General features: G+C 32.1%; 5 protein-coding genes across 5 annotated transcripts; 4 read left to right on the plus strand and 1 right to left on the minus strand.

Moving 5' to 3' along the window:
• The first annotated feature begins 4,889 nt into the window (after nt 1-4,889).
• LOC134693443 (transmembrane protein 180-like) lies at nt 4,890-17,650 on the plus strand. Its single transcript, XM_063554269.1, has 7 exons — nt 4,890-4,947; nt 9,001-9,945; nt 10,349-10,454; nt 10,744-10,837; nt 11,726-11,897; nt 13,326-13,519; nt 14,117-17,650. Exons 2-7 carry the CDS (start codon nt 9,266-9,268, stop codon nt 14,338-14,340), a joined length of 1,470 nt encoding a protein of 489 aa, XP_063410339.1. The 5' UTR covers nt 4,890-4,947; nt 9,001-9,265; the 3' UTR covers nt 14,341-17,650.
• Nucleotides 17,651-21,073: 3,423 nt separating this feature from the next.
• Nucleotides 21,074-26,412, minus strand: LOC134693444 (peptidyl-prolyl cis-trans isomerase H-like). The gene is made up of 7 exons (XM_063554271.1): nt 26,297-26,412; nt 25,024-25,088; nt 24,707-24,775; nt 24,297-24,339; nt 22,659-22,754; nt 22,308-22,395; nt 21,074-21,445 (listed from the first exon to the last, which is right to left on the minus strand). Exons 1-7 carry the CDS (start codon nt 26,366-26,368, stop codon nt 21,336-21,338), a joined length of 543 nt encoding a protein of 180 aa, XP_063410341.1. The 5' UTR covers nt 26,369-26,412; the 3' UTR covers nt 21,074-21,335.
• Nucleotides 26,413-27,410: 998 nt separating this feature from the next.
• On the plus strand, nt 27,411-38,561 carry LOC134693133 (solute carrier family 23 member 1-like). The gene is made up of 11 exons (XM_063553840.1): nt 27,411-27,761; nt 29,334-29,491; nt 30,778-30,893; nt 31,451-31,527; nt 32,449-32,630; nt 33,338-33,458; nt 34,332-34,488; nt 35,640-35,893; nt 36,576-36,849; nt 37,557-37,652; nt 38,269-38,561. Exons 1-11 carry the CDS (start codon nt 27,435-27,437, stop codon nt 38,460-38,462), a joined length of 1,956 nt encoding a protein of 651 aa, XP_063409910.1. The 5' UTR covers nt 27,411-27,434; the 3' UTR covers nt 38,463-38,561.
• Nucleotides 38,562-39,230: 669 nt separating this feature from the next.
• On the plus strand, nt 39,231-43,805 carry LOC134693445 (TLC domain-containing protein 2-like). Its single transcript, XM_063554272.1, has 4 exons — nt 39,231-39,595; nt 40,345-40,439; nt 42,727-42,809; nt 43,224-43,805. The coding sequence occupies exons 1-4, from the start codon at nt 39,369-39,371 to the stop codon at nt 43,599-43,601; spliced, it is 783 nt and encodes a 260-aa protein (XP_063410342.1). The 5' UTR covers nt 39,231-39,368; the 3' UTR covers nt 43,602-43,805.
• Nucleotides 43,806-48,452: 4,647 nt separating this feature from the next.
• On the plus strand, nt 48,453-56,383 carry LOC134692934 (TLC domain-containing protein 2-like). Its single transcript, XM_063553573.1, has 4 exons — nt 48,453-49,170; nt 52,536-52,630; nt 53,373-53,455; nt 55,866-56,383. The coding sequence occupies exons 1-4, from the start codon at nt 48,893-48,895 to the stop codon at nt 56,235-56,237; spliced, it is 828 nt and encodes a 275-aa protein (XP_063409643.1). The 5' UTR covers nt 48,453-48,892; the 3' UTR covers nt 56,238-56,383.
• The last annotated feature ends 15,706 nt before the right edge of the window (nt 56,384-72,089 follow it).

A 72,089-nucleotide genomic window follows, 5' to 3' on the forward strand; every position in this document is an offset into this window, starting at 1 on the left:
TTATAGCTTACTGTAATCACAGGCTCCATGTTGAAGGCCGTACATTGACCTACTATAGTGGTTTACTTTTATAAATTGTTACTTGGATGAAGAGTTGTCTCATTGACACTCATACCACATCTTCTTATATCTATTTGAAATTCATTTGGAATATTGTTTTGAATATAGAATTGACATAAAAGTCTAATAGTCTCGTGTATCCTATAATCACGAATCATGAATAACAAAAAAAACAACTAAAGTATATGTAACCCAGTAAACAAGAAAGAAAAACAAAAAGACAACTACAGCATACGTTATAGGCAAACAATAAAAATAATTTAAAAGACAAACAGAGTACTACATAAGACCTGTAGAAATCTTATTACAAAACGGGATATCACATCAACATTTTTACGGTGATGTTATTTATAGAGCCCGTAAACTTTGGATCTGTGTAAACTTATCGATCCTTAACTTGAATAAATGTTTTTTGAAAGGTTATCAGTAAAACACTGTAATTGTATCGGTCTGATAAGTCCAAACTGACTTTAAAAAATGATTTGTTCTTGTGGTGTGCCGTTATACCACTGTCACGTGTTAGGGGAAATGATTTGCGACTCCAAATATGATTACATTCTCGAATAACGTTTGAAATGTTTCCACCTTTGTAGTTTCTACTATTTAGAATAGCCCTTTCCATACCCATATTTGAGAAACGGTCATTATATATTTAGAGGTACACAATTTTTATGTTTGTGGATATTGCAAAAAAACACTAAAATACATAAGGGTTAATATCTCGAACATTTCTGATTTTAACTTTTCCATATTTCGATAAAGACTTGTAGGTGTTTTGATTTTTCCAAGGAACTAGTTCTTTCAGTAAATATTCAATTTAATTACACAAGGTTTAGTATATATAAGTGTTATGGAATCATTTATGAGTGAAATTGAAAAAAACCTTTACATAATATAAAAGTTATATTTTGAAAACTGAAATTCTGAGACGAAAGCCACACAATTAACACCCTTGTCGGACTCTCGGACCGACTATAGGGTATAACAATTGCCCCGATATTTTGAATACAGAATGTCGGTGTTAGACGGTAAGCTTTTTAGAAAAGTTATAACTTGTACCCGATATGCTCCCAATGGATATCTATAGTCTAAAAAATGTGTAAATTATCTTCGTTACTGTTGTAAAACTATCTTAAGGACGAGTTTAATTCTTGTTTTATCGGTTTATTGTTGTTCTTTTGTTTTCTATTATTCAAGATTTCAGAAACAAGTTAACAAAAGAAGATTCACCTGTATTTGATTCTACAAGTTAATTAAATATACAGGATTGAAGTGTTTATGACATCAGTGACATGTTTATTGCTATAAACAGGCTTCATATTACATTGAAAATATTTGATAAAGAAAATGGAATAAAAGCCGAGTTACAGACACCATACTTAGTGTAGAATATTAAAAAAATATACAATACAAGTTAAACATTTACTGTGATTTATCACGGGTACATGTAGAGCAGGATCTGCTTACCCTTCCGGAGCACCAGAGACCAGATGGATTATTATAATTTAATTACTATAACGTTAAAAGTATAGAATATTTTCTTTCGATTCATTATACTACACCCGTTGCCTATACACCAGTTACCATGAATCACCATTAATACGGGCAACTTTTTAATTCATTCTATTATATACTGATATAAACACATGTGTACTCATATCTTAAATTGGCTAGATCGAGATTCATCTAACCAAGGATTTGTATATATCAACTTCACTTTTTTAAAACATTTATCATGTATTATGTTTCTTGTCACTTGATTATCGATGTACTATGTTTCATTTTAACCCGTCAGGGTTTCATGTTTTTTGCAATAAAGTATTATTTAATGTATATAGTCGTACTATACAAATCCTTGATCAAAACGATTAGCACTATGGAAATAACGGATTGTAAGATTTTGGACATTGTCTATTGCAAGAAACTGTCTGTATTCCTATTCAATTAACTTGATGCATAATCGAGTATAGGAATCATACACGAGTGACATATGTAAACAGTTTTTCATACGCATTAAATCTGAAGTCTTTATATTGTTGTGAATTTTAGAAGTTATCTCCCTTAGCATTCTTCCTTTGCTTTTCGCCAAAGTGTCGGCTTAAGCTGTAAAATTCCCCTTTAAAACTAAATATAAATCCTTGATATTTATTTGCTCAACTTTTCCCATCAATTGACTTCAGTCGTCTGTTGTAGTCGTCTGTTGTAGTCTTCTGTTAAATTTAAAGGTTTGAGGATTTAGTTTGTGTTAGGGGAATTTGTATAATAACATGAATAAGTACATGTCACTTCTGATAAGTGTTTTCTGTTGTTTGCCAAGTTGTCTTTAGAGTTTGTCCAAGGGTCCGAAATACAGAGAGCCACAGCCAATCAATTGGAAGCAGTACTTCAAACTACTAATGGATACTGTTGAAGGTTATGCAAAAGACTGGGCAAAAAGAGAAAAGGTTGAGGTTACCACTCTTTCGGAGTGGGTAAAATCTGTAAGGTCATTGATTCAGATAAGAGTAAGTAAGCTTTAAGGGTCAATGAGCACCAAAGCTACTTCCATCTTTAAAGACCCTCATGTCATAGAGGAGTTGTCTTGCCTCCATGATCAAATATGTTGTCGTTCCAGCTGACAAAGCCTCAAACAATAATGTTTTTGTTTGCAAGAAACACTACATTGACTGCCTGATTAAGGAACTGGGGATAAATAGCACACTGGGAAATCTTACATATACACTAACCACGCGTACGAAGCAGGAGATCCTGGAAAACCACAAAACGGTTCTAATTATACCTTTGGTGTTAATCCAAAGGATGAAGACCAGGATCTTTCATCCTTATATTGGATTCCTGAGCTACATAATAATCCTTATAAGGAAAGGTATATTGCAGGATCTTCCAAGTGTTCCACTAAACCCCTTTCTAAAGTTCTTACTGCAATACTCACTGGATATTGAAAAATTCAAAAGAGTTATTGGTCAACTCACAATCTCAATCATTAAAACTTTGTACCAACATTAAAACCTTTGATTTTTCAACTCTTTATACCACTTTTCCACATACTAAACTTAAAGCTCGCCTGAAAGAACTCGTTAGTTTATGTTTCTTTAACAAAAAGGGCACTAGACGTTTTTAAAAATATCTAGTTTTGGACTGGAATTCAGCTTACTTTGTGAAAAATCATACCGACTAATGACTATGGACTTTTTAATTAATAACATATTTGTTGAATTTGTAGGTTTGGTCTTCCTACAGACTATTGGAATCCCAATGGGTACCAATTGCGCTCCTCTACTTGCAGATTTGTTTTTATATTCCTATGAAGCAGAATTTATCCTATACATGTACAGAAAGGAGAAAGGAAATTACCCCAGTCTTTTAATTTCGTATTTCGGTATATTGATGATGTACTGTCTCTTAATAATAATAGATTCAGTGATCACTTCCATTTAATATATCCAAGTGAACTTGAAATTAAAGATACTACCGACACCGATAAATCTGCTTTATATTTAGACCTTTTTCTCGAAATCAAACTACAGTACTGATGGTACGTTGAATACCAAAATTTATGACAAACGCGATGATTTTAATTTTTCTATAGTCAACTTTCCATTTCTGTGTAGCAACATCCCAGCGGCACCAGCATATGGAGAATATGTGTCTCAATTGATACGCTACTCTAGCATGTCTAGAGCTAGCTCAAAGTACGTTGGTTTTGTTGAACGAGGAATACTGCTTTCTCAAAAGTTGCTAAGACAGCGCTATGAATCAATCAAATTAAGGTCATCACTCAAGAAATTTTACGGTCGCCATCATGTGCTGATTGGCCATTATGACAAAAGTGTGTCAGAAATCATATCTGATATTCTTCCTCAGTCATAATAACCTTCCATCATTAACGTGACAGAACTGAACAAAGAAATAACACGACGGTTTATTGTGAAGGAAATGCCTACCCTTCCGGAGCACCCGGTTTCACTCCCTGTTTTTAGTGGTGTTCATTTTGTGTCTTCATTATTGTCTAATTATATATATAGCTGTTTAATTTAAATGTCCTTTGGTTTTGTGAGTCTTTGTTTACTCCTTGGTTTTGATTGTTAGGCAGCAACCATTTGATTTTTTTTTTTTGGGGGGGGGGGGGGGGGGGCTATGGTTTTTTTTTGGAAAAAAAGTTTGTTTCCAGTTTTTGGAGAAAACTGAAATAATTTGTTTTTGACCCTTAGAATTTTTTTTTATTTGTTTCACCCTTTATAGCTGCCACTATATGTAATGCTAAAATTGAAAGAAAAAAAATTGTTTTCATCTTGTTGCCAAATAAATAGATTGTTTTTCGCCGAAAGTTTGCGTAGAAAAAAACCATAGCCCCCCCTCCCCCCCCACCGAAAATCAAATGGTTGCTGCCTTATAATAGTGTCTTTCTTCTACTGATTCATTTTCACTTGAAAAGTTAACCTAGGACTTGCATAGTAGGTAATTGAGGATGTTAATTGTGGTTTAAATACTATTAAAACCATATATGTCTCTGATTATACTAACTAGTTACTAACACTAGTCAGTAATTTAGGTATAAATGAAGATGACTGAGGACCGGTCATGCACCCCCTTTTACACCTCATTTCCGGACCTTCTTACATAATCTTAGCTTACTAAACAAATCCTTGGATGAAGGGTTGCAACCCTTGAATTTTCTTTGTAATGTATATGGTTTTATTCCTTAAATATCACAACTAGTCAATGAAGAATTAGATACAACTGAGATTTAAAAATTAAAAATTAAAATAAATACGGAACACTCTCTAGTCTGGTCCTAACTGCTATCTTTTAGACACTTTCTTTAGCTTCCGGGAATGACTCGTTTCCTGCTTTGATTTGTTGACATATTTTTCTTTATTCTGCTGGGTAAATTTATTAGCCATCATGTTATGTATTTTGTGGCAATATATCATATCCTCCATCCCAAAAGGGTGTTTCAATGACACCATTATACTCTTCTGGAAATTAAGGAAAATTTTACCGGCAATATTATTGTTGCTGGTAAACAACTGAACAACCGGTGTACACTAAGGAATATAACTAACTACACTAACAGCTGGAAATTATGCTAGTCCTACAGGGGTGGATCCAGTTATTTTAAAGGCTACGAGGGGTAGGGTTCCAATTAAATGCACCCGATTAATTTCACATCTCAGTCATTACAGCTGAACGGACTTGATGGATCAGCTCTCCGTTTATCCACTATCTTCTATGAGGGTTTACTAGCTGATGGATGGAACAACAACCTACTACTTTAGATGACAGAAACCAATCCAACGCTGTACAGAGTCAGAATACATCAGACATTATCCGTGTAACATGTCAGCATAAACTCCAAAGCCCATTATGGATGGGGGACGTAGTTTTATGATGGCTGACGTCTGAGGGTAGTCGGAGATTTCCCTGACGTCCAATGGCTGTTTTACCAGACAAGCAGTTGGTCTGGAAAAACAGACCAGACAAGCTGGGGCAGGCAAAACAGCTGTTGGACGTCAGAGTAATCTTGGACTAGTCTGAGGGCTGTATCTGAGGTATTGAATAATGGACCATCATTTCACTGTCTCACGTCTTTGGTCCTGATAATGCTCTCTGTCATCTTTAATTCTATGTCAGAGATTATCTACCAGTACTCCATCACCATGATCACTGAGGTTAACAGGCTGCCAAGCAGACTAATCTCGCCTTGAAAGCAGCGGTTTTGAAGTAAAGAAACCTTATATATTGTAAAAAAAAACAAAAAAACTTATCAAAACCGAGATGGTGGCCTACTATGGCTTCCTCAGCTATTCTTGACCCATTGCAGAAAATATGTAAAGATCACAAAACACCTTTGGACACTGAGCTGACAGTGCGAGGGCTGAAAAGCCAGTCATGGTCATTAAACATTACCATCTTCATATAAAAAAGAAGATGTGGTATGACATGTATGATTGCCAATGAGACAACTATCCACAAAAGACCAAAATGACACAAACATTTACAACTATAGGTCACCGTACGGCCTTCAACAATGAGCAAAGCCCATACCACATAGTCAGCTATAAAAGGCCCTGATAAGACAATGTCAAACAATTCAAACAAGAAAATAACGGCCTTATTTATGTAAAAAACAAATGAACAAAAAACAAATATGTAACACATAAACAAACAACAACCACTGAATTACAGGCTCCTGACTTGGGACAGGCATATACATAAATAATGTGGCGGGGTTAATGTTCCCATCCAATCATTTTTCCAATTGCATTGATTGTCCAAAATAGGTGTTCAAAACAGACATTTTTAAAAGGGTGTTGCAGGTTCCCAACTCAGGATAAAGGATGCATGGGCAGACTTACCTGACAACTGCACCTTAATGATAAACATAAGTGACCCATGGCCTTGTATCCCATTGAGTTTCAAAATCATTTCAGATATGCTTGCAAAAATAAGATAATACGAGGCAGGCATATCCTGTGAATGGGACAAAGTCTGTATGTATTTTTTTTTTCAATTCAAACATGTTAATAAAAGAAACAGAAACACTGTTACATTGTACATTCCCGATTTTGGTTCTGTTACAGGGGATTTAGCTGTGACATTCTTTAAGTTATGACGTCATATTCAATGTAAACAAAAGAATTGCTTTCAACAGGTTATATTTTTTTCATATCAAACAATTATTAAAAATAAATTTGTATGGAGTTCCAGTGTTCTCCCCAGGCTGTTATAGCGTCGCGGTACCGCGACGCTATATTTTTTCACCGTGATGCTATAATAATTCCCGTGACGCTATAATTATTTTGAAGATGCTATTTTACTTGTCCTCAATTTTGAACTTTCATCTATTATCGATTATGATCATAAAAATTATATCACCTTTAATTGTAATCCCTTTAAGTCGGACACTAAAGGCAATTAAGAGATTAAATAGCTAGGTGTTAATTGCCCTCAGGGTGATAACTGTTTGGATGCGAATATCCCAAGCTGACACTTGTGGCATGACTAAAACCACGTGTCTGCAATCGCCAATTTCGACATGGAAAAATGCAATCACAAAACAATTCGAAATCTACGTTTTGTATTACGAAATTTCAAAGATTGAAACGATTTTTTTTCTTTTAAGAAATTTTTTTATTTGTGCAACTCTCCAAAAATTACTTTCTTTCTCTTCCGGTAATACGAGAGCAAGAATTTTGGTTTAGAGCTAAAATAAGTTTAATACTTCTTTAAAAAGTTATCATAATTGGCTTAATTTTATGTTTAATCCATTTAATGCATTAAAAGCGTCTTATTCATTCACAATCTCTTGTCAAACAATGTTTATTGTCGGACTCATTTTCGTAAATTTTTCTACGGCAGACATTGCACATTTTTGTGTAAACTACGGATCGGAACCGGAACAGATATGACAAAAAAACGCATTTTCACGATAATGACAACAGATGGACAGTAGACAGAAAAAATATACCAAGAGAGAAAACTACGCATTAACAGACTATTTGTTAGATAACTTTGTTCAAAATACATATCATTTTGATGTAAAGATAAGAAACAACTGGGACTAATTCATTGAGTGCCATGAAACAATGAATTTCATAAACATGATAAAAAAAAAATTTAAATTGATTTTTTTTTTTGGTTACTTTATCTTTACTTGATATAATATAAAAAATAGTTAATTTTGTGTACTATATATTTAGTTTTGTATATATACAGGTTGATCTATAATAAACCATTCATTCATTTGACTTATTGTTGGGTAACTGAAACCACATATTTATTTTTATTTGGCACAAGAGGAAAAAAAAATTCTGTAACTATAAATGAATAAAGAAAACATAAACTGAAACAACTGTTTTTGTGGTTATAGTTTAATTGTATTCTCAGTTATGAATTGAACAATATAAACTAAAACATATAAAGGAAATAGAGCATCAACGCGACGCGACAAACGACATTAAAAAAAATACAGTTATTTTTTTTTACGCAAAATGTGATGCTATCCAAAATTTCTGGGGAGAACACTGGAGTTCCAATCTTATATTTTACTAGACTGATAAATATATATTTTATTTAAAGTCTTATGCAAACAAGACTGGATAAGAAAGTAGATTTCTTTGCGAATGAGGGGAAAACTGGAACAGGAAGTAGATATGAAAAAAAGTTTACGATTTTGAATTCATTAGTAGAATGAAAAATTCGTGAAATTTTCCTGTTTTTTTTTTTTTGATTTTTCTACCATAATTGGGGACTTCCTCCCCATAATATGCATAAAATTGAGTATTCAGTGAATACAATGTACATGGTAGATTCATATCAAATTTAATGCAATTTTAATATAATATAGATGAAATTAGAGGTACCCTTGCTTTAAAACAAAGTCTAATATGTGTTGCAAACAACGACATTCTTGAAGTTCATTAACCATAAACCATGATAAATAGACAACTCTTCACAAGAGACCAAACGACACAGAAATAAACAACTATAGGCCACAGTACGGCTTTCAACCCTTAGAAGAACCCATATATTGCAAAATTAGAGTCAGCTGCATGTAAATACATGTAACGACTCGAAATGACAATCGTAAAACAATTCAAACAGGAAAACTAACAGCCTGATTTTTTAACCAAATATAGGAAATGAATAAAAGATGTATGATATAGAGCAAAAAATCACAAACCACTTAAATACAGGCTCTTGACATCTTGACAAGCATATATCAAAGTGATAGGGTTAAGCTAGTTTGAAGGTACCGGTAGTCAAACCATGCCAACCTTTGTACTGATTAATCTGAACACTTAAATGGATTTGTATGTTATGAGTTGCTATAGCTATATTTAGGGAAACTTATCTATGTGTATGTATATGTGCAATGTACATACAGTATATGTACAAAACCATTGTAATATTCAATTTTATCCTTGTCTTTTTCAGCACCTCAGCTTACCATGGTACAAATGAAGAACTGTAGACATGTGACAAACTATACTCAATATTGATTTGACTTGAAACATCTTACATATTTTCCAACTAGAACTATATGCATATGAGTTCAAATGACCTTCCAATAAACTTCTGAGTATCTATGCCAGTAACTAATAAGTCCCAACAAATCTGAAATCCGTACACCAATTCAGATGAACAACATATAATCGAAGTAAAATCAAGAGAAACCAGAAGAAATATACAAAAATTAAACATGGGTATAATAAATCTACGAATTCCAATGGACATTTGTTACGGGTCTATGTCCTTGTTCTTAACAATTTTACATAATGTCTTTCTATTATATCATGTTGATATGTTTGTGACAGTTTACAAAATCGACAAAACCTCATTTTGGATTGGAGAAACAATTTTCCTGATTTGGAATTCCTTTAATGATCCACTTTTTGGTTGGCTCAGTGATAGTAAATATCTCAGCAATTCTGTTTCCACAACTCAAGACATTGTTATGCAACGGCTGAATAATTTATCTATAAACGGTCCCTTGTTTACGTTGACATTTTTAATGTTTTGGTTCCCATGGGGATATCCATGGTTACAGTTTATTGTTTGTTTATGTTTGTATGACACGTTTTTAACCATGATCGACCTCCATCACTCAGCTTTACTTGCCGATCTTGCAATATCGTCAGAAGCAAGGACGAAGTTAAATGCCAAGAGTTCATTATTTAGTGCTCTAGGGTCAGCGTCTGTGTTCTTGTCCTACATTTTATGGGACAAATCTAATTTTACCTCCTTCAGGATATACTGTGTTTGTATATCTGTTGTTTCCTTACTTGGATTTACTGTGATGGCTAGTGCAATGAAACAGTCTTATGCTAAAGAACATCATGTACATAATATAACAACCAGAAAGACAGAGTCTCATGAAAGGTATTTTGTTTATAGATCCAAGCTTTCAAATTGACAAATGCTAAAACTTTTTTTTTTTTATTTAATGATATATATAGACACATAACATGCATAACACACATGATCAAAATAACTTGCAGTTTTTATTTGGATCTCTTATATTTAATTAAGTCATGAATACTTGTATATTGGTTGTTTTTATAAAAAAAAGAATTGATTTCAGTTCACAGGACTTTAACACTAAAAGCCAGTAAATACAGGACCAAATGAAAGCTCATTTAAAAAAAAAAAAATATGCATGAATGACTGACAGACACTAGTGTTTAATTAAATTGTCATTTTATAATTTTTTTGGAAGCGGATATTCATGAAAATAGTTTCACCGAACATGTTTGAGATAATATATTTTTTTTTTTAATTTCAGACCAGAAGAAACAGCATCACCACAAAGCAAGTCTATTTTAGTCTTTGTCAAACAGCTTATGAAACACAAGAATTTTAAATATTTCTCTGTGATGAATCTAATACAGGTATTTAAATGATTTTCAATTAATATGTGATATAATAATATACTAGGCAATTCATGTTTGTAGTTATGAATGAAATATTTGAACAGCTACTTTATCATACATCTATTTTAGACATAGAACAGCTGACCTGTAGTTTCAAAATTATATTGAGTTTAATCGTTTTTCATCTTTAAATAAAATAATAGCTTGTAACAGATAAAAATGCTTAGATCATGAACATTATTTTATATTTTCGTGAATTGTAACATTCAATTATCACATAATATATGTTTGATTTATTGTTTTGCAGGTTTTCCATTGTCATTTCAACAGCAATTTTTTCCCACTCTTCCTAGAGAACCTATTAGGTGGTTATAGTTCTGGTTTAGGAGCTTTTCTTATAGGTATGTTATATTAACAAACAATATAAAGATTATGATATTATTTTTTTAGAATTTTGCTTGCAACACAATCTAAGGTTTCAGTTTTGGAGATGTTTTCATATAACTCATGATTAATTTAGTCCAACAAAATTTCAATTGTTTGAACAATAATTCATACTTATTGGTGAGACAAAGAGTGTTTTGAATTAACTGTGCTTCATAAAATCTAATTGACCTTTGCTGCGTTATTCTTGAAGTTTTTACACCATTTTGCTCTATTCTATATATATATTAGCACTCCACTATTCTCTATTCTTAATATTTTGTCTTTTTTTTTATGCCCCACCTACGATAGTAGAGGGGCATTATGTTTTCTGGTCTGTGCGTTTGTTCGTCCGTCCATCTGTTCGTTCGTCCATCTGTTACACTTAAGGTTAAAGTTTTTGGTCAAGGTAGTTTTTGATGAAGTTGGAAGTCCAATCAACTTCAAACTTAGTACACATGTTCCCTATGATATGATCTTTCTAATTTTAATGCCAAATTAGAGAATTTATTCCAATTTCACGGTCCAGTAAACATAGAAAATGATAGTGTGAGTGGGCATCCGTGTACTGTGGACACATTCTTGTTTCTTTTAATTTTTGTTTCTGATATTCTGCACATTTTTACCATTCTATAAATCGTGTACATCCACATCCTCATGCAACTGCAGTTAACATGTGCTCTAAGTAATTCAGGTTATTGTTTCTATATCTGAAAAGGCTAAATGCTTAAATCTTACATCAATGATCATCCTGATTTTATTTTGGGAATTTTCTTAATTTGTGTAGAATTGTGTGAATTGAGATTTATTTGGAAGATGATTTTTTTAATTTCTGTAATTGCAGTATTTATTTCTTCACATTTCAGGAATATCTTTTCTAGCACCACATATCAACAATTTATATTTCCTGTCCCTGTGTAGAAGGTTTGGAGTCTATAATGTGATAAATCTGCTGTTTTTTGTCAAACTGTTGATCAGTATAACAATGTTTGTTGCAGGACCAAAAAATATATGGTTGCTATGCCTTTTTGTAGCTAGGTTTGTAGAAATTATTTTCACATTATTCAAAATTTACTTTGTAATAACAACATTACATGTATTATTCATTAGAATATGTAATTTTGATATTAAGCTAACAACAATATTTCTTTTGCTTTGGAAACTAAGTTATTTTCTTATACTTATAAAACAGGAGCTGAAAGTGATTGACGTCACAATTGAAACTGCAACGTCAGCTCTGTTTTTAACAACACCTGAAATCAAAATGGACAATTGTTTTGGCCTTGCTTGTACAGAAGTTAATTAAAATCATTCTAAAAGTAACTTTACATATATCTGTTCATTTGTTAATAGTGAAACAGTTGATTTCCTTTTATGTGTTGGTATATATAAAAACGAAGATGTATTATGATTGCCAATGAGACAACCAGAAACAAAATGACACAGAAACTAACAACTATATATAGGTCACTGTATGGCCTTCAACAATGAGTAAAGCCCATACTGCATAGTCAGCTATAAAAGGCCCCGAAATGAAAATATAAAACGATTCAAACGAGAAAACTAACAGCCTTATTTATCAAATCAGTGTGGATGCCTTTTGAACACGTATAAAGGATCAGCTTCTGAGAACAGAAGTAAAACATTTTCCTATTAGAATCAAATTTTTCTTGCATGCCATACAACATATACTAATTATAACATGGATAGGTATTATATTTGTCAACATTTAACACATCGTCTAAGCTTGGTATTGACAATTCTAATATGACGTTCTTCTTTAGCTTTGGGTACAAAGCCATGTTCTAATTCGAATAGAACATGGGCTGCATGTGATTGACGTCACAATTGAAATTGCAACATCAGATGCCTTTTGATCAACACCATAGATCCAAATGGACATTTTTGTTGGTGTTGCTCGCTAGGAAATTAAATAAAAACATTTTAAAAGTAAGTTTAAATGTTTCTGTTCTTTTTTCATTGATAAACTGTTGATTTTTCTATAAGGTTTTTGTTCATAAAATCAAAATGGCGACATTTCAAGCATCTACTATAGACCCGCTTCGAAGTACAAAAGTTCAAAATATTCCTATTAGAATCGAAATAATTCTATCATGCCATGCTCTATGCTCATTTTAACATGGGTAGGCATTATATTTGTAAACATTTAATATCTCGCTAACGCTCGGTATTAAGATATTAACAAATATAATGCCTACCCATGTTAAAATGAGCATATACATGTAGCATGGCATGAAAGAATTATTTCTTAAATATATAATGTCCACCCATGGTAAAATGAGTGTAGAGCATGACATGAAAGAATCATTTCTAAATTTACTTTTACCTTTACCCCACATTAAGTATACTTGGTCTGTTTTCTTTTCTGTCAATTGTTGATCTTTCATTTATTTTTTTAAACTAACAATGTTTGAACAGTTCATACAACCATTTTGTCTATTACAGTAATAGAGTATTCACAGAAGGAACATGTAAATTATTAAATCTAGTCATCAGTGATTTAGTGGATGAAGATTTTGTATTACATAAACGTAAAAAGGCTGTGTCAGCATTAATGTTTGGTACAGCTGCACTCGTCTCTAAACCAGGACAGACATTTGCTCCATTGCTTGGTACATGGCTGTTAGCTTTACAAACAGGTAATATTATCACCATTTAATTTAGAACATACCTACAAACTTTTGAAAATCACATGGAGGTTGTAGTGTGCAACAACATTTATAAGGGTTTCATTTTTTTGCAGAGTTTTCGTCAATTTGTCATATTCTTCTTATGTTGAAAAGAACCTTCTTGTGAATGATAATTTGTCAATCATGACCATCATTTTTAAAATTTCGACTTACAGACAGAGGAATATAACTCATAACCTTACATGTTTTTTTTACCGATTTTGATTGGATATTTATGACTATCGGTAATCATGATTGTCTCCCTAGAGAAAGTTAAAAATCTGGAACCCATAAACTTTCCTTGAATAACCACAAAATTAGTTTTAAGTTTTTTTTTAAAGATCACTATTGACTCAATTCTTTTTTAACTTGGATTGTCAGTTTTCCTAATGAATTTTTATGCTTGTCTCTAGGCTCTTTTGCTTTTCCAAACCAATAAATAGTGTCCGTCACAAAATAGACATTAGTGTGGATGGAAAGTGGCATGAAACACCAAAAATAATCAACCTTTCATTTCCAATGGATAGTTAATGATTTTTATAACAAATCTCCTTATTTCTGTTTTAGGTCATGAAATTTTTCAACAAGGAAGTAGTGTTAGTGGAGACATAACCAGTCCAAACCCATTATTTCTGGATCAGCAAAGACATGGAATCTTTAACATGCTTGTTTATGTACCAATTGTATGTGCCTCATTGCAGCTGTTTATTTGGTCTCGGTTTACACTGAAGAATGATAGACTGAAATGGGTGAAGTCTGCTCGGTCAGGGGCAGAGCATTCTATTGTTTAGATACCTTTTCGAATAATTTTGTCGTTTGGGTATACTCATTATTGGTGTTCATTAATTGAAAGATTTAAAATCATCTTGGTGCTGTAATTGGAGAAATCGTGATATTAATTTAATTTTTTATGATTAATTTGATATCTTATCTTTTGCTTGTTTAAGAAAGAGAAAAAATAGTAAAAGAAAGGATTGACTTGTTAACCTTAGTGGTAATTATTGTCAGTAAAATGCATTGAAAAATATTTTCTTTTTTAATCACAATTATCACTATTATTTGAAATTTATGGGTTGAAAGCTGACCAAAAATAAAAACCTGACCAATTTACATGAAGATTGATTATTCCAAAATTGAAATACATGAAGTATATACTATTTTAACAAGCAATTTTCTCACAAAGCTATTAGAAACAAGTTTTTGTGAAAGTGAAATATATGTATTCATTTATCATGTTTATAGCAATATGTATTTAATATCAAATCAAATAGTGTGATAAGAATACCATTCATTGGTGATAAATGTTGATATAAACTTAAATTTGTAGTGTTAAAAATTTACTATAAATCTTATATCTATTTCTGAAAAAATTGTAAATTACATATACTTTGAAATGTCCCTACAGAAATTAAGGTTCAGAAGGTATTTAAAAAACAGTACCATATATATTTTGTATGCCAATCTTTCAATGTGAAATTATCTCCCTTTATTTCTATAATTTTCTTCAGGGTCTTTTAAACTTTTTAACCTATTATTTATTAATCAAAGCCTCAGCTATTAGTTCTTTTTTATAACATGTTTATTAGATTTCCTATAATCTGGGTAATATACAACAATCAAATGTAAAACACTAAAAAGCATAGATTGATTGTAAGCCTTTGTTTGAAATGTATCTTATTTATGATAATATGGCGTATTGGGGTTTGCATTTTGATTTTAGCATGTTTAATCATATATGCTAACTTGTCTAATAACAGACAATTTTCTTATTTTATTGTTATATACAACTTTGCCATGTAATACTGTGATAAGAGTTTAAAGTATATTTTTTATACTGATGATGATGCCTAATGCTGATGGGGTATAGCAGGGATTTTAATATAAATGAAAGAAATGTTTAATAATTTACCAAAATGTAGTTTGTATCATGCTATTTTATGCCCACTTTATGGACATTGTGTTTTTTGGTGTGCAGTTCAGTTAATTGTCTGTCTGTTTCTATGTTTGTTCCTCCGTCTGTCCTACGTCAGTTTAAAGTTTGTAGTCCAGGTAGTCTTTGATGAAATGTAAATGTTAAGTCCAATCAAAATGAAAACATTTCCCTATGAAATGATCTTCCTAATGTTAATGCCAAAGTAAAATTTTGACCCCAATTTCACAGTCCACTCAACATAGAAGAGAATAGTACATATGGGGTATCAATGTACTATGGCCACATTCTTGTTTTAAATCTACAATAAAAAGTATGGGTAACAGATTTATTTACTAGCTACAGGCTGTATAGATTATACATCATGTACATGAACAAACCTTTTTTGTGTGATAGAAATAAATTAAACAATAGAATTTTAAAATAAAATACGAGAAATATTTTTATAATGTGCTTTCACAAAAAAATAAAAATAGAGATAGGGGTAACATGATTTTTTTTCTTGCTTCAAAACAAGAGGTTAATTCCCTACAGTTTCTTAAGTTATCTCCTCTCAGAATGCAAAGTAACAAAGAATCAAATTGTACAAAAAATGTTGTGTATCTTTCAAAAAGAATTGTATAAATAAGATAAAACTTAAGATTTTTTTTCTGCATTCAGATAAAAAGTTACACAAATGAGTTCCACTCCTGTCTCAAAAGTTGTAGATTTTATCAATATCTAGAAAAATTGTGATTTTAATTTTAAGATGGTGTGTGACACCTGATCTACCTAAGTACAGAAAATGTTTATAAGCATTATTGTTAATTGTTTTACTTGTAAAATTTGGTAGATAATTTATGAAATATACAGGGTTTTAATCTTTTTTATTTATTTATCTTTTGTACTTCTGTGAAGTATTTTAATTTATATCAATATATAATGAATATTATTAAGAAAATGTTCATAATTGGTCAATGATATAATTTTAAATGTACTACAAATGTATTCTGAAAAACATGCTTAACCTAAGCTATGAAAGTGTATTTATGTAACATAGTTAAAGCTTATCAGTTTACATAGAGACGTAACCATTTATACTAGTTAAAAAGTTTTGTGAAATCCCACCAATCTATGATAGTAAAAAATCCATGTAAAATAAAGAAATATAATACTGAACATAAACACTATGAAAAACTTTATATGTATGTACATATTTACATTTGTGGTGTTTGGTTAAACAATTTGCCATTTGAATACTTCTGTAGTTTAGTATCTGTTAGTCCCATTTACATGTGATTAAGATTTGCATCAACCTTTTTTATGAGTTTATCTCACATATTATATTTGATGTAAGATAGAGTGCTTTAATAGTTCTGACTTAAACCTTTATATGCCCTATCTACTAAGTATAACTGTAAATTATACATAGTTTTACCTTTTCTGTACTTTTAATATTGTAAAATATGAGATTCAGGAACTTTTATTGAATGGTGCCTGTTTATTGCATGTAGTTTAAATTTTAATTTTGAGTTAGAAGTATGTTTTTTTTTTCAGGCAAATTAAATGTAAATCTGTAAAATATTTCAGATTTTGATGAAATTTTGTACTTATTGAACTACATCTGAATAGCTAAAAAATATGTTAAAGTAACATTATGTTTCAAAAGATACATTTAAAACAGATTTGTGAAGGCGTTGCATTTCAATGAATAGAATGTTTGTAAAAAGGGGCATAACATATATGCATTAATCCAATTCTTAATGTGATTTATTGAAAAAAATGTTGGAAAAAAGGGGTTGTCAATTGATTTGCTTTTACTGATATCTTGGATATTTTCAATTGTATTTGTTTTATCCTTTTAAAGACAAGGCATGTCATTTAAGGTAACCTTATTTTAAATGGACATAAAAAAAAGTCAATAAATGAATTTATTAATCAAGTAACAGGACTTGTCTGGGAAAAAATACAAAATTTAATTATTAGGTTTGGGCTAAAATAATACATTTAAATTAGCCAACACATTGTAAATATATTGCTATAGGGTCACACAAGATTGGCATGCTCTTATAAAAAATATCTTCCAAGGATTTCTTTATAGTATTTGGGGTAAATTTCTTTTCATTCATTGTCTAACCAGTCCCATTAAATATTGTGCAAAAGGTATATAAAAAAAGGGGGGGGAAAGCTATTGATTTTTGTAACAGAAAAGCATAGAAACACTAGCCATATAAAATTTATCTGGTGAAGGTATGGGAAAAAATCAAATCAATTACATCTAGGTGGTTGGCTTGCATCATGAGGGGGATAGGACCTTTATCGGGACTCCGGGATTGGTGTTTTTAAGCTCAGGATTTCAGGATTGACCCTTTCGGGATTCAGGAAATGTTTTTTTGAATTTCGGGACCTCTGGATTTCATGTTTTTAAGCCCGGGATTTCAGGATCAGGACCCCTCCTATCCCCCCTCCATCATGTGTTTAAAAATTATATGTAAATAATATTTTTATTTACTGGGTGGTTCGCATCTTAAAAAAGTGCTCTCATTTCCTATGCATTTAATTCTAGAACATCACTCATAAAACTACATGCATGATTGTTGGTTAATGATAATATACATGTATGGTTAATACACAGTCAGTCATTATGATGTTCTTTTAATATATATTTTATACATCATTTCTTTATTTTCTGATTTCTTAAAGTTTTTATCATTGTAAGAAAAAAATTGTTGTTTAAAATTAATGATGATGATGAAAACAGTTACATTATTATTAAATTATAATTCATCAGCAATTATGTAGACTTAAACCCTAACCTCGTTGTATTATGTCATTTAACTATTTTTAAAGTGATATAAAATTGAAGAATAAAAGTAATTATTAGTTTAGTGTTTTAACCTAGAAATTTTAATAGGAATACATTGAATATTGTTGGTCTTGGGAAAAAAATATGGTCCTGGTTAATATATGTAATATTTATAGAAATCCCACCTTCTATCTGTTTCTGTAGAACTGATTGGAAAGTATTTATAGACAGTCTTTCATTATTGAATAATGTTAAATTGAAGTTTTAACTAAGACATTGTACATTCCAATTCAAGGTGCTACTGTACATGTACATTTATCAAAATATCAAAATATTTATTTTTTGTTCACTAATTTATTGTTGTACTTTCAATTGTTAAATGAAATAAAAATGTTGTTTTTATACTTTGTTATATATCTTAATGTCTTGGAGATTTCAAGTTTTAAAAAATCAAGGTGTTGCAATACTTTTTTCAATGTGTATATGTCATGGAGTCAAGAATACATAATGAATACTTACACACTAGTGAAATGCCAATCTTTAACGAAAGGCAGTTATGCCCCTTCGTTCGTTACATCAAGTTTTGTCAATGTAGGTCACTTAAGTGTCTGGGAACTCTTATCTAAAACTAGGTAGTGATGCCCCCACAACCCACTCTAAAGTAACTGTGTTATTACAAAGTCAACGTGAGACATTCTTTGAGATATTATTGTGTCTGGGAGACACAAATGATGAGTAAATTGCGGGCGCATTAGAACGACAAGGCTTAGTCCATGGAGTCACTGATAAGGTCTTTGCCTCGGAACTAAAGACATTTATTCTAAAAACAGTTGTTGGCGTAACACGGGTTGTGTTCTTCTCATATATGCTATGATACTAAACCCCTAACGAGAGGGTTGTGCCTGATATTCATATGATGAAATCATAATCTTTCAGTCAGTTTAATTGAAGTCTGGAGCTGGCATGTCAGTTAACTGCTAGTAGTCTGTTGTTATTTATGTATTATTGTCATTTTGTTTATTTTCTTTGGTTACATCTTTTGACATCAGACTTGGACTTCTCTTGAACTGAATTTTAATGTGCGTATTGTTATGCGTTTATTTTTCTACATTGGTTAGAGGTATAGGGGGAGGGTTGAGATCTCACAAACATGTTTAACCCCACCGCATTTTTGCGCCTGTCCCAAGTCAGGAGCCTCTGGCCTTTGTTAGTCTTGTATTATTTTTATATGAGTTTCTTGTGTACAATTTGGAAATTAGTATGGCGTTCATTATCAATGAACTAGTATATATTTGTTTAGGGGCCAGCTGAAGGACGCCTCCGGGTGCGGGAATTTCTCGCTACATTGAAGACCTGTTGGAGACCTTCTGCTGTTATTTTTTATTTGGTCGGGTCGTTGTCTCTTTGACACATTCCCCATTTCCATTCTCAATTTTATTTAGCATTATAAAAATTATTTGAAGATGCAGTTTATCATTGCAAATGAGACAACTTTCCACAAGAAACTAAATTACATTAAAATTTGGAAATTATAGACCATCATACCACCTTCAACAATTAGAAACACCCATGTCTTCTTCTATCAAATAGATTGGGAAACTTCATGCAGTTAAAAATCCCTGAAGTAAGTCATACACTCACTTTTTGTGGAATAGTATTCTCCGTATATTAATTAGTGTAAAAATTTTCAAAGTGGATTGGGAAACAAGTTACTGTAAATTTAGAAATTATTGCAGGCATTTATTTTTGCCATTTTGTCATTTAAGACCAAAATTTTATTTTAATTTTAGAGATATTCAGAAAAAAGACATGGGTCAGCCATATATTGTCCCCTTCTGAAAGACTATCATTGTTTCTCAAGACTACTTGCTAATGGTGTCGAGGGAGAGCAGAAGTATCAGTCCTTGAAATTTTCTCCCCCTCCCCCAAAGAAAGTATCCCTAAAAGCACTTATGAACACTGCAGGGTACAGATTACTTTCATTTAGGAATGTATGAAGGAGTGGAATAATATGGACAATATCTGTGTTATAGTTATTTTTCATTATTTATAATTGTAGGTATTTATAAAATGAAGAGCACAAAGCAGGGTCCATAATTCATATCTTATTCACATGTTCTTGTTCTTCATGTGCATGTAACTTACTATACATCAAACAACCATCCACCAACCACCATTATTTACCCCAAAAAAATGATTGATACTCTCTTTCACCATCTTTAAATTTCCCTTTCTCTTTCTTGTTGTTTTAAAAGTAAAATCACAAACTCATCAACTCCGAAGAAAAATTAAAGCAGAAATTCCCTAATTAAAAGGCAAAATCAAAAGCTCAAACACATCAAACGAATGAATAGCAATTGGCACATTCCTGACTTAGTACAGACATTTTCTATATAGAAAATGGTGGATAAGACCTGGTTTTACAGCTAGCTAAACCTGTCACTTGTTTAAATGTTTTCTTCTCTTTTCATGTTGTTGCATCAACAATATGCCCCTAGTTTGTATAGACTTTGTGTACCCCCATATCCCACATCTGAATAGGGTTCAAATTCAGCTGATACTGACCTAGATGATACTTTGGATTCATTTATTTTTCATTTGTGGGTATCAATTTTAGTGTATTGAGGAAAACTTGCATGTTTGTGGGTATTTATTTACCTATGTTTGCAAATCTCTGCATACTAAGCCTAAAGAAAATGTGAAATTTGTTGAACATCTGAATTTGAGCTCACATGTATCCATGAAAACCACAAAAATTGGTATTCAACTAATAATAATGAATTGACAGAATTGAGTATAAAAATATATGTTCGATCAAGACAGATATTTCTTTTATTTGTATAATACAGATATGCATCAACTAGTAAAACAGTTTTCTTCTCCTACATCTTTCATACTTGATTGCAACACTAACATAAAGCACCAGTACTAGAAATAAGTCTGTTATTCGGTCATTTGGTTGGTCCCTGCGATATCTGACCAACAACATAGAAACAGATCAATGTACTGATTCAAATCAGACAATGTTATCTATAAAACTGATGGTCATGGTCATTTCCTGTTTCCGATCGTCACATTTCTCCACATTGTGTTATTACAACTGCTATTTTAGGTTTATTATTTGGTCCTGTTGGAACATTTTCTATTTTCCTCAGAATTAACAGTCCATCTACCACTTTACCTGAAAAAATAAATAAAGAATAATTACATAAAATATAAAACAAAGTTTTAAAGTCAAGCAATACTGGACATTAATTTTTTTTCTCCAAACTACAGCGGATAAGCATAAACATAAACATAAACAAGTATTTCAATTTTATTTGTCTTTCTTTTAAAAGGGAAATAATGTATAATAATGAAAAGGGTTTATGAATCTAGACTTGCCTTAGTCTAAGTCAACAAATTTGGTTAAAATTTAAAACTCAGATCTGTCATGACTGTATAATAAAATAATTCTTGTATGATTTGCATATTAGGGAATACGTTGATATGATTGGTCAAGAGGACATCCGGTAGTTGATCTTGACCGTGTTTATTTTTCGATAAGACCTTGACCGAAATTCTTTACATAACCAATGTAAACAAGATGGCAGAGATTATAACAAAGACGTTTACAAAATTTATTTCACTGCACGCTAATGGTTAAATAAAAAAACAAAAACAAAAAGACTCGTTTGAATTATAAGAATTTCTGTAGTTTATTTCCAGATCAGATTGCAAATATCAAGGAGTACATATCTTTGTGTAAGCCAACAAATAAATTCATGCACCAGGCCTATTCATTGACACAAATATACAACTTACTTGGGATAGAGGTTACAAGTGTGGAAACATATTTTACCTATTTCCAATTTTAAAGAATTATAAGGAATTAACGCCTTTTTAAAGGAATTTATTGGTGTATAAATTAAACTGGACCAAGTCATTCACAAACATATTTTATTTGTTTGTGAGTGATTGGTCGAGTGTATACACCAATAAATTCCTTTAAAAAAGCATTTAATTCTATAATAGAAATCTACTGAAATATTTAAAATCCTTACCAAAGACAACATGTTTACCATCTAAAAAGTCACATTTTGTTGATGTGATGAAAAACTGACAACCATTACTGTCTTTTCCACTATTGGCCTGAAATAAATGAGTAGAATTGATTATAATTGTAGATATATTAATAATTCATTTATAAAATATCTCTAAATATGTTTAACATTTTTGAAATAATACGGGGCATGCCGGGTAGTTGGATTTACAATACCTTTATTTCAAATATTCCTAAAAGGTGTGCTGATTGGTATTTTAGTCTTTAGCTTTATATCCATAATTAGACCTTTCCTACAGTAATGACTTGCAACCCATAAAGTAAAAAGTGACTGCTCTTGTACCATACTAACCATAGATAAAATACCAGGTCCAACATGCTTCATTTTAAAGTTTTCATCAGAAAAGGCAATTCCACCATATATACTACAAATACCTGTTCCATCACCCTGTAAAAATAATAAGTCTCTGTTAGTCTTGTTTCATGTAGGATAAAAGATACCATTGATTCATGAGTATGGTGCTTTTTCTATCTTTGATATCATTAGATATTATTATACTTCAAGTTAAAATGCCATATTTTGATTGGCTAAGACGAGGGTGTCAATTTACTCTATCACATGATTTTTTTTTAATGTTACCCTCTTGTCTAGACCAATCAGAAATCGATTATTTAAAGAACAATGAATTGAATTTACATCAAGGAATTAAATACAATGCTTAAGTTCTACGTTTTGGCTTAGATTTTATTATTAAATAAAATAAAACATCTTGCTTGACTTTTTTTTTTTTTCTAATGCCCGTAACGTTGTTTTGAACGTGACGTCATAGAAAAGCCAATAATGATAGGACATTCAGTATAATAAATTAAATAACACATAGCTGAGAGGGTGATAGAGCAGATTGGAACCCCTCGGAAAGGCATTGTCAACCTTGGTTTCGCCGCGGTTGACAATGTTTTCTCAGGGTACCAATCTGCTCTATCACCCTCTCAGCTATGTGTTATTTATATAATGTTCTACTTATTTTTTTTCGATTCTTAGGAATTGACAAAAAATGCATGACACGCTGCAATTGTTTGCACCTGTGAGTAGTCCAAATAATTATGACACCTTGAAAGGTTATTACTATTTCTTTGACACCTTACATCTACATTTCAAAGCAAATATTTAAAAAAGCCTTCCAAGACGTCATAATTATTTTGACTAGAACACTGCCTGTCCTAAGTCAGGAAACTGATGTTCAGTAGTTGTCGTTTGTTGATGTGGTTTATAAGTGTTTCTCGTTTCTTGTTTTTAAAAGATTAGACTGTTGGTTTTCCTATTTGAATGGTTCTACACTAGTAATTCTTTGCAACCCTTTATAGATTGCTGTTGGGTGTGAGCAAAAACTTTGTGTTGAAGACCTTACTTTGACCTGTAATGGTTTATTTTTTATAAACTGTGACTTGGATGGAGAGTTGTCTCATTGGCACTCATACCAATTTTTTATTGTGATATCAGGGAAATCAGCATACTGATCATGCTGATTTATGAAATAGATATTGAAATGCAAGTTCTCATTTATTATAGAGATACTAACAGTAACATTATTTGCATTAAACAACAAGAATGTGTCCAAAGTACATTATGCATGGATGCCCCATCCGCACAAACATTTTCTATGTTCAATGGACCGTAAAAATGTGGAAAAATATCTAATTTTGACATTAAAATTAGAAAGATCATATCAGAGGGAACACATGTGTACTAAGTTTCAAGAAGATTGGACTTCAATTTCATCAAAAACTACCTTGGCCAAAAACTTTAACCTGAAGAGGGACAGACAGACGGAATAAGAAATGGGCGAACGAACGGACTGACAAACAGAGGGGGCACAGACCAGAAAACATAATGCCCATAAATGGGGCATCATGCAATAAATTCAGAATTCACAGTATATGTGTAGAAATAGCTTAATGTACATCAATTAGCATATAGATCAATACTTACATTTACAAAATCACCTCCTTGCACCATGAAATCTTTTATCACTCTAAGAAATAAGGGTAAGAAACATGAAAAGATTAAATTTAGGTAAATCAATATCAATTTCAAAATGTTCAAACTTTCCTTACAAAAGATTAAATTTTTGAAAACATGATAAATAAACTAATATTAAAATATTAAGACAATTAGATATTAGACATGCTAGATAGGTACAGACACCTGTTTATTTGTTGATTGCATTGGTTCTCTCTAGATATCTTTTGGTTATTTTTGTTGTACATTGTTGTAAGGCTGCTGGCTCATTAATGTATACCCTAACCCTACATTGTTCATTGTACATCTCCTTTTCATGTTTATGATATTACAATATTCCCTGTGTTCAAGAAAATCAAACTACACAGTTAAAGACTAACCTGTGAAATGTACACCCTTTAAATCCCATAGGAATGCCATCTTTCTTGTATTCCCCAGTACAAAACTGTCTGGAAAAGTAAATTTATAGATGGTCAGTCACCGTGGAAGTTGATAAATACAGAAATAACCTGATGTAAAAAGTTTACATCAAATCTCAATCTGTTCTATAAATAGAGAATATCATACAGCTTTTTCAATATGACGCCTGTGTCTAAACATGCTAAAATAACAAAATCAAATAATAAACGCATGCAATAATTTCTGAATTTACAGTATAGATAGGGAAGTTGTTTTGAAAGTTGTTATAAAAACACACCTGAAATTTTCTGCCGATTTTGGAACAACATCTGCAAATAGTTCAATCTTCAATCTTCCTTGTTCCTAAAACAAAAAAGTGAAATAAACATCAATAATTATTGAATATTAATTGCATCTAGTTTAAATGTATCTATCATTACATGACACTTTCATTTTTAAGAATTGAATGCTCCTTTTTGTAACTTCATTGGGGTGTAAAAGTGTTGACCGAAGTTCATTTTGTATGAAAAAATTGTGCGCACGGTCAATGCTTTTACAACCCTATGAAGTGACAAAAAGAAGCATTCAATACTTATAATAACATTTTTTTGCTAAGGAAACTATCACTTTCATGATACCAGGTTTGTAATTTTTTCTTTGATTAAGGTTCATCATAACAAATTGACAAATCAGGCCTTATTTACACTTCAAAAACTACTCTGTGTACAGACTTATCTCTACAGTTTGGAGAGTTTTAATGCCTGGCATCCACTAGCATGACTAGATTAATAGGATTTAAATGCATTTTGTGATTCAGAAAGATAAAAATCATTTCTGTATCTGTATCTGTATAGTATTGGAAATGAACTCAAAATAATGAGTAAAACTTATCCAAGAAGTGGATGTGTGCCACAGATGTATCTAGTCGCGTGATATAACTGCCTTAAAACTTTCCACAGTTTTACAGTTCACTGCAGCATTTGGTAGTAAGTTCAAATCAATGACAGTTTTGTGGAAAAAAAGAATGTCTATAAATGTCAGTATTTGCTGATAAAAGTTTTATTTGTTTGATGATAGAAGTTCTGGATGGTCTAGTATTAAATCATATGATGTTCAGTGGGGATGGCTACCAGGTCGTTCACTATTTTACACAGTAGTACCAGTCGTTGTTCTCATCTTCGTTCCACAAGAGGTTTATCCAAGGTCCTTCACCAAGGAGGTGACACTACTAGTGGATTTTGACAGGCATTTTTTTCTCACAATGTTAATCTTCGTACAGCATTGATTATATTGTTTTTTTTGGGTATTAAGTAGTGTTTGGTGGTGTGCTTTGGCCTTCAGTAATTTAAAGCATAATATGGGTATAACATTATATAGATAGTGCCCATTTTACTCCCGTGAACATTGCTGGTTTTTTTTTTGAGCAGCGCCTCCATAAAAAAAATCCGCCAAATAATGTTTAAAAACTACCTCCCCCTTTTTTTCTAAAATCGTTACTATGTTCTATTTAAACCATAACATGTGCATCGCGTGTAACTCTGTATTGAAGGTATTCAAATAAGCATACGTACTGTGTTTCCAATTGAAATATCAAAGAAAACTACGGGATTGTTAGTGTTATTTGGTTTTTCTGAATACGACATGTTGTCGGCTTTTTATTATCTCCCTTTTTAAAAATACTTTTAAGTTGGGTAAAGCTAAGTTAAATCAGACGAACTTCCGTATCGTTAAATTTTTCACACGATTTTTTCTTATGTTAAATATAATATGAGTAGAAAATAAGGGTGTTTATAAGAATTGTTTCATTCACATAAAATTTCAAAATAACATAAAGAAATATTAATAAATTTTGAGAATGGCAATTTGTCAAAGAGACAAGTCAGCATGATGTAGTGAAACAAAAAAATAAAGCCGAATTATTAATACTTTAATGACATTTAGGTGCCATTATATAGGTGCAAACATTATGCGTATAATGCGGAAGGGTTATCAAAAAGCATACGTTGATAAAAAAAAATTAATACAACCTGACAACGCCATATATGCAAATAAAAATTAATACACGTGCATCCCAAGGTAGCCACGGTAGCCTGGTCATTTTTCAATTTTCAACATTTGGCTTGCTATTATAAAACACAGCATGTTACAATTAACTGTACATTCACTATACATCATGTCTACATTTTATCTTATCTAAGGCTGTAAAATTGTTGCTATGGTAAGATAAAATTTGATACAAAACACCATGAACACCTTATTTAGATTTTCTTTACCTTAACAAAAGCTTTAACAAAAACCAGGAACAAATATATTGTTAGATATACCTGGGACTATTATATTAACTATTAGTCGTGCCATGGCATTTTAATGATAAACAAAATCATATTGCATTATCCACTTATAACTTACATCCAACCTGAGACTACTATAACACAGTGTTATAGTAGTCTCAGATCCAACTTGCATACAAGTTCAAAATCGACGTACTAAATAATCATAACCATATACCTGTAAACAAATCATGGCTTAACATGCTTTGATTCAACATAGTTTGGCCTTGATTTTTGCATAATGTAGAAAAAATATTCACTATCACTACTTGCATGATAACTTGAGCACATGGCTACCGAAGACAAATATACAAAAGAAGTTTTAATGATAGTATTTGATCTTACATCTTACATGATCATATACTAGTTGTCATTCAAAATGGCATCAGAGAATGATTTAATCAATGATGGTGTCCACAAAATAGATAATGGAATGATAACGGACAGTACAGAAACTGTACCAAACTATGAGAATACTGACAAGACAGAGGGGTTAAAGACGGATGAAACCCGAATGACAATAGAGCGGACAACTGACAGATGTGATTCAGAAAACAAAGAGGCGTCCTGTCTCCTTCATTCGAATTTAAGAGAAAAGAAAGACTCCGAATCTACTTCTGTTGAGATAGAAGACCAATCAGCTAGATTGTTGTATAAAGTGAGTGATAGACCGGCTCTGCAGTCCACCCTGTTCTTTGCATTTCAGGTGAGAATCTTCATAGTTCGATTATTTTAATACCCATTTCTGTGATAATAAGATCCAAAAGGCAAGCTCTAATTAAAATATAAAAAGCAAAAATCGATGCAAATATTGTGCATATATGTTATGGAGTAAATATGACAAATATACTGTAAATTCAGAAATGATTGCAAGATTTTTATTAATGCGTACGCATATAATGCAACTTGGTGTTTATGAAATAACAAGAACTAGATATCTGATATATAAGTATAAATAGCCTTTTCCCAAATCACAATGATAAGGATCACGCATTTTTGTCAATTATTGTAAAAATCGCCGCGCAATAGAAAATAGGCGATAGATTCCAGGTGGAAAGTTAACTCATAAATCAACGAGAAATTGATAGCTTAAAAAGAAAAAAGACAAACAAAAACAATACGGTACACGAAGTATACTAAATAGAAAACATAAGACTGGGCAACCGTGTCGAAACCCACCGAAAACTTGGGTGATCTCAATTGCAATTGCTCAAAATGTGCAATAACAAATGCACGACATTATAAAATAAAATATGAATTATCAATATGAAAATATCAACCATGAAGGCGACGATAAAGAATTCTAACATTAAACTATAATAACTAAAGTCACAATACGATTAAAATTTGATATATATACGTTTTTGAAACATGCCACCGTATGCATATCCGAGATGATATTCCGAAATAATTCTTATCTGATAAATTGTAAACCTTATTTTTTGTTTCAATTTTGTTACTTTCTGCGTGCTTTCTGTGCAGAGCTTTATCGTTTTCAGTGCGATGTATATTTCAATTCAGCCATGTGATGGGGTTTATATACATTCTACAAGGTTAATTTTTTAGGCAATAAATTGTTGAAGACTACAGGGATTGTTCTAAAACTAAGAAAACAAAAGCGATACCGTATTGCTGTGACCATGATACAGTATATTGTACCGGTGACCTTAAAAACTATTGTTTCAACTGTAATGTTTGCATTTATATTCTTGGTCACGCAATTATGTTCAATTACCTTGAAATAAATTATACCACAGCAGATTTTACCTACTTCATTGTGTATTTTCTCCAAATCCAGGTTTGAATGTTCTAGGACGATATTAACGGATATCAAATTTAGACTGCTCGTTTTCTTTACATTAAAATCATTAAATAGCGATCATCTTAGAAAAAAATACACATAAAACAGTTTGGAAAAAAATGAAACATAGGTCAATATGAATAAAAAAATCGGTGAGTCAGACCTATCGTTACTCAGTTTCTCATCTTTTGAGCATGGTGAATTCATGTTTCAATCATTGCAAATTTTGTGATGTGATGGCAATTTTTCTAGGTTTCACGTAAATGGACCGAATATTAAAAAAAGAAGATGTGATATGATTGCCAATGAGACAACTCTCCATAAGATATCAACATGACACAGAAATTGACAACTATAGGTTACCATACGGCCTTCAACGATGAGCAAAGCCCATACCGCACAGCCAGCTATAAAAGGGCCCAAAATCATTTTTGGACATAATCATATATAATCTTTTAGCTTTGGTTGTATTTTTAGAACACACTTTTGGCATTGCCATGGAATCTGACACTTGTAATATTGGTTGCAGAGGTAACTTGTGCTCGGGATGACGACGAATTGAAAGCTAGATTATTATCAACAACAATTTTATTGAGTGGTTTGACAACATTTGTACAAGTTACATTTGGTGTAAGGTAAATAGATCGTTTACGCAAATTATCATTAGTATGTAGTAAATGTACTTTATGCGGGGTTCACACATTGCCGATTATTGCTCCCGTTTGAGATCAGACAGCGATACGACACGAAAAGTGAAAAAGTCGGATTAGTATCCTCAATTATCTGGAATGTCCTATTATTGTCTGAACGCAGTCGTTTTAGTTCGTAACAGATTCCTACTGGTCGGGAAGGGTCCGAATAGTTCGGCAAAGCACCCCGACAGTTAGGTGCGTCCCGTAACATTCGGGGAAACTCAGCCGATTTTGTCTAGTCGGATTACAATCGTGCCTATGTCGTGACAGATTCTGCTCTATCGGATCGAATTCCTAACAATGTTCTGTGTATTCGGGACGGTGTCCTGTGGAACGGGAATGATCTGGAGAAGTCCCGACAATAACAGAATACAATACGACTGAGACCAGACAAAGCCGTTTGCAATGCGATAGAGCGGACCGTGATAGGATTACGTTCCGACAGTACCTGATCATCCCGATTATGTCGACAGTTTTCGAACGGATAACTTCCGTCAGCGTCGGTTCACTGTCTTGTCACTATCTGATCTCTGTCGGATTACATTCGGTAGAATCGGGACGCAGTCGTGACAGACTCGGTCGAATTTTACCTGGCGAAAGATACAAATCGAATTTCCATCCACGATTCACAGGACCTTGATCAGACTTTTGACAAATTTTAATCGGGAATGGTCCTGTCAAGGACGGCAGTAAAAATCGTGAATGTGTGACCCCAGCTTAAGACGAGATCCACGTTATTCTTTTTTGCATATAGAGAGAATATCCCTACTTTATATGGTTAAAACCTTTAAAAAATACCAATATCCATACTGTATTACTGTATATATATTGTAACATCCTACAATAAATACCAATATACCCACAACGTATATGGTTACAATCTTTAACAAGACCAATACCCATATCGTATATGGTAACAACCTACAACAATAAAGACCAATTCCAAAACTGCCTAACAATCTAATTACTGGGTTGAGTTCGATATCGTAGCAGCTACGTAGCTGGTACCAATATCCATGTAACAATCCGTCTATAGCTACAAATTCAATAGTCAAAATCTTCGAAGCACTACGTAGTCGCTACGGTATTGAACGCAACCCTGGTATCCGTTAATGGGTTCATCGATGATGCGATTTCGATTCTTGTGTTTTTATCCTTGTTCTTTCATTTACATGTTTTGACATCTCTCTTTTCCTTTCCCATTTTGGAGGATTTAATTACACTTTCAGAATGCCTGTTTATCAAGGACCAACCACAGCCTACATTATTCCGCTACTAGCTATAACAAACCTAGAAGAGTGGAAATGTAACTCAGATCATAATAGTTTTCTGAACAACACAGGCGGTAGGTTATTTTTCTCCATTAAAATGTATACTTGGAACAAATTAATGAGATTGTTTAATACATATACCTTTGATTTTAACTTGCAATAAATACGGGTGTCGCTTTTAGAGCAGGCTAGGAGGGGTTCGTCTCTACTTTTGATTTTGTTTAAAATACTTAGTTTCACTTCCGGACATAATGATTGCCAATAAGACAACTCTCCACAAGAGACCAACATGACACAGCACAATGTAATTACCAACTATACGTCACCGTACGGCCTTCAACAATGATCAAATCCCATACCGCATAGTCAGCTATAAAAGGCCCGAAATGACAATGTAAAACAATTCAAACGAGAAAACTAACGGCCTTATTTATCTTAAAAAAATGAACGAAAAACAAATATGTAGCACATAAACAAACGACAACCACGTACTGAATTACAGGCGCCTGACGCGGGACAGGCACATACATACATAATGTGGCGGGGTAAAACATGTTAGCGGGATCTCAACCCTCCCCTAACCTGGGACAGTGGTATAACAGTACAACATAAGTATGCTTTGTTTTTTTAGTAAACCAAAGTTTTTCATATTTAAACAACACAAAAGAACATATACGAGAGACGATCATATATCCAAGGTTTGCAGTTGTAAGTATACATAATGGAAAATGCAGAATTTTTAATTTTCAAAACACAAACATGAATGGTTAATTGTAATCAATATCAAAATAGATAGCCAAAACCCCTATTTAGTGAAATAATTAAATTTAGTGAAATGCATCCGTTATCTGCATGCCTTTCGCATATATGTTCGACTATCATTATCAAAAGTTTTGACTGCTTCATTCCTCCTTAAATTATAACAAGAGCATAGAAAAGATGATTTGTCAATAAAGACTATGAACAAATGAGGTTCTCTCTGCAAACTCTTACTCTATAAAAGCAAAAATCATTAGGCATTTGCTTAAAACACTAATAGAACACAGTTGACAGTTTCAGTTTGATTTTGCCAGAGACATCTTATATAATACTAAAATTACGAGGTCCAATTTGTCAGCCGTCATCACGTAAAAACGACGAATCAAAGAATTCAACTGTATATATAACTAATATAGTACAAAAGTGTAGATTAAAAATTACACCACTCTAAGTTCTTTTGTTTTCCACGTAATTAATATGCCAATAATTAAGAAGTTCCGGGTCGAGTCCGATACCGATACCAATAGTATAATCACCTGTTACCGATTACCTTATCTGTACGTTCCGCATCTGACAGGCGCACCACCAAACGGTGTATTCAGGATTAATATGCTTTATACACGGGTCGTAATCACATGGTTGACACTACTAAATTGTCAAATTGTTACCCATTGAGGTATTTTAATCAGTTAGAATACTAAAATAAGGCTTGCGCATAGTTATATACTTTTTAATTCAGTCACGGACCCGCGATATCACGGGTGTGTTCTAGTATAATTATAAGTCTCTGGCTTTGTAACAAAATCGAAAAAAGAAATAATTATTGACAAGTGACCGACTTTGTGCTTAATTTTTTCTTCTTATTTACAGCTTTCAGGATCCTTAATTGCAGCAGGGTGCATTCATGCATTTTTAGGATTAACAGGAATGGTAGGATATCTGATGAAATTTATTGGACCAATCACAGTCATTCCAACCATTCTGCTCATTGCCTTGGCTGTTTTTAAAATAATGGCGAACTTTTGTGCTATACACTGGGGTATATCTAGCATGTAAGACAAATATTTCTGTTGGGTTGATTTTATATATTTATTGTTTTTAATAAGTTTTCAGGTAAGTTCCGTCATGGTTTAATCAGAAGTATGACATAAATTGAATTCGGTATGATATCTAAAGATTTTTTTGTATCGATTAAAAAAATGTTATATAAAAACAACCTGCAAAACACATAACTGAATAGAGTAGTATCATCATAATACATTAAAAAAACTACAGCTTTTCATAAAGCTGATATGAACGTTTACAAGGAGCATTTTGTCCGTAGGTTTCTGTCAAATCTAAAAACGGCTTGTGTGAAAAGTCTTTATTTTGAACGCCGGATTGTATGTCAAACTCATTTAGAAAAAAAAGTAAAGCATACTGAAAAATAAATAATTACAAAACAGCAAAATCATAACACATATTAAAAAGCTGACATAAAAAGCAAATATATTTACTAAAACACATTTTATTATTGTTTTTTTGTTTGTCTTTTTATTCTTAGCCATGGCGTTGCCAGTTTATTTTCAAACTATGAGTTTGAGTGTCCGTCTGGTATCTTTCGTCCCACTTTTATTAAAATTGTGGAAAAAATCAAAAGGGAAAAGTTCACGGTTTTTTTCAGAAGTGATCATATTGAAAATATTTAAGGTAAAGGCCATTTAAAAAAAAAGACTTCCAATCTTCACTTCAACTTGCAGTTTTTGTTTTTGTTTTACAGTTCAGTGATAATTTCGTTGATCACATCTTTATACCTAGCTGGATGGAGAATGCCATTGCCTTTCTGGACAAGTGACAGAGGATTTCATATCGTTAGATATCCATTACAACAAGTTCTATCTGTATGTAGGTTTTATGTCATATAGATATCCATTGAGATGTTATTTTTACAGATAAGCTAAATTATCTATAGTAAAGGATCCTACAAATTAATGTAAGATACAGTCACAGAAAATAATTATATCTATAAGTAGGTCTGAGCCATGGACAACTCTACAACAGATTTATCCATCGCATCACCAGCAGTGATGGTGATACATGGCGTGTACATTATGTATATACAACTCGTCTAAACACCCAACCCAACAATGTTAGATCTGTAAATTCGCTTTGGCATTTTTTTTTTTGAAACAGGTTTCTATGAAACTCGCGGAGGTTTCTGTTAATTCTCAAACAACGGTCCATGTGTCATTACTCAAACGTCTCTATTGCAAGCTATTTTAACAGTAACGTATCAGCACAACATAAGAAACTGTTAAACTTAATAGCAAATGGCTTAACTCGATAGAGACATAAAAAATTACATAAAACATTAGACATTTCACCAAAATGAGTGTACTCGTAGTTCCTCTCATGTGAAGTCGTGTCTTCTCTTTCTTTTATTGTTGAGACGATAGTTTTAATACAATATGTAAAGTCGTCCAGTTTAGGGTTAGACGATTGATATGCACAGGCGGATCCAGCCATTTTTAAAAGGGGGTTCCCGACCATGGGTAAAGGGATGGGTTCCTACCCCGGACACCCCTGGATCCGTCAATAATATGTTACAACTCTGTACAGTAAAAGTTTATTTCCATAATTTATTGTTGCTAAAAAATAAAATAATCTGCTGGTTTGTTTTGTGGTGTCAACTTAAGTTTTATTTGTAAGAAAAAAAAATGTTTGCCTTTCCTGTCAAATTTCATTCATGTTATTGTAGTCTTTTACATATGCAGATGTTGATCGCCATATTGGTAGGCTGGAGCATAGCTGCCATATTCACAGCTGCAGGAGTCCTATCAAATGATAAAACTCAGAAACAGTACGAAGCCAGAACAGATGCCAGGAGTCATGTTATTGAAACCACGCCTTGGTTTTATTTGCCCTATCCAGGTACATTATAACACATAACAGTAGAATGAAATAAAATTAACAAACATTCAACACAAGAACAACAGTAACGACAAAGATTGAGGTTTAAAATAATAAGTCGGAAAAAAGACAATCAACATCACGAAGAAAGCTAGGGGAAAAATGACAATCAGAACCATGAAGAAAACAAGGAAAAAATGACATTTAGCACCATGAAGAAAACAAGGGAAAAAATGACGCACCATGAAGAAAACAAGGAAACATGACAATCAGAAAAATTAAGAAAACAAGGAAAAGAAAATTAGCACAATGAAGAAAACTCGAAAAAAGACAATCGGCACCTTGAAAAAAACAAAGGAAAGTATGACAATAAGCACCACAAAGAAAACAAAGAATAATGACAATTAGCACCATGAAAACAACAAGGTAAAAGACAATCAGCACCTTGTAGAAACAGAGGAAAAAATGACAATAAGTGCCATGAAGAAAACAAGGAAAAAAGAAAAATGAAAACATTCCACAGAAAATGGAAGATTGTGCAAAAACTTGTGGTGAACCCGGATCTTCTGAAAGGATAATAAGCCATTAGTCCAATTATGACAGCCGCGAAAGTACTTTCCGATTGACTCTTACACACCACCAAGATCTGATGCAGTGGAATCAACGTTAGATATGGAAGAAACGATACGTCTTATTTGTAGTTTAACCGATTTTCTCTTGTTTCGATTGGAAAGTTTTGACTGAGTCACGATTCATACGCCAGACGAAGCAGGCATGATAGGTGGCGTTAGTCCTGGTTATTCATGCACTCGCTCCTTTTGGAGTTCAAGTGAATCCGTTTTCCTTTTACCTTGGTGTATGTCATCTTTGTCGATTCTTGATAATTGAACCAATGTTGCCCTAATTATACGAAAAAAACCAAAGATAACGCACACACAATATATTGCGTGCCATCTGTTATCTGAAACATATCACTCGTATATGGCTTTTAAAAGTTAAAGAAGAAATATAACTTCAATATTTTTTCAAAACTAGTCGGAGAATAAGACATTCCGTTTCTTTGTTGATTATTTGCCCGAATCAAAACAATATGACACTTGTCCTCTTTAGAACTTTCCAAATCTTTATAGTATGTTTTTAAAGTTCTTAATTTAGTCTGTTATTTATTACAGGACAATTTGGTGGCATAGGTTTCAATTCTGGAATATTCGTTGCATACCTAACTGCAACATTTACATCGGTAGTAGACTCGATTGCAGACTACTACGCATGTGCTAAAATGTCCCACATCCCTCCACCACCCGTGCATGCAGTAAATCGTGGAATCAGTGTAGAAGGAATTATGTGTGCTGTTTCCGGAATTTTCGGAACTGGGCATGGAACAACGACATTTGGGTCTCACATCGGCTGTATTGGCATAACACGGGTATTTAGCCCTGATAATATTGCCAATTTGACAACCCCGTGAAGAGATATAAAAGATGTAGTATGAGTGCCAATGAGACAACTCCCCATCCAAGTCACGATGTGTTAAAATAGACCACAGTAGGACAAAGTACAATCTTCAATACGGAGCCTTGAAGAATTTTTTTTAATTTGATTATAACTACACGAATTCATAGATGTATTTAGATAAATCATAAATTATGTCATGTGAGTTGGTTAAGTGAATAAAACTTGTACTCGAAACGATAATTAAAAAAAATTTAATAAGAAATGAACAGCTTAATTCAATTGTTACACTTACATTAAAAGATCGGTAAAAAGCCAAATTGTATTCCATAAAGATAAAGATGGGTCAATTACAAGAAGGATATCTCTATCCTCTTTTGGTATTATGTTTCTCCTGAAAAGGTATGTTGTTTGATATAAAAGAGAAGATGTGGTGTGATCGCAAATGAGACAACCTTTTACAACAAACCAAATGACTAATCAATATTGCACTATAGATCGCCGAACGAACTTCAACAATGAATAAAGCCCATATCGAATAGTCAGCTGTAAAAGTTCCAGAAATTATAAAAAAAATATAAAACAATTCAAACGAAAAAACGAATGGTCTAATTATGTACAAAAAACTGGTTGTTACAACGGATTTTTAATTGTAGGTTGCTAGTCGTTTTGTTTATCAGGTATTTGCTCTGATGTTGATCATTTGTGCAATAGTTGGTAAATTTGCTGCTGTGTTTATAACTATACCATATCCAGTATTAGGAGGAGTACAAGTTTTAGGATTTGGAATGTTTATAGGATTAATAATGTCAAATGTACAGTATATAGACATAAATTCAAATAGGAATTTGGCTATTATTGGCATTGCCATAATGATAGGATTGATGATACCGTTCTGGGCTTCAAATAACGTGAATTCTATAAAAACAGGTGAGTCACTGCAGCGCTCTTACATATTAGTTTAAACATATTTATTTATAGTGGATTGGGATACAAGTTTTGCAACTTATATTTATCCCACTTTGCGGGTGCGAGTGCTGCCTTGTAGCAGCATTAGCCTACTCTTTTTCGAAATCTACAAGGATATCTTTAACGTGTAAGAGATATGGCTCTCTATTAACACGGGTCAGCCATTTATCGTCCCCTTCCGATACCATCGTTTCCTTAAGACCATACTCGCAAATGGTGTCAAGGGAGAGCCGAAAATTGAGTTCCTGAAATTTCCATCCCGAACAAGAATCGAACAGGAACCTTTGTGTTAGTAATCCGATGCACTAACCACTACACCACGACTCTTACATATTCTAAACGCTTTACTTTTATTGTATATGATATTCACTGAGACAACCATTAGAAGAGATCAAACCATGAGACGATAAGCAACTGTTGGTGTGCACTATAAGTTGGATGTTAAAAAAAGTATAGTCAATTTCACTTAATTTCGGTTCACTCGCAGAGTCTTTAAATTCATCATATTCTTCAACTGATAACAGAACTATCTTTATGTGAGGTTCATTTTAAAATAATCTAATGTTTGTCTGGGGGTTCTAGTATTTCAGGTTATGCATGTTCCTTTTATATCATATACTCTTTTATATATTTTATCCGAGTGAACATTTTTCATACTTGTGCTTCAGGAATTCAAGAGCTTGATGGATTTTTAGAAATGGTACTGAGCAATCCTAATCTTTCTGGTGGATTTACAGCATGTTTCCTTGACAACACAGTTCCTGGTGGGTAAAAGTGTCATTATTTTCTATGCTAAGGAGGCTGGATTTGGAGTCTTTTTGTGTCTTTTCTTTAACATGATTCCTTCATGCCTTTTCTTAAACTCTTTCCTTCGTATCTTTTCTTTAACTTTTTTCCTTCGTGTCTTTGCTTTATTCATTTTCGCCATCTTTTTCCTATTCTTTATACTTCAGCACCCCGTTTATAAACCTTATTCTTTATTGGTTGGTTATTTTTAGTTTTCTCTATTCGTAATATTTTTAGCCCTTATTTTATATATTTGATCCTGTTTGTCTCTATTGTGTAAACAAAATCTAGATCCTCAAATGTAGTTCATACGAAAAACATTAAATATTTCATCTCCGGGGATAACACCGGCTACATGTAATCAGTCAATTTCTTCTACTGTAGCCTTGGTCAGTTTTGGGGCCTTTTATAGCTCGCTTTGCGGGAATTATTCATTGTTGAAGGCCATACGAATACTATATATTTGAAAGATTGGTAAAGTCTTTTAATCTAAGCAAATTAAACGTATCATACAAGTACAATTTATAGTACAAATTATAGTTTGAATGACGAATGTAAAAATGAATTATACTAGTAAGAAAATTTTAATTTAAGGAACTCTGAAAGAGAGAGGCCTGGTTGGTTGGGCTACAGGAGGGATAGACGAGGAATGTGAGGAACCAACAGGAGATATAGAAGATTCAGCGGATGTTTATGAGATACCTGCCATCACTCGTCTTCTTGAAAAAATATCTTTCACGAGATTTATACCATTTTCACCGACATTTAGAAGACGTAAAGAACAATGACTGACCGTACCATATTAAACTAAAATGATTTGGAATTGTAGACATCCAAGAGCATAGGAAATCAAAATATGTTCCAAAAATTATAGATTATTTTTTAAAAGTCAGAAAAATATTTAAAACTGTATTTATAATAGTATCTACTCAAAGTGACTTATAGGTCCATTGGACCGAGTGTAATTTTATTGAAATATTTCAATATTGTACATATCCTTGTTAGGCACAATGTCTTTATAATAAACATGTATATAAGTATTGTATTATTGTATCATACTAATGTTCGATGTATCGCTGTTGGGTTTACCTCTAATTTGTATTATTTCAATTGACTCCTAATTTGGAGTATTTTGATTAAAGGAGGGACGAAAGACACCACAGCTAGGGACATTCAAGCTCATAGTAAATGAATATATTCAACAAAGACACATCTATCTTCAGCAACGTTAAAAAAGGTGGTCGGAGGACACAGTTTTCGTCCTTTGATTTTCAAAACTGCAAAGATGTATTTTTAGGGAAAATAGTCTGTTAAGTTAAAAAGGTAAACAATTAGTAAGTCTGAATCTGCAAATCTGAATTATAGACATGTTAACATAAAATTATTCATCTCTTCAGGTTGATATAATTTGTCCCATAAGTAATACACTGTACAATGTAAAAAATCTTTCAGAAATATCTTTTTTTTATTATACTTGAATTCAGTAAGTCGGTGATGTGTGCAAGAATCGATTTTACACCTAGACCGTGAATGGTTTATAAAGATGCAACGGTGTATGATTAAATATGGCCTTGTATATGTCAAGCGTGAACGTTGGTATACGATACAGTAAATGACTTTATAAAAGTAACATTAATATCAAATTACACGAATATACAAGTGAAACATGCGAAAGAAATACTTAGAATAAGGATATGACAGACGAACATTTTCTGCACGAACAAAGCATTATTCATTTCGATTTCTGGTATACATATATTTTGTTTGGTTTTGCATTTGTGTTCTTTTTCATACTAAATCAAATAATCAAACGTCATGGTACACCGAAGAAAGCGAATACAGTGTACGATTCCTGGTTATGGGCGAATTTGTGTGTATCACTAATTCATGGATTGATTGTTGGTATTTGGAGCATTATAAGGTATGATTTAACACGTGATGTCAGAAACAATGCTTTTCTTTTATGTCACTTTATTCGAATAAAGCTTTGATATCATGTAAAAACGATGCTAGCTCAGGCACTGGTGTTAAACTGATAATCATAACTGGTTTTATTTCCGATGCAAAGACCCTTTGAGTGATATTGAAAGAATCAATATTCATTCCAAATTATGCCATCTACAATATCCTGACGACAGTATCACAAATATCTGAACGTATATAAGATGATCTATATTGACGAATGATGTCCTTGTATCGATATTAAATTTAGTAAATGTTTTGACACGTTTGTGATATCGAAAACCTTGGTGTAATAATTTTTCAGTAATGCAGAGATTTAAATCAAATACGCTGTTACATACACCACGACCGAATCGAACAAGTTGAGATAAAATGGATAATTTTAAAACAATATAGGAAATAAAAAATCACCTCTATTATCGGAAATTTAAGTATCAAGCCTCCCGTTAAAGATATAGATATCAAGATCTAGGAAAGGGCAGTGTTCATTGTTAGTTTTAGCTTTATTTAAAGTCAGTTCAGCAGGATAAACCACTTAAATTAGTGCACATACCGAAGTCGTCAATATTGAGAGCCAATATATCATCCAAAGATCTAAAAGTGTTATTAAATTTTGGTATCAGATGTTGTCTCGATGAGTCTTTGTTGATTTTAGTCATAAATTGTAACTCATAACAATACATACTTTTAAATTTTAAATATTTTCAGCTTCCTTTATCATTATGAAGACCATCCAGGGCTTTTTGAAGATCCCTTTTTATTTTTCAATACATCTTCATTCTTGATGATGATAGTCTCAACAGGTAAGGATAGTAAAAATACTTTCGAGCGTCAATGATGAGTCTTTTGTAGACGAAACGCGCGTCTGGCATATATATTAAATTTAGTCCTGGTATCTATGATGAGATTATTAACAACCACTGGGTCGATGCCACTGCTGGTGGAGATTTATTTCCCCGAGGGTATCACAAGCCCAGTAGTCAGCACTTTTTGTGCTGACATGAATTGTAATTGATCTGGTTATATTTATAAATTTACTGTTTACAAATTTTTGATTTTTTTTTTAAATACTAATGCTTCTCTACCGCAGGCATAAATTACCTTAGCTGTATTTGGCCAAACTTTTAGGATTTTTGATCCTCAATGCTCTTCAACTTCTTACTTTATTTGGCCTTTTTAACTTTTTTGGATTCGAGCGTCACTTATAAGTATTTTGTAGACGAAACGCGCGTCTGGCGTTTCTACTAAATTTAGTGCTTGTATCTATGATAAGTTTATTTATAACATAATATTTATGAAACTATAAACATGTAGACATTTGAATTGCATATAAAAAAATGAAAACGACAAACAGACAAATAATAGTGCACAAGAAACACCATAGAAAACTAAAGACTGAGCAACCAAAAACTGATTTAAATATGAATATTAATTTTAAGAAAAAAAGAATAATACTTATGGTTAGAATCAAGAAAATCATTATTGAAATCACAAGCTCTGTTATCCATATGGGAAACATATTCTGCATATGCAGACGATCTAGGAATTTTGCTAAATATGAAATAAACGGAATATGTTGTATAGTCTTATAACGCTCCAGTTTTAGTTTTGATTACGTAACCATTCTGTTCCTATTTGCTGAGTTTAAACGCTTGTGAATAAATTCATCAAAGATACCAGGCCTAAATTTAGTATAAACGCCAGACGCGCGTTTCGTCTACAAAAGACTCATCAGTGACACTCGAATCCAAAAAAGTTAAAAATGCCAAATAAAGTACAAAGTTGAAGAGCACATCAACATTTGAAGGTGAAATGTGCACAGTTTAGTGTATCAAACATAAACGCGTCTTTGTTCAGAAGTTGTCGGAAAGAAGAACACAGGAATGAATATGAATAAAAAAATTCGTTTCACAGTAATATGAAAGAAAAGAGATCGGACTAGGTCTCTATGTTATCTATTTAACGCTAAGGTTATTGACAAAAAAAGCAAAGTATAACAGCTGAATGTGTGAGTATATCACTGAGAATATAACAACAGTGCCGGGTATTTCTAAACATGACTGTGATATTATTATAACTGAAATTATTTTAGAATTCGGTTAATTTTAAGTGATAATCGTCCAAATGAAAAGGAGACATTCTAAACCAAAGTTGAAATCATATCAGAAGCATTGCATTGTTTTGTCTTTCAGATATACTTTAATTGAACTACTAGTATATTATTTTGTTGCAAAATTCTACGAAAACATGACTGTTAACTATGAGATATTGACCAAACTCATAACATATTTTGAAGAACTATATTCTTAAAGTATATTTGTCATTTGCCTGTCAAATTAAAAAAAAGAAGCTAATAGCCTAGCATAAATGCAAAGGATTTGAAAATAAATATACCGGTTTTAGATACAAAGTATGCATATTAACTATGGTCCATCTTGTAATTCAGCATACAGTCTATTTGACAGTGGATTTGCTTTTACTATTTATGTAGTCAATATTCATAAAATTTGTACTTATATTTCACTATTCACATAATTATATATATAAAAAGTATTCGTTGTTTTAAAATCGAATTTCTTTTCAAAACATAAAAAATATTATCGAAGTTTTTATTCTAGATAATCGCACAAAGCATTGTTTTCGACATATCACTTTTGAATGTGTATATAAATGTTTATTTAAAACAAACAACTAGTAAAACAGCAAATAATTAGGGATTGAATTGTCAATTATGAAAAAAACATAAAGCATAAAAAAAGTCGGGAAATTAACTTTTCTTTATCACTTGCTGGGGTCCCATTTTTTATTTGCTAACTCAACTGAAAATAATATTTAAAGATTATATATTATTTGTAGATCTGAATTGAAGAATTTGTCAATAAATTTACAAACATTTGTTTACAGATTCCGAGATTTGGACAGAAACATGCATGTATAGACTGTGCCGAGTTTGAACATATTTGTGAGCGATCACTCCCTTATTTACTTGTCCATACTGTGAAGTGTTGTAACTCAACAGCATAGGATCAAACTGTATATTATTATATACTCTGATTGGTTATTTATTCATCTCTTTTTTCATTGTTTCAGCATATTTCTTTTATGATTCACTAAACATTTTAGTCAGTAATATGTGGAAGAAAAATAAGGAAGTACTGGTACACCATTTTCTCGTAAGTTTAAATTAGATAAATTTGAAATATTTCAAAGAATCAAGATTTATGAACCTACTTCAAAATATATAATTGCAAGAACTTTTGTTTAAAAAAAGATTTAACGAAATTTAAGACTGTTTTTATTATTGGAACAGAACAGAATTTTACGAAGTCTTAAATCTTAGATCATACATTCAGGCAAATAAGTTAGGATACTTTTTAAAACAGTGTATGGAACTGAGGATAGGAAACTCTTGGAATATTTACTTCATTTCTGTATACTTATGATCTTGTTGTTATTTTTTATTTTTATTTTGTTATGTTATGTCACATACTATTAATATGTAGGTTAATGGCAATAAAGATTTAAATTGAAATGAATTGAATATAATGTTCGTAAAAATTTGATATTTATGTTTTATTTTTTTGTAGATCATTACTGTCTTTGTATATCTATGGCATGATATATATGGAATTGGATATACACATTTATGCCTTCTATCGGAATCCAGCAGCTTCTTTCTTCATGCCAGGAAACTTTTACGTATAGCTAGATTTTCATCGGACTCACTTAAGTCCCGCATCCTTTCAATTATCAATGTGGTTGCATTTTTTATATTCCGTTTAATACCTCTAGGATTTTGCGTCACAAGGATTTATCCAGAATATTTTCTTATGCGAAGACATTTTGCGTATTATAGTTACCTGTCAATATCCGTGATAGTTATATTTTTAATTAATGTCGGATTCTTTGTCAGACTATTAAATACAGATTTTATACGACGCAATAGCTATAGGAAACAAAAATGACATATTAATATATGTTTCAATCGGAACATTGGCAAATGATAATCTTTACATAATTTCTGGATTCAGTTAAATCAGTCCAGTATTCATTTACGTTAGTCATATACTGTATTACCAATACTTTAAAATATACCCGATGCCTTAATAGCAATTTTAAGATTATTACAGAGCATTGCTATTTTTCTATAAAATACTTGATGGCGATAATTATAGAGCATTATTATACTACATACGTTTGACTGCCGAGTATATAATATTTTGGCAGGACAGATGTTCAAATTCAAATTTTGTATTAACTTTTGGCTTTACGGCTCATCAGTATACAGTGTATACATATGGCATATTACAAACAATATAAACAATATGCATAATAAACAATAGGTGACATCAGAAGTTTCAAATGTAACACCTTCTGTTTCTCGATGGATGAAGTAAGAGCATTTAAAAGAAATATAGTCGAACTTATGATTTGTGTGATTTGGTCGACAAATAACTATAGAAAGCATAAACAAAAATTATTTATTTCACTTGACTGGGCGGAGTTTAACCGGTTGGCTCATAATAAACCAGTCCAACTATAGATATGTATTTTAGAATAAACTCATCAATGAAGTGTCCAGTCATTCGTTTGTAAATTCCTTTCATAACACTGATAGGTGATTAGAAATCAGTTATAATAATAACGGCAATCATCCTTATCACACACATCTTCAAGTAGACTGTCCTTATAAAATTAAAATGTAAGCTTCGCCCGATCAGTTGAAAGAACATTGGTAATATACCGCTGTTCAAAATTCATAAATCGATAGAGAAAAAATCCGGGTTTCAAACTAAAACTGAGGGAAACGTATCAATTATAAGAGAACTACGACACAACAGAAACACACCTCTGAAACGTAACACACAGAGAAACGAACTATAATGACAAGAATATCCTACTACTAAGTAGGTAACCTTTTAAAATTTATACTCCATAACCAAATGTCTTTTGCTAACTATCTCCAAGAGGTACATGTAATAATTTAATGTACAACGAAACAGCAGCAACAATACTCTCTTATCGGTCGCTGTACAAAAGATTTGAAATAACGTCATACACATAAACAAAATATTACGTTGGACTATTGACAAAGATCGAATTAATTTAAATCCAAAAGTATAAAGATGCGAGATGCATGAGACGAGACTACTATCCAACAGAGACCAAAAGACAAGATGAAAACAGTCAGAGCATGCACGGTCGATAATATAAATTATTGAAAGGATTTTAATGTTTAACAGTTTAACGAAACAATCCCGACCATTACTTGATTTACATGAAATAGATGTATACAGTTTTGTTTTTGTAATTGTATTTTTATAACAATCTCTATTATTTATTACTTAAATCGATATTAGAATGGGATATACGTCTTGTTGTGACCTACAAAAGAAGGTCAGGTTAAATTAAATATGTATACAATTAAAGAGCAAACTTTGATTGAATTACTTTACGGATAATACCAATTGCTTTATGACCATTTCAATGGCGTTGTGTATCCCATCCACTCTTATAAATGATTCAAATCACTTTAATTCAAGTCGTTATAACATATGTGAGATGACTCTACTGATCTGATGACTTTGTAGGAGTTAAAAACTCATATACTATCGTATTTAAAAATGTCTTTTCAGAGATATATCAATTGTAATTAGTCAGACAACAATGATAAATTCATCTTTATAAAATTAAGGATATGCAACATGATTGCTATTAAGACAATTATCCAACAAAGTTCAATGATGAGGATGTAAGCAGAATAGGCAACCGTACGACCTTCAACAATGAGAAAGCTCATACCGCATATATATTATTGTCGCAAAGACAATAGTAGAATTCCGCTGTCCAAAAGTCACAAATCGATTGAGAGAAGTCAAATCCGGGTTACAAACTAAAACGAAGGGAAACACACCAACTATTAGAAAAAACAACGGAACAATAGAAACACTGAAAAAAATCAACAAAAAAAAAACCGAGGAAAATTCACAAACGAAATTCCCTAATCAAATGACAAAATTAAAAGCTCAAAAATGAAACGAATGGAAAGCAACTGTAATATTTCTAACTTAGTACAATAAAAACAAACACCAAATTGAATGCAACACAGTACTAAAAAAGGACTGCCATATAGTAGGTTAAACCTGATTTTGATAGCTAGCAAAATCGCCCACGTGTTTGACATTTATTTATCGAACTGTTCCTTTATACTGCTAAGGCTGTATGAACAACCCAAACATATACAATAGGCCAACATGATAATAATTTGGATGCAGTGCAGCAAAAACTGTAAAAACAAAAATGCAAACAAATTTGCAAATAATTTTAACACTGACAAAAAACAAGCGTTTTAGTATTGACAAAGCATGGTTAAAGGGAAAAGAAATTACATAAAGACAACTACACTAAAAAAAACCCACCAAACATTCATCGAAAATTAGGAGCAAACTTTAATTCAATGTGGAACAGGATCTGCTTATTCTTCGAGAGCACCTGAGATCACCCCCAGTTTTTGGTGGGTTTCGTGTTGCTTATTTTTTATTTTTATATGTTGTGTCATGTGTACTATTGTTTGCCTGTTTGTCTTTTCATTTTAAGCCATGGCATTGTCAGTTTATTTTCGATTTATGAGTTTGACTGTTCCTCTGGTATCTTTCGTCCCTCTTTTAATGCGTTTAGGTAATCACAAAAATGGTAATATATTACTAGTATTTTTAAATGTAATCCTATGTAATGAAAATAGTTTCAACAGGAAATGTATTTGCACTATATGTTAAACTGCCCCTGACCCTCATGAATATCTAAAGATAAGGATAAGTATACATTCAATACTGATATAGTCTGTTCTGGTTTGAACAAATTTATTTGAAGAAAAAAATGGATTAATGTGGTGTGATTACGAATGAGTAATCTATTAACAGGAGACAAAATAAAATGGACATGAGGAATTATAAATATCTATTAAAACTTAGTTTAAACATATGTTATTGTTCAACACATTGACAATAGGATAAGACACAAGTTGTGCAAACTTGAAATACTTTAAATAAAAAGTACACCACAACTCCTTCGATTTTTTTTGTATTAACCATTGTGACTTATATATGAATTTGTACTATTACAATGTATTATGAGTAATACGATTGGTTTCACTGGAAGAGCAGGATCTGCTAATCGCTCAGAAGCAACTGAAATCATCCGTGCTTTTGGTTGGGTTCGTTTTGCTTTAGGGTCTTTATATCGTGTTTTTTTTATTTTTTTATATTTTTTTTTCGCTTTCCTACGGTGTTAAGGCGTTCAAGGATTCAGTTCAATGTTTGTGTGTTTGATCTTTTTTTTCAGAATGATCCCCATGACACAGGTTAATTATACAGCTTTTGAAGATATTTGTCATGGTGTTTTCAATTACTTATGATTTTAAATGTCTATTTGGTATCTTTCGCTTCTCTTTTATGAATATGACCTACCTCATTAGACTATTAATCGGATTTGTTATATAATGAGCAACACGACGGGTGCCACATATGGAGCAGGATCTGCTAAACCTTCCGGAATACCTGAGATCATCCCCATTTTTTGGTGGGGTTCGTGTTGCTTTTTAGTTTTCTGTGTTGTGTCATGTGTACTATTGTTTGTCTGGTTGTCGTTTATCATTTTTAGCCATGGCGTTGTCAGTTTATTTTCGATTTATGAGTTTGACTGTCCCTCTGGTATCTTTCGCTCCTCTTTTATAATTTAATGATACTTTCGGACCCCTGCAGTCTCTTATTCAGAAATGTAACAAACTGAATATTTCTTGATTAAATAAAAAACAATTGTTTGCTAGAATAAAGGAATTTCCTATGTAGTTAAATAATGAAAGCGATTTATTCCAATGATCGAACTTCATGAAAATTTGTCGATACAAAATCTAACATGCTCGAGGGATACATGATGAATTGTAAAATATCTTATGAAAGTTACAAATAGACGACAACTATCTTGTTGTAGGTAATATATTTATCTGATAAGTAAGCAATTAAAATCGGAAATGAAAGATCAAAATTTGTTTTTTTTCAGCGTGTTTCATTTCAGACGCATTACTTATATATATTTCATTAATTAAGGTTGTTAAACATAAAACATTGAGCAAAGATATAATGATGCACCGTAATAAATAGGACTCATGTCCGCTATCACTTACATACATTAAAAACAGTCAATTTTAACCCAAATATCTTTCAGTGTATTCAAAAATTATTTTTAATCACAGAAAATGACGTACTAGTAAGCCTATAAAAAAGAAGAAGATGCCAATGAGACAACTATCCACAAAAGACCAAAATGACACAGACATTTACAACTATTGGTCACCGTACGGGCTTCAACAATCAGCAATTTTGATTATTTTGATTCTTAATCATTTTCCATGCTTAATTTGCAAATTTTCATGTATTTATACATTTACTGAATTGAAAATAATATTAGAGTTATCCCTAGTTTCTGTTTTAAATAACTAATTTATACCAAAATATGATAATTTAAACTTGGATTTCGAGGATTTCTTTATAAAGGAAAAGTATTGATACTGGTTACAAAAATTTACACACGTATTTTAACCTTTGTCGAACTATACATTCCTGTACTTGAACCTAGTTCAGTACATGTGTAGTGGATTTATGTTTCAAATAACTATGCAATACACTTATAGCAAAGCAGCATGTGATCATACTTTAGAAGAAACCACTTAGTACTGATATATAAATAGATATTTCTATATTTAAATATGTGTATTAAAGTCGAACTTACATATCTAATTCAATCAGTACTATCCGTGAAAATCTTATTCATGATATATGTTTATGCACTTATACCACATGAATACTGGGTAAATGTTACAGTTTTATTATTATCCGATACATTTGAATTCAAAGTAATATGTGTTCATCCTTCAAAAGAAGCCAGCTACTGACATACATTATGTATTTAAATATCATTTTTGTCGAATTTACATTTCCCGTTAGTGATTAGGCCAGTCGACAACAAAGTACTATCGTACTAACTTTATCCGTAAAAATCACAGTGGCTATCAATTGTATAGAAAATAATTCTAATACTTTAAATAACCAATATGTATAGTAGTAAGATTAACTTTATATTATAACATGTTTATACAACAGTTGGTCATGTGTAGCGATACGGTGTTTCATGCGTGAAAATGTCAATCCTGTTAGAAGTCATTTTTTGTATTTCTGATATTTGTTTTATTAAATGAAATATGGATACAGGAAAAGAACGTGTAAATACAGTGTATATTCGAAACAAGATGTCAGATGACTACTTTGGTCATGAACAAGGAGTTAGAGATTTCGTATTCTGGTACACGTATATTTTCTTTGCTCTTGTGGTGATTTTCTTTGCAGTAACAAATCGATTAATCAAACATTATGGAACACCGAAGTCATCATCATCTTCAGTGTATGATTCGTGGTTATGGAGAAACCTATCTGTGTCGTTACTACATGGATTGTTGGTTGGTATTTGGAGTATCATGAGGTATGTTCAGCTCGAGTTATGTCCTTTCGGTATCTTTCGCCCCTCTTTTATATCCCCTGTAAAATCAATGCTTACTTATTTGTGTTGACAAAATGCAAATCGATTGTCATCGGATCGAAAAAAAAATATGCAGGCGGCTGACGTGGCGCTTCAATAACTTTGTATAATCACTTATGATGGACTTTTCAGATTAACATTTGTAGCAAGAAGAAAATTAATAGATTGGAGAAAATCAGCAGAACATGAAAATAAAAGATTTCTTATCATTTAAAATGTTTAAAGAAGAATGAATTAAATGGCAAAACTTTGTACGTTTTAACTTATATACTGTAAAAATGTTTTTTTTCGGATTCTTGTAACAGCATGCCATTATATACAAAATTAAATCTGTATAATATGTTTAAGATAATTATGATATTGACCGGTTAAGAACGTTCGCCGAAAAAAATCGCACCCGTCATTTATATTTGCCTGTTTATATGATTATATATATACATGTACAACTAAAATTACTAATTTTGTTTTAAAATCTTTGAAATTTTCAACATTGTGTTATCATTCCCGTGGCAATTCTATATTATTTATATAAAGAAATCGCTGCTTTTATTGAAATAATCCAAAATATAAAATCGTAATCTCTCATTTCAAACAAAAGTAGGTCATATAAATCATATTGTTATAAGGGCTCACAGAGAATAGAACAAAACAGGTCGTAACAATAGCTGAATGGCCATTTAATTACAAATAGCTATAACAGTTGCAAATCGTCTTAATATAGTATTTAAAACACATTGATTTAAATTGTTAAAGGACATTTCTAGTAGCTATATATGTGTTCGTGTATGTGCGTATTTCATTGTATCTATCCTTTGTATAATGCTTTAAATAATTAAAATTTTCTTTGGAAGACATGTTTTGTAAAGGTCGTTCTTCATTGGGCCATTCCGGTTAATTTTTGACAGGTGGTTATGGATGGGGAGATTTTTTTATATACGTATAAGAAACAAACCATCATGAAAAACTACCTATCAAATCTATAAATTAAGACCTGTCAGATGTAGAGTTTCTGTTCATATTAGTTGGATGGGCTTTCATGGGAAAAAATGAACCATCAGAATTTTTTACTGCAAGGATTGTACCCATAGAATTTTAAATACAATACAAGATAATGCATGATACGAAACTGTCTACATTCAAAAGCACCCATAAGATCTGACATAGGCATCTTTGTAACCCATAAGATGTAATTATTTTTAATAATTTCCTGCTGAAAGACCCTCAGAAGTTTTTTGCAAATAAGTGTACGTGTCAGATGAAAGAACCTATAATTTCACCTCTAAGATGTATACATTTTACACCCCTCAGAAAAGACCATTCATCCTCCTTTAAGCAGATATTAACTAGAATGGCACATTACAACTAAACCACCTTGGAAGTAATTTTGTAGCGTGTTCCTCTCAAATACAGGATGTGTACAGGAGGTCACATATTTGATCATGAGCTGGCCTAATCATAGATTAAAAATTAGTATTTGCTGCTTCTCTGCTAAATACGCAGCATCATTAAGGAGTTTGAGTAAAAGCTGGTCGATACGGAGTCCGAAATATGTGTTGGTTATACTGACATGTATTTCATCGGTAACCTGATGAACTAGTATTTTAAACATCTGACCCAGCGTGTCTTATACAAATCATGGTTCATACTCATAACGCATTAACATTGTTCTAGATATGAATACAGCAATTGATCATGCATTATCATCATATTGAATTACTTTTATGAAACCTATAGCTACTACCCATAATTAGATATCAGGCATAATATTCAAAATATAAATATGATATTTTGTACTTCCATTTTTTAAACAAAGAGAGACGAAAGATACTTAAGGGACAGTCAAACTCATAAATCTAAAACAAACTGACAACGCCATGGCTAAAAATGAAAAAGACAAACAGACAAACAATAGTACACATGACACCACAGAGAAAACCAAAGAATAAACAACACGAACCCCACCAAAAACTAGGGGTCATCTCAGGTGCTCCGGAAAGGTAAGCAGATCCTGCTCCACATGTGACACCCGTTGTGTTGCTTATGTGCAACAGTCGTTCAATATTTCGTACATTTGACCGGGAGTATGTGTCAATAATTTTATTGTACTGTGACGTAACAGGAATAGCAATCATTTTGAAACGAATACATTATTTTTTTACGATATTTCAGTATAAACATAATAGTATTCCATTTATCATGTTATATATCTCGATAACAGAGCAATTAATTTTAGAATTTTGATTATTTTATGTCTTTACTATCATACAATGATATATAATTTTGATTTGAAGACCATGTTTACCGATTGAAACAAAAGCTAATTTTTGTTTAAAAATGTAATGTATGCATCCTAGGTCAAAAATAAAAATAACAAAAAATACGGAAATATGGAAAATTCAAACGGAAATTTCTCTATCAGTTGGTACAATCAAAAGTCAAAAGACGTCAAACGAATGGAAAACAGCTGTCATATTCCTGACTTGGTACAGACATTTCCTTGAGTAGAAAAGAATGGCTAAAACCTTGTTATATAGCTTGCTAAACATTTCACTCGTATGCCAGTCGCATAAAATTACATTATATTGACAACAATGTGTCAGCAAAAGAAATGTCCTTCCGTGAACTGCTCGTTAATCTCAAAAAAACACTTTAAAGACCTTTTTTTTAGTTTTTGGGCTATGACTGCGCAGAACATACACTCATTGTCGCATAACCATCTGTGACATTCAATATTTGCGAACGCAAATGGAAGGAAAAAAAAACACATTAGTTTGACAAATATTCAGCTTTAACATGTTTAAGTCGAATTAAAAAAGGTGACAACAATCAGAAAGAAAAATAAAGACAACAGTAGTATACTTCTGTGTAATAGTAATAATTCGAATAGGTTAAAACAAACCCGGGTACAAAACTACATCTGAGGGAAACAAATAAAAAACGACATAAAGAAGAACAACTTTCCACAACAGACACAGTAAACTAAAAATTTGTGACACAAACACCACCAAAATATGGGATGTAACCCTGCCGTGTTATAGAAGTTCCCGATCCAATAACGACACCATGCTTGAAAGGTTATCAGTCGTATTCGATTACGTCAATGAATAGAGGACGTAATACAAATTGAAAACAATATATTCAAAATAATTGCATGTAATTCATTTTACTTTTTATAGACTAGGTCATTTTTAACAAACACAACTAATAACCTTTGAAGATTAACATCTTCACAAACTAGATGATGTATTTTACGCAATCAACAAAAATCACAGGTTTGAAACATAGACACTTTAATTATATATTTTCAGCTTTTTTGGCCATTTAGAAGATAATCCAACAATATATGAAGATCCGCTGTACTATTTTAATACCTCTTCGTATTTAATGATGATAGCTTCAACTGGTGAGAGTTTTTGTCTGTTCTTTTTCATGCACGAGAACCTGATCTGTTAAATGACAACACCTTAATATATATTCTGATACTAAAGATGAGTAAAGAAAGAGTAAAACCCAAATTCTGCATTAGCAAAACTACATTATGTTTGTTAAAAAAATAAGCCTTATGGGGCAACGATTTTTTTTTCATTTTACAGCTGCAGTGTGCACGTATTTTCGAGACTTTTTAAGCTCACAGAATTTTTTAGATGTTCGATAGAAAACTGAATGATCATGATACGAATTGAAACCAATTGTGAAACGATAAGTTTGAAAAAATACTTTAAGAAAAAAAAATAAACATGTTTTCGTTTTCTTTTATTACAACACAATATTAATAGATAAAGATAATTTAATTCAAGATCTTGCATACGAAGGCACAAGAACGTTATAAGAAATGATACTGTAAATTAAAGATAAATTATCTAATGATGATTTTAATTACATACACACATAAAAAGTTACAAAACAACACAAACATGAGAAAAGGACAAAGTAAATATAAGTATCAATAGATATTTAGGATAGCAGATATCCTTTGTCAGTATGATGTAACATGCACCATATCAATATAATTTATACTTATTGTACTTATTGGCAAAGTTACAGTTATACGAAGGATATATTTTGTGTAAAATAAGTACCACAATCTGTTATGTTTTTCTGTTGTTTGTTTTTCTTATGTAATACTATGTCTTGATTTATTTTAGCGTATTTCTTCTACGACGCAATGGATATTGTAATAAGTAGGGTTATAAAGAAGAACGTAGAAATAATTATACACCATTTTGTTGTAAGTACTTTAACTTGCTTACATATATCAGAGGACGCATTACCAACATTCTTCAGTCTATCTTTCATATACAGAGTCTTACAAAATGTTCAGCTTCATGTTTGTAATCCTAGATTTTGACCATATATTCTTTCATCTTCTTACCTATTATGCATATTTGTTTTGTTTACACACCGTTGTCAATATAATAGAATTTCATGCAACTGTCACACAAATGATAGCTTTAGCTATAACATTTTACACGACTGAGTCAATGCCACTGCTGGTGGACGTTTCGTCCACGAGGGTAACACCAGACCAGTAGTCAGCATTTCGGTGTTGACATGAATATTAATTATGTGTTCATTCTTATAAGTTTCCTGTTTACAAAACTATGAATATTTCGAAAAACTAAGGATTTTCTCGTACCAGGAATAGATTACCTTAACCGTAATTGGCACAACTTTTTGGAATTTTCGATCCCCAATGCTCTTCAGCTTTGTACTTGTTTGGCTTTATTAGTATTTTGATATGAGCGTCACTGATGATTCTTATGTAGACGAAACGCGCGTCTGGCGTATAAAACTATAATTCTGGTTTTGATAACTATTTAGACCATTTGGTCGATGCCACTGCTGGTGGACGTTTCGTCCCGAGGGTATCACCAGCCCAGTAGTCAGCACTTCGACGTTGATATGAATATCAATTATTGTGGTTATTTTCATAAATTTCCTGTTTACAAAACTTTGAACTTTTCGAAAAACTTAGAATTTTCTTGTCCCAGGAATAGATTACCTTAGCCGTGTTTGGCACAACTTTTTTTAAGAATTTTGAATCCTCAATGCTCTTCAACTTTGTACTTGTTTGGCTTTATAACTATTTTGATATGAGCGTCACTGAGTAGTTTTATGTAGACGAAACGCGCGTCTGGCGTACTAAATTATAATCCTAGTACTTTTGATAACTATTAGCTAGCTATAAACCCATGGTTTTATTCACTATTTTCTGCATAAGAAAATGCATGTTCTAAGTCAATAGTATGACAGTTATTATCTATTCGTTTTGATGTATTTGAGCTTTTGCATATGCCATTTGTTTTGGGACTTTCAGTTTGGAATATTCCTCGTAGTTATGTATTTTTGTTCTTTTACTTTTCACTAAATTGTTTCATCATTCGGCTATTTTGATCTGAATATGTCTTACAGACTGAACTAATAGTACTATTCAGACACTTCGCTCGCAGTCAATTAAGACGTGTACAGTCTATTACCAATTTGTCTGAACATCTTTTTAAAAGTACTTAGTTGACTACAAGCGAAATGTCTCAACAGATCTAAATTTACAATAAGAACATATCTGAGAAAATATTTGAAATCTGAAAAAGAGTTTACATTTCAGATTAAGACTTTAAGAAATCATATCACATCTACTTATTTTTATATTCCATATAATGTTAGGATTGAATTAAAATGACCGTTTAATAGATATAAGCAGACGTGGTATGTGCGCCAATGACATAACTAATAGTCAAAGTACGATCTACAACTTTGGCTCACATCGAACAGTAATCTAAAAAGAGCCCCATCAATGACAAGTGTGTAACTATTCAAACGGGAAAACTAACGATCTTATCTATATAAAAACGAGAAACGAAAAACATTTATGAACCACATCAACAAACTACTGGAGATCAGTTTTCAGACTTGATTGACTGACCATGTAATTTGTAGCTTTACGTCGATCACGTCCTTCTTTCTCCTTTAATGTTGATTATTATAATTTCTTTTTATAGAAGAATAGCAAATTTAAGTACAAAGTTTTCAAAACCGAAAGTATAGGATAAGATTTAAAAACGTTATATTGTATGCTACTGACCGCTTACATTGAGGTTTAGAAAAAAATATTTTACAGTAAATTGAAGATATGAAATGTTTATGTCGAAAACTAAATCGTTTTATTTAAAATATTTCTTATTTTTTTTAAGTTCAATTTGTTCACTATTTACATATGAAAAGCAGGTGTTGTAAAACCTTTTATTGGGTAGTATACACTAACAGTCCGAGGAGAGGGGCGAAAGATACCATAGGGACAGTCAAAATCATAGATCGAAAATAAACTGAAAACGCCATGGCTAAAAATGAAAAAGACAAACATACAAAGAATAGTACACAAGACACAAATAAAAAACTAAAGACTGAGCAACACGAACACCCTCAAAAACTTTGGGTGATCTCAGATGCTCCGGAAAGGTAAGCAGATCCTGCTCCACATGTGACACCCATTTAGTTGCTCATATCCGAAGTTGCATAAATTGTGCAGTAGCTAAAGTTATATCAATGTTCGACATGGAAAAACCACCCTTATACCGACTAGAGGTCGCTGATTTGTACGTAACAATATAAAACAAGTGTAATTGTATTTTATTTTTCAGATTTTATTTTCATTTGGATATTACTGGCACGCCAAGGTTGGAATCGGATATGCCCATTTGAGTTTACTGGCTGAATTCAGTAGCTTCTTACTACACGCTAGGAAACTAACGAGGATTATTGGCTATTCATCCGATTCATTACAATATCATATATTTTCAATTGTAAATCTGGTCTCTTTTTTCATTTTACGATTAATTCCTCTTTCTTTTGTTGTGTCAAATATTTATCCTGAATATTTCTTAATGCGGGTACATTTATTTTATTTTACTACTTTATCTATATCGGCGACAATTATATGGGTTATAAATATTGGTTTCTTTTTTAAATTAATACGAACTGACTTTATACGCATGAAACATAAGAGGAAATGATAAATGAAGAATCAAAGTATATAGGTGTGTTTATATGAGTATTTTGCATACTGTTTTTTTTTATACGAAAATATTTTTGTATTCTGCATTTTTTTTAACATTTATATTTACAAATCCTATGTTTACATTAAACCATGATTATATAATATATTTCTTACATCATTTGTATCATTTTACGAATTTAAATATTTGCCACTGAGCGTAAAGAATCAACAATCAACCAATCAGCATTTGCGGACAAACGACTTGACTAATAACGTTATGGCAGAATTGGTTAGTGTAACAATTTGGAAAGTGCCAATTTTCAGTTGTATAGTTTCAAACAAAATAAAACTTTTGTTTTATTTAAAATGATATACATAATTTCGTTTTTGACAATTTTTTTATTTCGGTATAAAATCTACCTGAGGTAGAACCACTTATAATTCAAGATCCTGCCCAAATTCATAAAATTCCTAGACGTTTGACAAAGTTATCGATGTCTAAAAAATTTAAAAATACAAACTGAACCTAAATATTGTCGCAGACGCCGACGACGTTATTTGCTGTCCCGCAGACTCAACAGAAAGGATTATAGACAATTACTGTTTAGTATCTTAAAATATCAGCTGTTTTTGTACTTGTCTTACAAACAGGTGTAATGCAAGCTTTTGTGAGCTAATTCTGCTGTTTCGAGCCGAGTACAATTGCAGCTGATATTTAAAGACACTAAACAGTTATTGTCTTTATCCTGCAATTACTTCTTTTTATTATTTGTGCTTTAAAAGACACAAAAATTTACATTTTTTTCATTTATTTTCGATTCAAAATCCCATGAGGCCCGCGTAGTAATATTAAAATCACTTATTCAGCTGAAGACGGATTCGCATAAATAGAATCTCGAATAGTCAACAATAATACATCGCTCAAGGTGAATAACTATCTATTTTAACATAGCAACTAATAACAACAGTAAAAACAAATTACAAAACATTGTCCAATTTGAAACAGAAATGTACGGCTTGTCCGACGCTTCAGAATTTTGATCTAAACTTGGCATTCACTTAACATGCATGCTGAAATTGACATGGTTGATTTTGTTACACATGTAAACCTTCAAGTTTTGAAATCGATGTTTGTCATCGTAGCAAATACTGATGTTCATGTGTATCTGTTATCAGAAAAACGTAGTCCGGAAGTGGGCGGAGCTTTTCAGTGATATCTGTAGGGCTGTATCTGTATAGTAAGTCATCCATTTGCAGGAAAAAATATATCATTTCGCCTAACCTGGCCCAAGACCACAATTAATGACCCCGCTTTTTGTTGTTCACGAATATAGTTCCCTTTAATTATAGTGTATTTTTTCTTTATTTTTTTCTTTCCCTTTCTCATTCATTTCTTAGCTTTTCTGGGGTGGGAATGAAAGAAGAGAGCTGAAATAAACTTTTGGATGTTTTATTTTAACTGATTTTAATAGGAAAGAGTGATTAGGCCAGGTGCAAAAAGGTTATATTTACACTTTTCGGAACATCTCTTGACTTGCCTATAGGGGTATGGATGTGTATTGGCCAAATTTGTATGATGTAAACATGCAATTTTTCTGAAAATTGCATGTTTTGGGACTTCAACTGTACATTACTCACACAAAAAAATAGACAAAAAGAACAATTGAATTTTTTTTAATGCGACAAAACGTTATAAAGAAATGATAGAAGAATTAATTGTGGTCTCGGGCCACCTAATTGGCGGTGAACAATAGAACAGACTGTACCATATTTTGTCATAAAATAAAAAGATGAACGCGGAATTGATGCTATTGAGACAACTATCCACGCGAGACTAGAGCTTGTAGTCAACCAAGAACATTGTACGGCTTCAAAAATGAACTAAAAAATTATCGGCTAAGTTAATTTTTTAATTTATTTTTAAGGATAATAAGTTCAAAAAATTATACATTTTTTCACATCGAGTTCCGGGTCACTGAAAAGCATTAACAGCTGTGTATACGTATGTTTTGGTCAAGCCAACAGGTATGTGAAGAATTTAAAAAATGTTTATTTCACATCGAGATACATATACACTCTGTAACTAGGCTTCAAGATATCGGAAACGATAAACTTATCCAGGTCATAGTGTGAACGAATTGACAACTGCTAGAACCAGAGCTATTGGTGCCATTACGTCAAAGCATAATTAGATTATGAGACGTTTACTAAGATTTTCAATAGTATGGTGAACCCAATATGGACTCTTTATCAGCAGTATTTGACTCCAAAGTATATATATACGATTACCTACAATGTATAGACACCTTCCTACATTCGAAGGCGGTATGATGATACAAGACTATGGCATCGAATAATACATCTGATGGACTCAGCAGATAGTTAATGGCTTATATTATTTCAACGATGACGATGATTAATAATTCCAACGAAAATTGTAAAATAGATGGAAACAATATTCCAAGTGTAGGAGATTCAAACTTTTATATTCAAATATGTTTGTCACGCCAGCCTTGTTGAGACATATACGCTCTTCAATCGGTAGAATATGACGTGGAACCTATTCACTGGTGTTTGAAAAAGGTCGATACCGTGATATCCTTCTTGCCTGACAGATAATGTTGTAAAGTACGCAAATCTTCCTGTAAACGTATATGTATTTATCTATACATAGAGTATGCACGTCTGCTTCATTCTTTTGAATGACGATAGCTTAGAGGGTTCACAAATCTTTCTCAAAATGTATGATTCTTTTAAAGAAAATATTCAGTCATCTATGTAGTAACATCTATCGTATCTTAAAAATGATAAAGATGTTTATCTGTGCACTTTTAGTTAGTCTCTTTGTAAATGTTATGTAATATATATCACAATAACTTTTTAAAATGTCATAAATGACTTTTATTTTTCATTGCAAATATTTTCTACTTAACGACACACATTGATTTTATGTTCACATAGAGTGTCTTATGACCTTAAATACGTTTTAAATGACAACGGATTATATACATGCACAGCATGAAAATAGATAAGATATAGTCGGTTAAAGATCTCATACGTATCGAATGTATCTTTTAGATATCTTTTAAGAAGGTAAACGCGTTGACCGTTGGTCATTTCGACCTTTGCTCGACTTAAGTCCGATCATTTCCAGATTAACTCGACCAATGTCCGATCTCTTCAAGATCACTACGACTTCTATATTTATTTTTATCCCAGACCAACTTGATCAATACACGATCACTTCGCGACCACATTCGACCACTGTTCTATCTCTACTCGCTCATACACGAGAACACATGACTGCAACATCATATTTAACTGTACAAAAATTCCTCTATGTACAGTACGTGTCTTTATTTTTGCAAGTAGAGGTAACATTTTAAAAGAGAGGCAAAAGACACCAAAGGAACAATCTAATTCAAAGTCGAAAACAAAGCGACTCAGCCATAGCAAAAAAAAAAAGAAAACCGACGAGAAGACAAGCAGCAGGCCATATAACATAGAAAACTAAAAACCTAGCAACACATAACCCAACAAAAACCTGGGATGTAGTCAGGTGTTCCGTAAGGGAAGAATATCCTGCAATTTTGGCACCGGCGGATTTTTCAAATACGAAAGTAATTGAGCAATAACATTCATTATTAGACTGCTGACGACTAAGTTATTTTTCGAAGTTGTTTATAAGAGCATCCATCAAGATTATATTTACCTGTATTATGGGATAATTTCTGTTTTGTCTGTCCGTATTTTTCGTTTGTCTAGAAATGTTTGTACTAGTATAAAAAAAAAAGATGTAGTACAATTGCCAACGAGACAGATCTTCACAGAACACCTAATGACATAGAAATGATTAATAACAACTATAGGTCACATTACTATTGTCATTCGAACTTTTTTACGTAATTTTACACAAAAAGGAGACGATAGACAAATATTTTTTTTATTTGGAGCGAATTTCATTCTTACACTAGCGATACAAACAATTCAGCGTGCACATGTTTTGATCATTTGTTTCTAACATACTTTTGCAAAGTTTGCATAAACCTATTTCCTCGCGTAATAAGTTCAAATAACAACAAACTGTGCATGCGTTTTTGACAGTTCAAACAGGGTCAGCAAACACCGATTAAACGATGCATTTGTTTCTACTAATGTAACGTTAAACAAACTATAACAAATGGAACTCAACGTTTACTAAACTTTGGTTAGAAAGAAATGCACTCTATATCTCTCGATAGATATATGTCAATTGGTAAACAGTTTCAGAAAAGGTATCATTTCAGGGGATTGAAATTCTACTTTGGGTAAAATTATGGAGTACTATGTGGTATCTATGCCCTCTTTTTGCAATATTTTTAAGAAAATACATGCAGGTTGTTGCCAAACAGAAAAAAGAAAATAAGTATCTTTAATCATTCAACTACTGGATATCAAATCTATGAAAGATGCTAATTACATACTTATGCACATATGTTACACAAACAGTTTGCTTTATTTGTAAGAAAGCAAGGAAAAGGGATTGGTATGTATATTTCTATCTAACATTAGTACTAATCCTGTGACAAATCTCATTTTGTGGTGTAATTTCCCAAAAAGAGCGATACAACTATCATTACTTGTCAGTGTCCACTACGAAGAAGTTTTTATAAGCATTGCTTTCCTCTTTGTTAAGTTAGTACAAGGCACTCATACTGCCCACACGTGGTCGGCGTGTCAGTCACTGCCTCACCTAGATTTCTCGGCGCCCGTTGCTGTTCGTCTTCTTTTCACACTTCAAGCTCGGTTACAGCTATTAATCTGTCTCTCTGAGCTCTTACCACCTTGACTACAATTCCAATTGCTTTATTTCTATATAGATATTTTAAATGTATGATTTTACTCGGACATTCTACTGAATATAACCAAATATACGAAAAATGTGTCCATGGAACACTGATAATACCCCAGCTATCATATATAACATTACACAGGGTAATTACTCAAGAACGGTCATCCAAATTCGCATAATTTGAACTGTGTTTTATGGTAATACAGCATTCTGTATACGGCGTTTCATAAAATTTGGTTGAGTCAAAATAAAATTAGAGAACGGAAACTAATATTGTTGGGACCTACGCACATATGTACGGACGGGCAAGGGTAACACGTAATGCTCACTCCGAAATGGTGGAGAATAAAATTTTCTGACGTTTTTATACTAAAATTGTACATACCCGATAATCCCTACGACCCTTATACGATCAGGTCGATCTGGTCTGGTCAAGATCAGACTGAGATCGTGAAAAGTTGATTTGGTCAAGTAGTCGAGTAAAGATCGTGAATGGATCGGAATTATCGAATAACTATTCATGTTGTTGTCGGAATGGAGTCTTGATGGGGTCGTGCATTGTCGAGTAAAGGTCGTGTACAGTCGGATGGCGGTCGGGTAGAAGTCTGAAACAGGCCCGATCAAGATTGATTTTGGTTGAGTTTGATCGTGGAAATTTGGACAATCAGGTTCATCAAGTTGATCTGATCGGCAGTGTGAACCTAGCTTAACACAACGTAGAAAACTTAGCAACACGAACCCAATACAATCTGGGATGATCTCAGATGTTCCGGAATGATGTAGATCCTGAATATAGGTAGCAGAGAATTTTTCAAATATGAAATTAATTGTGCATTAAAACTCACTATTAGAGGTTAAAGGTTAGTTTTTCAGAACATCCGTATTATATTTTACCTGTTTAATAGGCTATTTTTGTTTGACTGTCCGTATTTTCCGTATGTCTAGAAATTGTTTGAGTATAAAAAAAGATATGGTATTAATAATTGCAAATGAGACAGAGACAGCTCTCCACAGGAGACCAATTTAAATGACACAGAAGTTAGCAGCCACCGTACGGTCGAATGTTTACAAACACTTTTGATGTAATTTTATTAACAACAAAAAATGACACGAAAGGCAAATGATTTTTATTTGAATTCGTGAAAGATATATGTAAACAGTTTCAGAAAAAGTATCCTCTAGGAGATTGAAATTCTATTTTTTTCCAAATTTTGGCATAACATGTGACATCTTTACCCCCTTTTTGAAATATTATTAGTAAAAACAAGCATGTTGCCAGCTTTGATACATAAAAAAAGAAATATATTGAAACATTCAACTACTGAGCATCAGCTTTTTGGAAAATACTGATTACATAGTCATACATATGCACATATATGACACAAACAGTAGGCTTTATTTGCAAGAAAGAATATAAAGGGGATGGTAAAATTAATGTTTATTGCTATCTAATATCTCAGTACTTATCGAGTTACAAATGTCAAGAAAAAAGCAGTCAAACTCCCATAACATCGTCCTACTTTACTTTCAGGAAGTTTTTATAACTATTGGGATCCTCTTTGTTGAGCTCCTGTAAATCTCTCATACTTTTGATTTTGCCATTTGATTAGGGTCTTTTCAGTTTCCTCGGAGATTTTTGTGATTACAATTTATACTGTCCATATAGTGGTCGCCGTGCTAGCCACTGCATCATCTAGATTTGCGGCACTCTTACTGATTACCCCATTTTGTTCGTCTTCTACGCTCTCTTCATGCTCCGTCTCAGTTATTAACCTTGTCTATATGAGCGCTAACTATCTTGCCAAATAATCCAACTGCTTTATTTCCATGTATAGATACTTTAGAAATGTATTTTTTTTCACAGACATTCTGTGAACTACTGAATCTAATCAAATCAAATAACCGGAGAATATTTCCATATGGGACATAGATAATGCCCCAGCTTGCATTTAACCCAAGAACGATAAAAGTAACACATCTCCAAATTCGCACTTGATCTGAGTTTTATGGTATTAATCATTGTCCAAACGTTTCATATAATTTGATTGAGACAAAATAAAATTAGAGAACGGAAACTAATTGTTAGGAGGTACGTATACGTACTTACTGACGGACAAGTGTAATGCTTAACTCCCCTCCGCTGCAGCGGGTTATACAAAAAATCAGACGTTTTATATTGAAATTGTACATAACCGACTAATGCCCGACTTTCCCTACGACTTCTTAACGAGCAAGTTGAACTGGTCCGGTAGATCTGGCTAAGATCCAGTATAGTTGATTCGGTCTAGCAAGTCGAGTAAAGATCGTGTAGAGATCGTGAATTAGTCGGAATCATCAAATATGTATTCAATTAGTGGTCGGGTTGGAGTCGTGATGGAGTCCTCAAAGAGTTATGAATGGTCGAGTTAACTTCGTGTAAAGTCGGATAGCAGTAGGGTAGAAGTCATAAACAGGACCGATCAAGAATTTGGTTGAGCTTGGTCGTGGAAATTTGGACAATCGGGATCATCGAGTTAATCTGATCGGCAGTTTGAACCTAGCTTAACAAACATACAGTCATATAATAAAGTACACATCTGAATGTATGTAATTTTAAATACTGTTCGTAATACACATTGTCCAGATTGTGTTTCATTTCCCTTCCATAGCATCAAGAACGAAAGTCGGAGTTTGAAACCAGTGTTCATCACGTTTCCATCCTTTTTCGTTGTTTCGTGTTAGACTTCCGGTAATGAGAGCATGGAGTGAAAATGAAATTTATCTGAAAATAATCTGCCAAAATCGGCGACATCGATACTATCAGATTAATTACACTGTCAAAATCGGACGATATGGATATTAATAGACTGATGAAAAACTTTTTTCAGTGAGTAAACAATCATAAAAAGTGGTTTCTGTGGACTTGAAGTGTCAAAATGCCTCAACCGCTTAAGAACGGGAAAGCCAAAATGAAAACTTTTAATGACTTGTGCGCAGTGTTTACAGATGCATGTTCAGACATTGAAGAAGGAAATGGTGATCCGGTTACGGGATTGATTGAAAATTTGAGAACCTCTGCACAAAATGTAAGTGGTTTAAATGAATCTGATCAAACGGCAATAAAAGTTGTAAATCTATTATTACCGGCCGTAAATGTAATATCATCTAACATAGTTGGAAAATATGTACGTACGCATGATAGCAGTATAAAGAACATTAGTTCTGTTGTCAGAAGAAAATATACGTATATCGGGATTACAGGAAGTAGAAGGAACTGATGACTTCACTATTTTCAAACAATTATGTGAAAAAAATGAAGTAGATGTAAAAAAAAGAGGACATTGTTGCATGCCATCGAGTTGGTGACCCGAAAAAGAAGCCGCGTCAAATGCTTGTTAGATTCGTTACGAGGGACCTGAAATTTAAAATTTTCACAAACAAAAAGAAACTCAAAGATGACGCTAGTTTGAGTAAGGTATACATAAATGAAGATCTGACTTTGCTAAGAATGAAATTACTGCAGTATGTTAAGAAATTAGAAAACGTAAAAGCAGCCTTTACGAGGGATGGCAAAGTTCAGTGCATAATGAAAGATGGGAAAAAAATCACAGTGGAGAACCCTGATGATCTCTTTAATCTTGGTGTGGATGACGTCGACTATGGAGAATTGGGTTTACATAACCTATAGGGATCGTATGGAAGGCGAAATGTGTCATATAGTTCAAGTTTCAACAAATCGTGTTTGTTAAGTGTTTCATCCAAAAATGAAAATTTATCTAAAAATGGAAATTCGCTTGTGCGTGAGGATGCGAGTTTAAATAGTTCTGTCACATTAATAAGTGATGAATCCAACAATGAAAGTGTTTTAAATCAGGATGCTAATCCAAGATCAATCAAAATATATTCTCTAAATATGTGTGGTATCATTTCGAAATTAAAATTCCCAGATTTGGAAGAAAAATGTGCAGATTATGATATATTGTGTTTTTGTGAGTCAAAGCTTGACAACCTAGACGAGGTTGAGTTCTCAAATTTTGTTAAATTACCACCTTTAAATAGAAAAGGTGCAAAGCATAAATCTGGTGGCATAGTGGTCTTTGTTAAAGAGTTTTTATATTCAAATATTGAAGTTCTTGAATGTTCTAGTGAAAATGCATTGTGGTTTATTGTTAATAATATTTTATATTAACCTGTTTTATTTGGTGCATGTTATATACCACCTGAGAGAAGTGACTATAGCTCTATTGACATTTTCGATGTTATAGAAACTGAACTTTTAAAGTATGCAGTCGACAAAAACTGTAAAGTCTGCCTTCTTGGCGACTTTAACCCGCATACCGGAAAGAAAGATGACTTTGTTGAAATGAATCACTATGTTAGTGAATCAGCTCAACTTGACAAGGAGATTAAGCAGAATTTTGACTTTGTAGACTTAGATGCATTAGGTATTTGTAAAAAACGTTCTAGTCTGGATAAATCTGTAGATAATTATGGAAATAGATTATTATTGTTATGCAAAGACTTAAATTTATTGATTGCAAATGGCAGATTGTTCAAAGACAAAAATATTGGGGCACTTACTTGTAAAGAATCGACTGTTGTTGACTATTGTATTATGTCTCCTGAATTGTTTACAAATATTTTAGATTTTGAAATTCTTCATTATGATCCAATGCTAAGTGATGTGCATAATGCAATTTGTATTGAAATGTCAAGTAAAGATACATGTATGCCTGTTGTTGAAAATATAAATGTTGATATTGATGATTCCTCTGTTGTTACTAAATGTAAGTGGGAAAATGACAAATATCATGAATTTAATGATTGTATTGATGAAGCTGTTATTCACTCAATTGTTGTTAAACTTGAAGAAATAGATAATGATCTGATAGATAATATTGTTGTTTATTCAATAGTTGATGAATGTAATTCTTTAATTTTACAAGCTGCCTCAAAATGTGATTTGTTATTGGAAAAAAAGGTCATTAGAAAGGTTGATAATTCTTTAAAAAAAAGAAAGGTTAAGAAACCATGGTTCAATAGAGAATGTGCTGAAAAACGCAAATTGTATCATAGAGCAAAAAATTATAACTGGAGAGTTAAAACTGCTGAAAGCAAGACAAATTTAACAGTGTGTAGTAAAGAGTACAAAAAGGTTTTATGTAATCAATATAGATTGTATAATAAGAATTTCATTAAGAAGTTAAAAAATCTTAGACAAAATGATTGTAAATCATACTGGAACTTACTGAACAGAGCATGTAGCTCTCAGACTAAACAGAATATTGTCAATAAAGTGTCTCTTGATTGTTTTTATAAACATTTTAAGAAATTGAACTCTGCTCAAGATGAAAATGATGATACATTTGAAAATATTGATGTTGATATTATTACTAGTTTAAATACTGAAGTGAATAGAGCTATTTCAGAAAATGAGGTGAGACAGGCTATTAAAGGGTTGAAAAATAATAAAGCCTGTGGAAATGATTTGATTATTAATGAATTTTTGAAGCATCGCTGATAAAATGTTACCAGTTTTTATTGCTTTGTTTAATATTGTTTTTGAATCTGGTTGTATACCAGACTCATGGTCTGAAGGTATTATTGTACCAATATATAAATGTAAAGGAGACCCTGCAAATCCTGATAACTACAGGGGCATTACGGTTCTTAGCTGTTTTGGTAAATTATTCACATGTGTGCTGAATAATAGGCTTAATTGTTATTTAGATAATTTTAATGTTCTCTGCGAAGAGCAAGCAGGCTTTAGAAAGCATTATGGTACTACTGATCACATTTTTAATATGAACTGTCTGATTGATCTTTACTTGCGATGTAACAAACCTTTATTTTGTGCTTTTGTTGACTACTGTAAAGCCTTTGACTCGGTGGATAGATGTGCATTATGGCACAAGTTACTACAACAATGTATTGATGGTAAAATGTTTAAAGTTATTCACAGTATGTATAAAAATGCCAAATCTTGTGTACGGTTAGGTTGTAACACCTCAAGTTTCTTTTTTAGCAATGTTGGCGTACGCCAAGGAGAAAATTTGTCTCCTGTACTATTTTCATTGTTTTTAAATGGTCTAGTTGAATTTTTGTCACATTCTTATGAAGGTTTGTCAAATGTTTACAATGCTGCTCATATTTTTCTTGATAATGATGAAATTGCTGTATACTTTAGATTGTATCTATTACTTTATGCTGATGACACTGTAATTCTAGCAGAGTCTGAATCTGAATTGCAAGCTGCCTTGAATGCCATGTATTTGTATTGCAAATGTTGGAAATTAGAAGTAAATGTTGCTAAGACTAAGATAGTAATTTTTAGAAAACGTACTTTTGAACTGAATAATAACCTTGCTTTCACTTATGATGGTCAAAATATAGATATTGTTGATGATTTTACATATCTTGGAATAATTTTTGCTTCAAATGGTTCATTTTGTAAAAATAAAGAAAGATTAGTTTGTCAAGCTAGAAAGGCTATGTTTAGTATAATGAAAAAAAGTAGAAAACTAAATTTACCTATTTATATACAGCTTGAGATGTTTGATGTAATGGTTTTACCTATATTAATGTATGGTTGTGAGATTTGGGGTTCTACTAATAACAGTATACTAGAATCATTTTGTCTGCAATTTTATAAATATATACTAAGTCTGAAGAAATGTACACCAAATTGTATCATGTATGGTGAACTAGGAAGATTTCCTATTGATATTTTTATCAAAAGTAGAATGGTTGCATTCTGGAAAAGAATTATTTGTAATAAGCAAGATAAAATTGCTGCTACTTTGTACAAGTTATTATATAACATGCATATCAAGAATTTTTTCCATTCTAAATGGATTGTTTGTATTGAAAAAACCCTTAATAATTGTGGTCTCTCAGAGTACTGGCTGTCACAGAGTGTACCAAAAAATGTAGTCATATCAAATCTAGTCAAACAATGTCTCTGTGATCAGTTCAAACAAACATGGGTTACTACTGTTTATGATTCAGCTAAATGTTTAAATTATAGAATTTTCAAAACCATTCATAATTTTGAAAGATATATTGTTGATCTACCATATGATCTTCGAAAGGCATATTGTAATTTTAGATGTATGAACCATAAATTGCCAATAGAACAAGGTCGTTTTTGGGGTGTTGAACGGGATGATCGCATTTGTGATTTATGCAATTTATGTGAAATTGGTGATGAATTTCATTATCTATTTAAATGTACTTTTTTTCAAATGAAAGAAAAAGGCTTTTGCCCTGTAATGTGTATAAAAAGCCAAATACTATAAAATATTGTGAACTTTTTTGTTCTGATGACAACAATTTAATTGTCAAACTTGCCAAATTTTGTAAAATTGTTCTGTCTGTTATAAATTAGATTTGCCTTCCACTGCAAATTCCTTAAATCATGTACTTTATGTATACCATTGAATATGTAACCATGTCATTCTATGATCTCATTATTTTGTATATATGTTATTGTTTGTTATTATTGTTTATATTCACATACCCCTGATGGGGTCTTGAGAAATAAAAAGTTTCAAAGTTTCCCCAAGTATACGGGTTGACTTTAATTGCATATGGTTCTAAAAGAGGGACGAAAGATACCAAAGGGACAGTCAAACTCATAAATCTAAAACAAACTGACAACGCCATGGCTAAAGATGAAAAAGACAAACAGAAAAACAATAGTACACATGACACAACATAGAAAACTAAAGAATAAACAACACGAACCCCTAAGTACTCTGTTTTTTATTGTCAATATTCTTTCTCCCAGTTCATTTAAGGGGGTCTCTTTGGGGGTTCTGATCCCGGAGCCCGCTTACACTATACGAAAGCAATTCTCATTTTTGGTAATTTCCCGTGGCTCACTAGACTTCTTTTTCTGTTTTCTGGGCACAATAATTTGACTTTTACGTGTCACGCTTACAAAAAAATCGGCAATATCGCATCACGCTTAGAACCCAATGAGACCCACTTTAAAGTCTATAAGTTCGCAATTCAATTTTATATGCAGTTTTAATATATTTCTAATTTACTAAATCTGTAAGGCATTGTCGAAAATGCCTAAAGTTCTAAGGCATTTTATCAAATGTTTAAATTTTAAAAAAGATCTGTAACAGGTACACATTTCGTTGTTATGTGTGTTTCAAAACTGAAGCTACATATTGCCCATCTTTTCCAAAATTTGCAGATTCCCCCCCCCCCCCCCCCCCCAGTTAATTTAAAACAAATCTCACATCTTTAAGATAATAATTCATAGTTGATGCTATGTTTATTTATGGAAAATCATTTTAAAAGCACCTGTTTTCTTTTAATTATTCTAACCTCTGTTAATAATCCTCACAAGTGTTTTTGCTAAAACTAATCAATTTTAACCTAAGTCCTTGTTCTAATTCTATATTAATTATTCATATATTTTATGCATTTTTATAAATCGTAATCTTGAAACACAAATATCCTTTTACCACAAAAATACTTAAACTCATAATTTGGAAGCAAAACATATATTCTTAGAGCAAATTGTTGTCTCTTTTTTTTTATTATTAACTATAGGTAATAAAAAAATATGTGTTATTTTCTGAAGGTAATTCTCTCTTATATTTTTTTTTTTTTTTTAAATAGTGTAATATAATTTTGTTATTCTACTTTTTTTCAACTATTTCGTTTCAGAATGAGTATAATAAGATGAAGACCATTATTCATTTAAATATTTTTCAGTTTCTAATGACACCAATATTTCCCTTTTTGTGTAATCCTGACACGAATCCACCTTTGTTACATAATAGGTTATGTATACTGATATATATACCGTACCACGTTTGTTATTGAACGACGAATATCTTTATCGGGGCTTTGGATTCACAGTCTACTGACTTTGTTTTACCAAAACAAAGTAAGGTTTCGAATTTCAACAAGTCTAAGATACACATTTTTATTTTAATTTTAACATAACACACAAATGAATGAATAAGTTAAATTACAGTTGTAAGGTTATGCGAGATAACTCATGTTATAAAATTAAAATTGTTATCTTTAAAAAAAGAAAAGCAATCTTGTACCCTAGAAAGGAGCATATTTGAACGTTTAATTTTAGTTTTGATACACTACATCACCATTTTGATTGCATCAATTAATGACCAAAAAAGTGAAAAAGTATATTTAAACAAACCGCATTTGACTAACAAATGTGTAAGCTAGCGCATGTCAAACAAATTTCGTTGTAGAAGGGTATAAATACAGCACAAACAACATTTTCCAAATGATGGTCATTACCGATTTGTTATTACGAGTGAATGGCAATATGTCGAGAAAAAAAATACATCAAAAATTTCTAAATGAACTGCTACACAACATAGTCTCTGGACACTAACATAGTTTATTTTAATTATCTTGTGAATATGGTATATTGCAAGCATGTTACGATATTTGAGATCTAGATAGAGCTTCTTAAAACACCGTAGAATTTCACCTACTAGAAATATCGGAATGGCCCAAGACCTCAGTATCACTGTATGCAGCTATAAAAAGGCTAGCTTTTCACTCGCAAACAAAAGGTGTAAATGAAAAGGATAGTGCACAGCCATACAAGACTTGCAAATGCAAAAAATCTATGATACCATGTGGAAGTAAATGTCACCAAAGCCTATATGCAAGAATGTAATTAGCTATAAAAACTAACTATGGCATCAATGTTTAATTTTACGTAGTATTTGAATTATATATATTGTCATGTAACCATCGTTCTTTTTTTTGGATAAAATTTATGTATAATTGAAACTTCTTTAATGTAATTAAAAAAAAAACTATATGGTCGAAATACTAATATGGTTCGGCCCGTTAGTAACCAAACGAGTGTTATACTCATATGGTCCGACCATATGAGTATACGCATATGGTCATGACCATACAAGTATGGTCCAAATACTCATATGGTCCGGAACATATACATTCTAATATAGTTCTTGTTGTATTTCTATAGCCTTTCACAGGGTTTGTTCCAAAATGAACAACAATGGATGCATTCTTATAACATCCCAGTATATCCATTTTAATAGCATTACCCTATATACCTTTGAAGAGCATTAATTTACATATACTTTTTAATAATGTTTCCCAATATAATTTTACTATAACATTACCCAATATAATATTACTATAACATTACCCAATTTCTCAGTAGAACTACCATATTACGCCTTTGAATAGCATTAACCTGAATTTATTATTTTTGATAGCATATTACCCTATATCCCTTTTATATAGCATTATCATATATCCTTTTTATATAGCATTATCCTATATCCTTTTTCATATTGCCTCCCCTGGATTTATAATGATATGATTGGTTAAAGGACTACCCGTGGTGACTATGTGTATTTAATATAGGGTGTCCTAAAAAGATATAGTGTTAGTTACCATACATGGTTAGTTACCATCTGGGGTTAATAAGGAGTGACTTCCCTTTCAAAACAAAAAAAAAGATGCTACAACCCTTTATAAAACAACACGGTGTTGAAAGAAAATCTAAAAGGATTCAACAAACAAAGAAATTGATGATGAAAGGTTGAAACAAGTTCATGAAACACAATTAAAGCTAACAAGTTGTTATTGTTGGAATAACGGAGTTACTTCCCTTTAAGAAAAAAGAAATCTAAAAGGATTCAACAGACGAATAAATAAATACATGTAATGAACGATTAATAAAATCATACAACAAATTCAAAGCTAAACAACTTTTATTGCTGGCATTTGTTTTCTGTATAGACAAATGAAAGTAGGATCTTCATACTAGTTTAAGTATCGAAGACTTTATCACTTTGATAGGCTGCTAGTAAAAATCCAACATGCGAAGATATTCGGTAAGATAAATCCGTTACACGGTGTTCTAGCTATATAGTGAACTAATACGATATATATGGGATCAGTAAATTCCATATGGTGAGAGTTGGAATTTATTGACCCCATATATATCGTATTAGGTCACTAACACATCATGTAACTAATAAATATATAGCATTACCCTATATACATCCATTTTAATAG

This window comes from Mytilus trossulus, chromosome 12 (assembly GCF_036588685.1).
Source record: "Mytilus trossulus isolate FHL-02 chromosome 12, PNRI_Mtr1.1.1.hap1, whole genome shotgun sequence".
Taxonomy (NCBI): Eukaryota; Metazoa; Mollusca; class Bivalvia; order Mytilida; family Mytilidae; genus Mytilus; species Mytilus trossulus.

Bases quoted from the DNA above. Each gene is read 5' to 3' on its own strand.
- LOC134693133 (XM_063553840.1), top strand. From the start codon at position 27,435: ATGGCATCAGAGAATGATTTAATCAATGATGGTGTCCACAAAATAGAT. The intron at 35,894-36,575 runs GTATTTAGCCCT...TTTTAATTGTAG, and splicing joins GCTGTATTGGCATAACACGG to GTTGCTAGTCGTTTTGTTTA. The intron at 37,653-38,268 runs GTGGGTAAAAGT...TTTTAATTTAAG, and splicing joins CCTTGACAACACAGTTCCTG to GAACTCTGAAAGAGAGAGGC.
- LOC134693445 (XM_063554272.1), top strand. From the start codon at position 39,369: ATGACAGACGAACATTTTCTGCACGAACAAAGCATTATTCATTTCGAT. The intron at 40,440-42,726 runs GTAAGGATAGTA...TCATTGTTTCAG, and splicing joins GATGATGATAGTCTCAACAG to CATATTTCTTTTATGATTCA. The intron at 42,810-43,223 runs GTAAGTTTAAAT...ATTTTTTTGTAG, and splicing joins TACTGGTACACCATTTTCTC to ATCATTACTGTCTTTGTATA.
- LOC134693443 (XM_063554269.1), top strand. From the start codon at position 9,266: ATGGGTATAATAAATCTACGAATTCCAATGGACATTTGTTACGGGTCT. The intron at 10,455-10,743 runs GTATTTAAATGA...ATTGTTTTGCAG, and splicing joins CTGTGATGAATCTAATACAG to GTTTTCCATTGTCATTTCAA. The intron at 13,520-14,116 runs GTAATATTATCA...TTTCTGTTTTAG, and splicing joins GCTGTTAGCTTTACAAACAG to GTCATGAAATTTTTCAACAA.
- LOC134693444 (XM_063554271.1), bottom strand. From the start codon at position 26,368: ATGTCGTATTCAGAAAAACCAAATAACACTAACAATCCCGTAGTTTTC. The intron at 22,755-24,296 runs GTAAGTATTGAT...TTATTTTTACAG, and splicing joins AAGGAGGTGATTTTGTAAAT to GGTGATGGAACAGGTATTTG. The intron at 21,446-22,307 runs GTAAGGATTTTA...TTATTTTTTCAG, and splicing joins TGGTAAACATGTTGTCTTTG to GTAAAGTGGTAGATGGACTG.
- LOC134692934 (XM_063553573.1), top strand. From the start codon at position 48,893: ATGGATACAGGAAAAGAACGTGTAAATACAGTGTATATTCGAAACAAG. The intron at 52,631-53,372 runs GTGAGAGTTTTT...GATTTATTTTAG, and splicing joins AATGATGATAGCTTCAACTG to CGTATTTCTTCTACGACGCA. The intron at 53,456-55,865 runs GTAAGTACTTTA...TTTATTTTTCAG, and splicing joins TAATTATACACCATTTTGTT to ATTTTATTTTCATTTGGATA.